This window comes from Hippoglossus hippoglossus, chromosome 5 (genome assembly GCF_009819705.1).
Source record: "Hippoglossus hippoglossus isolate fHipHip1 chromosome 5, fHipHip1.pri, whole genome shotgun sequence".
Taxonomy (NCBI): Eukaryota; Metazoa; Chordata; class Actinopteri; order Pleuronectiformes; family Pleuronectidae; genus Hippoglossus; species Hippoglossus hippoglossus.
The window spans coordinates 19,800,401-19,871,163 of NC_047155.1; the positions used below are offsets into that span (position 1 = coordinate 19,800,401).

The window sequence follows — 70,763 nt, forward strand, 5'->3', positions numbered from 1 at the left end:
GCGGCTCATTGAGTGACAGCTTCAATAAGGCTAATTACAGTGGGCTGCAGGGCCCAGTTATGCTGTCTGGCGACTCCACCCATCGTGGAGCCAGAGTGTCCGTGTTAACTATGGTGTTAGACCAAGGTAGGCATCACTCAGCCACCGCTGGACCTCACAGCTGTAAACACACACACACACACACAAACAGTGGAATATACACAGACTGCTTCATCATTAGAGTCACTAGATTGTGAACACACGGTTTGATTCAAATGTAACAGAGGAGACTGTCTTCCTGTAACAGACGACACCGTATGTTGTCAGTACAAGTTGCTTATTATGACCCACAGTTAGTCTTTATTGTGAAACAACAACTAGCAGCCGTAATTATGATAGCAGCAAAGGAGGACCTTCGGTGATGTAGTATACCTAGTCCACATCAGGAGGGACAACTGTTGTTGTGAGCCCTATAGTCAGTGTTGCTTCTTTTATCCGTGACTCTGCCAAAACCTTCACCATATGTTTATTATTGTCACAATCCTTGTGCCTCTGGTACTCTAGCTCCTGTGGGCTGAAGCTGAGGGTAGAGACAAAGGACCCACAAGGACTTGTTGCAACAGAAAGAAAAGATGATAATGATGATTTCTGCATGTATATATCCCCAGAATAATGCTGGAACTGTGGGTTATGTTACCAGCAGTGATTAAACATAACCAAGGCCATTTACTTACACAGTTAATTGTACTTTAGCACAACTGTAAGGTACTTGTACTTTTTTTTAGCTGTTCTTATTCATGATGGTAGAATTTAGACTAAAATATTTTAACTGACCCACAGTAATTGAAATTAACTCCAGCTCAACCAAACAGTATCAATAATATTAATGATACTAGTGTTGCTGCCACTGCTTTTACAGTTACAAATAATAATAATAATAATAATAATAATAATAATAATAATAATACAGTGTAACTTTCACAGGGGTGATGTTTCAGCATAATACATTTGAGGTGATGATTGTTTTTTGCTACACTTTCACTTAAGGGATATTTTCAATGCAGGCATCTCACAGAATATTATATTTCTACAGCAAGATTGTTCATGTAACTTCAGGCAAATAGATTTGATAAATAGAGAAATAATGATAACTAGATTTGTATGTTTGTATCGTTGGTAAAAAACTTCTCTTCTGCTTTCTCCCCCCAAATATTAAGTTTATATTTTCTAACAGTGAGTGAATTTTCTATAATTTTCACAGAGGTGGTTGCAGATGAGGTGGCCCAAGTTGTGGTGGTAAAACATTTTGGGGGGATTTCTGGATAGAATTGCCAAGCTGTGTCAAACACTTTTGCAGACATGTTGGATAGATCTGCCTATTCAGGATTCTGTTAAATGTGTCATGAGGCATGTTGTTGTTCATTATGGTACATTGTAATTACTGGTTTCTCACAATGCCCCTCATTACATGACATTTTAGTTTACTCAAAAACCTGTTGTTTTTCTGTCACCTCAACTAGTCAGACTGTGAAGATATTTAAAGCTTCTGTGTGAGACACCACTGGTTTTTCTTTTTTCATCAAACTCACCTCAGAAGCAATAGAGTCACATGACTTTGAAGATGCTGGTCAGCCAACATGGGCAAGACGGTGATGTTTGGGCAGTGGGTCGGCCGGCGTGGGAGGCTCATTCCACAGTGGAGCCAGGACTGTTTAGAGGCCTGTTGTGTCTGGAGTCTTTCAGGTCACTTTAATATCAGCCCAAGGCCTTGAATCTGCCCCCATGTCGCTCCAGCAATTACAGGAGAATCTCCCTGGTCCCTCTTCCTCCCCTCCCTCCCTCTACTGGTGTCTGCACCACAACATTGTTTCTTCTAAACTCTCACATTCCTCATCTTTCTTTCTGTTTTCTGTTTCACATCTTATTGAAACATTAAACACGAGTGATGCTAAACACAAAGTATGAGATAATAGTCCACACAAAATCCTATTTACTACACATGCATACATTGCAGTTCCACAGGAGATTCCAGTGAGAACTGTTAACCCCGGGTCCATCGTGAGCCTTTTCAACCATTTCAATCTTAACTCACTGTTTACTCTTTCATTGATCTGCCAGTAAACCGAGTTCCTGTCTGTGTATTTGTGTTTAAGCGCACACAAGCCATCCCCGTGAGCTTGCGTGTATACAATAATGCTTTTAGGGGATTGGGCCCTGCGTTGGGCCTTTTAACTTCAGTCAGCGCTGCATCCTGATATCCTGGTGTGACTGGTTTGAGGGGGTAATTCACTCCACCAGGAACACAGGCTTTTAGAGGTTCCACATGTGCCTTGGCACCAGACAGAAGAGAGGCCGGTAGGTTTCATTAATTGTGGCAACATTCCTGTAGCGTTGTCAGGCGGTTTTATTAGTATTAGCTTTGCCTGCAGGCTGTCATTATGCCTCATTTAGAGCCCAAACCCTTCCCATGGCTGTCAGGTCATAACCGTATGAGAATATTGTTAACCACTAACAACCTTAATCATCAAATCAATAAAGTCCGTTCAAAATGTTGAACTAATCGATCAAATGAGACAAACTTAAAACAAACCACTCAATACATTAAAATGAAATTACAATTGTGTTCCTAATTAAAAAAAGAACAAAAAACTGTGTCACAAAATCTCACGGTCTGAACAACAAATTGCAAGCGAGGATTTGGAGGCGAACGGCGTGTTCATAATATCCTCTTTTACAGAGATTCAGTCACAAAAATATTTGCGGGTTTTCCTTGTCAAACTTCCCAGAAAAATGTCAAATGCTCCTTTAATCCAAGCAGCTCACTGGGAGGATTCATTGGAGCAATCATCCTAATAACAGTAAATCCACGATAATTGACATGTCAAAATTACTTGCAAAAATTGTCTTTTTCCCCTTGACAGAGGCCTTTTAAATGGGCTGAGATGGTCCAGCAGGTTGAAAATGAAAAGCAGATTGATTTGCTGCAGCAGGTATTAACCCCACCTCTGGTTAGACCTCCTCAGGTCAGCACCGGGCTACTGAAACAGTCGCGCTGCTGACTTTGGTTTGATGTGCGCCTGTTGACAAGGTCAGCTGTAACTGGCTGAGAGGTTGACATGACTGACTGCAAAGCACTCCTGACTCATCTGTGCAATCATTTGTCAGCATGTCATGTTGCTCAAAATGAGAGTTGGCTGGAAAATAAAAGTCCAAAAATCCTTTTCCGTTTTGAAAAATGTCAATGTAACATTTTCATAATCCTCTTCCTACTCCCCAACAAATAGTTTTAGACGTGGAACGTGGCTTCCATTTGTAGGCAATTTAACATAATTTCACAAAATACTTTGACTGAAACAAACATCTCATAGGGATCTGGCTTTTTGTGTTTTAACTGACACCACGTGACGCATTGAAGCACAGAAATGTGACTCATTAGTGGTGCTTATTGTGGCTGTCTGGACATAATTTGTTTGCACCAATAAAAGTGCGTAGTAATTGTTTGTTTTTAATGACCATGTTATCCCCGTGGAAGCATGAAATTTTATGTCTTTTTTCCACTGAGACATTCAAAATCACCTCAAGATGAGATAATGAAACTGAATTACACTTAATGGCAAATATATTTTGTTGTTTTACTGTATGAGAGTAAATAGAGCGACTTCGCATGCAAACACATGCACGATCGGTTTGTGCAGAATTTTCAGCCACTTTGAGGAGAATCTTATGAAATCCTGACGTCGACCCCAGCCAACAGCATGCACACAGCATTCAGTGAGTGGCTGTTAATTCACATTGTACCAGTGTGTGTGTGTGTGTGTGTGTGTGTGTGTGTGTGTGTGTGTGCGCGTGTGTGTGTGTGTGTCTTTTAGTCCTTGCTCCCTGCTCGCCTGGTGGTTTGCCGTTTCTCTGCGTGGAGCTCAGATGTGAGGAGTGAACGAGGATCACTGCTGCCATCCGACTGCAGATCAAATGCACATCAGGCGGCAGCGAGGATGACAAACAGTCAAAACAGAACCTGATCTCAGGGGCAATTACCAGTGTTTGCTTAATCTTTGGAACGTGCTGTCGAAAGCCAGGGTCAGTGAAGCCGCCTGACTCTCCCTTTTCTAACTGGGGCGAGAAAAGAGATTATTACTCATGAGGACTTCACAGTTTGACGTTTGGATATGTAGGGGTAGAGCAGGGGGGGGGATGTTAAGGCACAGTTCTGCCAATCTATCACAATAGAAACAAAGATAAGAGAGACTTAAAAAAAACGACAAACACACTCAGAGTAAAATGAAGGCGTGAATTTTACTAAATGAGAAACATTAAAATCACAAACGTGCTGTTGTTCAGTCTGAATTTTCTTGAGAGCTTCTTTCTCTGGGCTTGTTCTTGGTGAACAAAGCTGTGACACTGACACTCTTTCACCAGTTTTCATCGTTAACCCCCCTGGCGGTCCTCTCCCAACGATTCTGTTACCTGTTTGTTACCTCAGCATCAATTAAAGCTATTTGAAACCTCACCCACCCACAGGCTCCCTCCACCTCGCAATTAAGGTGGCGTGAGACCCTGGTTTGCGTCACACTAATTCCGCTCCACATTTAAATGACAGTGGCGAGGGCCCTCGAGGGTTGAGCAAGGGTCTTTATTGCTGAGGATTCATAATTACCTGAAAAGGTAATTGTAACTAATTCCAGCCAGCCCACAAGATGTTACGAGTTAGTTATTTAGTTGAAAGCTGAGGTTTTCAGCCTCTGGTTACCTATAAAGAGCTGTGGATAATGGATGGTGTAATGAAGTGTTTTTAAATCCATGTCTAAAATGATAATAATAAGTTACATGGATGTGACCCCTGGTCTTGAAATTATAGACGTGTGTTTATGATGATGCTTTAGGCTACGTATCAGTTCATCCATTGGTTTATTACAAAATGAGCCACTTATTTCAGGAAATAAACAACTGCAACAAGTAAAGTAGGTCAAAATCAGCCCAGAAGTCAGTCTGTGTGTTTTCGATACAGCAATTTAAATTATAATTTTTATTTTTCACCATGGTTTCCTCTTCTAATTAATTTTTATTTATCTGAGGCTTCTTTAACAAACTTCAACTTATGTTTCTGGCTGAATTTGACCTATTTTAGGAATGTTGCTAATTCCCAGACTTCAGCAATTAACTTGCTTACGTTTATTCTTATCAAAAGAAATGATAGTCTACTACAAATATAAGACCGAAGTCATAATAGACAGCCAGTCCAGATACTCCATCTCCGCAGCTGCTGTTCCACCAGCTTCTTTAACTCAACTGACACATTTTTTAAAATAGAAAAATACAATAATTAAAGGCATTGAATGAAGAGCAGCTACTACAAATCGTGCTATTAGAAGTTCACTGTAACATGGCTTCTTCCTCCAACACTCTACTCTAAAGTGACTTAGCGGCAATATCTACTATTTAAAATTAACTAGTCCTCTCCATCCTGGTGTTATCACAAACTTGTCTAAATTACTCATAATCTCTAAACTGCTAAAGTTGAACTCATACGGAAATACAACCAAAGAGACAAATATTAAACAAAATTAGGCTTTTTAAAAAGTTACATATATTTGTGTAAATTTCTGTTCCTGGTATTTTGTAATTTGCCTCATTACAAATGTTGATGTGATTTTGACTTATTTTTATATTCTGGGAGGAAATGAGGAAGTTTCACTTTGGTCTGTGTAAACCTAAATTCATTTAAATTCAGGAAATGTGAAACTTTTTCTTTATTCTCTTTTCACTGTTCCTCCCTCCTCCTGTATAGGAACTGTCAGACAGACACACACACACACACACACGCGCGCGCGCGCGCACACACGCATACACAAGCGTCTTGTGGTCATGTAGTGACTAACCCGGGGAATGAGAAGAGGTTTCATGCTGACAGGATGTCAGTGCTCAGTGGGAGACGGCTCACTAGTGGGAGCATCAAAGATCGGCAAAATCAGCTCCCTTCCACCGCAGCACAGTCACCACATTCCTCCAAGGTGCACATATGAAAGGCAGTGTGTGCTTTGTAGATTTTTACTATGAAAAATTGTGCTATCTAAGATCAATTTATGTTCTGTAATATTTCCCCATTTTTTTTCTCTTGAATCTTTTTCACTCTCTTCATCCCTTAATATATTTTGTGAAACATACATGTAGCTGACCGTGCTCTGTCTATCAGTACAGCTGTCTTCACTTTGTTCTTTACTGTTTTCATGACTTTGGCAGCAGTAACACATTAAACCACCATCCTTAAAAAAATCTCATATACCACTCAGCACATACACTATGGGGCATGGTGTGTGTGTAGGTGTGTGCGTGTTGCATATGTGCTTGCACCAGTTTGGCGTGGTAAAAGTTGTTGCGGAGAGGAAAGGGAATATAATGAGACATTTATTTGGTGACAGCTTCACTCACTGTGCCTCTGTTTCACACTTGTATAAAGAGATGCCATAAATGACAAAATGGAAGTTGTGAAAATGGACAGTACTTCAATTTTAGAGGTAATAACTTTGAGAGAGGCCGTCACTAGGGTCAGATATTTCCAGGGATATGTTACTTTTTTCTGATTTCGGTCAAATGTGTTAGTTTGCGTTAGCTTGCCCTCAGACAGTTTTTACAACCCTCCCTCCAGACAATCACGTAAAGTAACTGTCGTCAGTAAACACAGACTTTATTTCATCTAAAGTGGGTTTTTCCCTTTTTGCGCTTCATAGCCTCACTATTGTATTCTCTCCATTCTCATTCATCCCAAACTGCCCCCCCCCCCCCCCCCCCCTTCTATTGCTACACAAACCCTGAGACTCCGTTCACCTCCCTCCTCCCCAAACTGCCGCAAACCCAACTCTCCCCTGCCAAGACCATCACACACCCAAACAGGACCTGCTTTGACTGCCACTTAATTACACACCGTTTTACTCCACAGTTTACCAGTCAAAAGGAGGGGCCAGCTGGGGGTATGGGAGGGTGGGGTGCTGGAGGTAACGGGGCCCCAGTATCCTCTCCATCAATGTCGGCAGGCCCAACAAAGGGCCCCATGACAGAGGATGAGTAGTTGTAATGCCGCGGCCGTGCCTGCCGCTCAGAGTCACCCCATTCCTAATTGCCCTCAGAGATGGCAGATAATGGAGGAGCTTTGAAGTTAAAATGGCCCCTAATGAGCGAGAGAGAGGGAGAGAGAGAGGAAAGAGGGTTAGCGAGGATGTGTACATGTGTGAAGACTGGATATGAACCTGTTTATATGAAAGGAGGAGAGAAAATGTCAGAGAAATACAGAAGAAACAGAAAGGATGTGTGATGGGAAGTTACTGTCCTCTTCTCTCTCTCCCGCTGTGCTCAGAGGAGCGAGGACCGGTCCGAGACGGGAGCCTGAGACGGACGCTCAGCAGGGGTCTGCTTCATCTATCTTCCGTCCTCGCCTCTTCCTCGCCCCTCAGCCTCCAGTTTAACCTACAGGCACCTGTATCCCCCAATGTTTGTCTCTCCATCTTTGCCCTCTTTATATTCTGCTCTTCTTTCTTTCATCCTTTTTTTTTATCTTGTGCCTGTCTATGTCTCCCTTTGTTTCCATCCTTCCCTCTCTCTGTGTGTCTCTGATGGACAAATGGCCCCGCTCTGGTGTCAGGCCCTTCCCATACCAGCAACATGCCTGAGATTCTTTGCACTGTCTCACATGCTTTCTCATGACGCCATGGAGACTCAAATGATTTACATACAAAGCATTTTATTTTTACTGCATGCTCCTTTTGTCGTGCTCTTTGTGACTTTCTCTTACCTTTTCTTTGTTATTGTGATGAAGCGCTCTCATCCTTTACCTCTGACTGTTGTCAGCAGGCTATAAACTCTGCAGGCCCACAGACAATAAGAGATGCTCAGGCTACATGTAATAACTGCACAGACAATGATCCAGCAGAGAAATAATTATTTACAATTATAATGCATGTAAACCTAAAATAAATAAATCCATTTCTACTTTTTATTAAGGTAAGAGTTTATGGCCTTCTGTAGAAATATATTTTAAATGATTTTAGAGACTATGTTTGTGCTGACGTTTTATTTAAATTTATTTTCTCATTACACTTGAGTCACAGATCTTTACATTTGATTCAACTCAAATATATACGCCAAGTTTTGTATGTACAAAACTATTATTATTAATAATAATAATATTAATAATAATAATTTTAAACAACAATTATTGACAATGTGTATGTATTTTTATGATTATCAGACCTTTATCACTATCTTGCTGGAAAAATAATCTTCCATCAGTTACTCTACAAAAAAATATTTTTAATGAGTCTCCCAAATTTTTCACTTTTCCCCCCAAACCAAACAAAGATTGTTTTGTAAATAACATGTCAATGTTAAGGGAGAGAGATGAAAACAATATTTTTGTTTTCAGTGATATTAGTTTATGTTGATACAATGCTATGCATTTATATAGTGCATATTAATGTTTCTTTGTAATATTTTATATTTGTATACAAAATAACAAGCAAAAAGACTGAGTCACTTTCAGCTTGAAAAACCAAGCAAACCATAACTGATAGATTTATCAATATTTACAAAACTAATGTTTTTAATCTAGAAAAATAAATAGAGTTTTTGATCCAAATTGTCATTTAGAAATCTTGAAATACCTTCATTGTAGTGGATACTGTTAGAAACATTCTGGCTTGATGTTTTTAGGAAAATGCTTTTCTCTGTGACTGTGGTCAAACGAGAGGCACAAAGCTATAGTTTATTCTATTTCAAGATAGGCCGACATATAGAAATTTATATTTGTTTCAATCGTCATGTGCTGTTTTTAATTTCAATTCATTTATTTACATAAAGCAAATTTTCTATATTTTTCACTCTTTCTATAAAGTCTAAATCTCACATTCAGCTCATTCTAGCTGCTATAATGCATCATTAGCACTGCTGTTTACATCCTATTGTTCTTCTTGTTACAACAGCAAACCAGCTTCCCCTCCTCTGAACTGAAATTACATCTATTCCCTGTATTGATTTGAATAAACAGTTCCATTGTCTTTCAAATTAGAAGTCGTCTCTTTGAACTCAGATCGTTGACATCGGGGAGTTCCAGTGGTCTGTGATATGACTTGTCCTGTGTTACACAACAAAACACAACCTGCCTGAATAATGAAGCTGCCAGTTAACTGTAATCTGACTTTATCAGGCTCCATCAGCCATTGTGATACTCCCCTCAGCCCTTTGTCCCTTTAACAAGTTGTGTTTTTTTGCTATGGCCTGCCATATCAAAGGGGGGCCTCCTCTACTCGACAAAGACCAGAGCCAGCAGGGCCCTGCTGAATGACAATGCTCTGAGGAATCAGTTGGTATTTACTGCTGAAGAGGTGGAGTGCATTAAACCAAGAGACTGATTGTTGTTGTGTTTGCCTTTACTAATTGGCTGGAAGGCAGTGAGCTGCTGATACAAGTCAGAGGGAAAACAGTGATCACAGGAGGAGATGGGGGAGACGGGGGTGAGGGAGTGAGGGAGTGAGGGAGTGAGGAGGGGTGGAAACTGCAGATTAAAAAAATCCACAGTTGGTTGATATTCTGAGGGATGATGAGAACATTAAGGTTGTAAGGACGTGCCAGACAGTGACGTGTGGTTGAACTTTGTTTATTCAAAACCAAATTATACTGTGTGTATTTATTCCCATATGCTGGATATGGTCATGACCCACTTTATCGATGACTTTGTCTACCATTTCAACGTCTGCACAACACGTATCGAACCACACAGTGGCGACTGATTAAAAGCAACTTTATTTTAGGAGCATCTACAGTCCAATCGAGTCTCCTGTCCTTCACAGAAACCTCAGAGACAGTCACTCAGAAATATGAAAGAGGGGAAACGAGGACCAGAGAGACATGGTTCCCTCTAACCACGGGTACTTGTCTACTTAGTAATCAGGACAAGCTGTGGGGAGACTTGGCCTAAACTCTCAACCGCAATTTCTTCCTCCAGATTGGGAGACGACGAGAAGGAATAACAGAGGGGGAAACGGTGAGCAAACTTTTTTGCTGGACGAGCAGAAAAGTAGCCATCCCTGCGATGTGTTGTGAAAAACGGAGGCAAGCCATAGGTCTAAAAGGGACGTGCTGTATATTTGTATGTGTGTGTGTGTGTGTGTGTGTGTGTGTGTGTGTGTGTGTGTGTGTGTGTGTGTGTGTGTGTGTGTCTGCGGGCATGTGTGTGCACATTTCTGTGTGTCAGAAACGGACCAAAGGCATGCACCAGTTCATTTTTTGCTGACAAGAGCTGCCCCAAAAACAGAGACGCTACTCATCAACTTTTAGGTCAGAGGGAGCCCAAATTGAGTGTGTGACACACAGCCAAGAGGGGGGTGGGCTTGAAATCAATGCAACAGCCAAAACGTTGGGCTCTCAAATGGTCATGGTTGAAACCAGTATTCACAGTGAATTTCCGGCCACAGTGCCATGCCTAAGTCCCCTTGATTATTTTCTGGTTCAGGGGTTGCCGCATTTCAAAGCCTCCTCTCTGCCCATGTGATTCGGTCTTGTTAAGGGGCCTATATTTCAGCACAGAAACACACAGAGAAGCTGAAGCGAAATTAAAAGTGACTATCAATCACACAGAGTTCTCAGTCTTTCATTCGGGGTGTGGCGGCGGCGTGGACCTGGACGCTCGACATTCTAACCCTGCGACACTGAGTGGGCTGATATTTGAGTGTGTTTTTGTAATAGAAGGTTAAATTTGCAGTGAGACTGGGAAATTCTATAAACTCCAAAAGCCAGGAACCATGAAGCTCAGCTGGTTCTGCAGTGACTGGGTCTTTGTCCTCTGCGAAGATGCTTCAGTGGAAATGTACAATCATCCACTGTCGAATGGAAAACAACCGTCTGAGTTAAATCTGAAAGTGATCCAGACACAGATACTGACAATAAGTGACAGGCAGAAATGATGATGCTTGTATCTCCTTTGATTTTTTATTTTATTTAGTCTTAAATAGAAGAAAGATCATTTTAATTTTTATTCCTTCAGAAAACCTTTTTCAGTATATCGCATATAGCATAAGACTCTCCTCTGACATGCAGTTTACTCATCATGAGAACTACTCAGTGTTGTTGTGCATGGATTTGCTCATGTTTTTGGTGAACTGTGAACTGAAAGAACCATTTGCAATAAATATACATCCTGCCCCAGTGGGTGGCATTAATACAATAAAAAGTAATTTGCCTACCCCCAAAAATCATCAGAGGAAGAATCTTTTCACGAGTGATCGTAACTATACAGTCTCTGTATCGTAATAAAGCCAGTGGTGAAGCCTGCACCAGTCTGTAATCCATTTTATTTTTGTGGGGGTTTTTTTTATTATTTATTTTTGTGTGCAGTATACCTTAACAGCACTTTTTTCTCCTTCTGCACAATAAAACAATGTATATAGAGCTGAATTACATTTGTAAATGGATCTGGTTTGAGTTGTCCTGCTTTATGACACATTGTTTAAAACATGTACACATTGGTTTTTCTTGCCTTTTACATGATCCCTCTGTCTCTCTTCAATCTCATAGTAGTACTATATAGAAATTTAACCAGGAAGGGGAAATGATTCGGGGCTGGGGATGCAGTAACAAAGTTATGCATGTGAACTGCTTTTAGTCAGTGTAAACCGTACTTTGCGTGTGAATTTGCACAACATCACCACGCAGCCTGTGAAAATAGATGTATATGTAATAGATGTGTAATTACATTTGTAACAGAAAGGATGCATTTAGGATGTACTATAACTTGATCAATAATCACAGGGTTGATGGTTATATCCCTGTCTCCTTGAGCAGGGAACAAGTGTACGTGTACAAGATCAAGTTTAACCGTGGACCCAGATTAACAGACCAGCAGTTTACATGCTAGCTTGCTGCCATTGGTGTGTGTGAATGTGTGAATGAGAGGTGTTTAAAGTGCTTTGGATAAAAGCGTCATTTACCAGTTGGCCATTTAGGATGCATGAAAATTCTTATTGCACACACAATTGAACATTATAATGCAGGATTGTGTTTTTTTCGGCCTTGATTCATTCATACAAAATTTATGAAGTACCCCTTTATTTCTGCTCTTTTAGAGCTGCAACAATCAGAGATTTTATTATTGTTGATTGATCTGACAACAATTTGTTGAAGTAATTGTTTATTTGTGTAATCTACAAAACTGCCACATGCATATTGCTTGTTCCTTCTCACTAACAGTCCAAAATCCCACAGTATTCAATTTTAAGTAATTCAAGGTTATTAATTTACTAATTGTTTCTACACAATTCATTTTACTATGCAGCTTTTCGACCTTCACATTTGCTGTTGATAAAAGTCCTGACAGGTTAATGGTGTTTAGCATGTGGGAGAACATGACCTATCACCTTTTGAGAAAAATAATTGTCCATGGGGTCAACTCCTGAAGGACATAAAGGAGAAAAAAGAGAGCATTCAGATTAGTGACAGAGTATCTGTTTCACAAAGTCGCTGTTCACGGTGCTCCCGCTCCTCCCTCGCCTCATGAGACATGAAAGAACAAACCTCATAATAAAATGGAATAAACCATCCAAGGTTGAATTATTGTAATTACGTGTAATTGAGTGTTTGGTGGCAAAACCATTTCCTCCTGAGATCCCGCATGTACTTTTTGAAAATCATGATCACTTTGTTCTTGGCCCCAGCCACCGATTGACCTTCTCCAATTGCAGTCTTTCGTGAACGGCTGTGACACGAGACAGAGTGGGACCTGGGGGGGGCGGGGGTGAGCTGCATGCTATGTTGTCACAAAATGAGTTGCTCTCTACCAGTTCCATATGCTTCCAGTCATCTGATGGGTTCCTTTCTCTTTCCCCTTTTCTCTTGGCCTATTTATAAATACACAAAGTTGTTCGGACATCCTGGCCTTGGCCAGAGCCTCGGGTTAGGAATGGAAGAAACCACCAAGACACAAATTAGTTCATGTTTCATTTCAATGTCTCTGAGGAGGCTGGTTTGTTGTCAGGCAGAAGCATCTGCCTGCACAGGAGATGTGTCTGAGGATGTATAACAGTGTCCATTGTTAGGATTATGCTGGTCAGCCAACAGTCTCTCTGCAGAAGAGCACAAGTTAAATTGACCTCAGCTGGCCAATTGTCATCCAGGAATAGTTTATCTTTTATATGCTGTGGGTCAACAAACATTATACAACAATTACAGACTGTTACATTGGGGAGAAGAAAATTGCAGTACAGCTAACATAGTACTTCTATGTTACCACAGTATAAGGTTTTCACAGTAAAATATATTTTCTGGATGAACCCGCTGGCTTGTGCTGACGCCCATAAGTCATTTCAAACTCCAAATAACATTTTCACCATCACAGCTGTCTAGTGAGGATGAGGCAATGGGGCGACCAGCTGCCTCCTCTGTAAATGCTTCCATGGAGCGTTTTGCCCCTCAAAGACCATTGTGTCACTGTGAATGTGCTCATCTGTGTCACATCTGTCAAGTCAGAACTGGGCGACCAATGAGGAAGTTGCAGGAAGTGATTCAGTAACATGACGACGATATTTTGAATCTCCATCAAACGCATTCAACTTGAGCTCAGAGGGCGAAGCAACATATTTGTCAATTACAGAGGTGATTAATGCTGACTTGCTGACTTATTATTATATTATATTATAATAGGCCTGCTTTTGTTTACCTATACAGTGAGATAATGTGCCTTTTAAGTTTGGCCAAAGCATTTCTCCTTGACTCTTTGGCTCACAGAAAAATAGGAACGAATTAATTTATTTTGCCAATGACAGTGAAAGCACTAATGACATTACTCGTGGCTAATACTGTTACTGTCACTGGTTAGAAGAAAAAACTAAGGGTTGTAATTCCATTGAATCACCACAAAGAGCATCAAGAGAGAAAACTTGTGCAAAATATGTATTCTCTTATTTATTATATGTGACAAAGTTCCCCTTCTGGACATGAACCTTTGATGCTCTAATGTTCATCATAGATATCAAAAGACTTGAGCTAATAATAGTAATAAATAGTATTGTAGTGACAAATCAGACAGTTTACGTCACACAGGACTTGACATTGTGAGTACAAGACGTAACATTACTCAGGGTTCAGTAAAAAGGTCATCTTTTGAACCACGACGGAGTAAAAAGATAATTATGTACAGTGTACTTGACATTTCATGGCTCAAGTAAAAATGTCACTTTGATTTTAAAAGCAAAACATTCTCTGGGTTGTGATAGAGAAATTGTAATTCTAGTATTCACAGTCGATTTGTCAGTGGGTATCACTCCTCGTATGCTCTCGTCGCTGATTACATGGACTGCGGCTCAAAAGCAAGTTGTGAGTGGGAATGTCAGGTTGCCATTTTCTTATGATTGGCTGATGAAAGGTATAATTTGGGACTGCCAAGACAGCAACTTCAAAAGCTCCCAATGCCATATTAGGCTGGAATGTGAAAGCTGTCCAGGCAAAAAATGATCCAATTTTCTACTGGCTTTAATTACAAAGAGGATCCCCTTTCATTGGTGGGGCAATTGCTGTCCATTTCTGAAGACCATTGTGGAAAATTATCAAGTCAAGCATATCCAGAACGCTTAAATCTGGACTGTTTTAGAATGGCCATGGCATGATTATATCATTTTTGAAACTCACATGTCCACAGGCTCTGTAAAACAACCTTCAAAATGATGGAAATGTAGACCCAAGAGACTTTGTGTGCCAAGGGTAAACAATGCAAGACACAACTATAACACTGATGGCCACAGTCCAATCACTCAATGTCCAAGAACTTGTTTCTTTAATAACCATTTTGTTTGTGCTTGTGGTGAACAAAATAAAAGAACAAAATGAAATAAAGGGATAAATGGTAATTTGCCTTGTAACTGTGCCTTTTTCTAAAGTTTCCCTTTCTTGGCTGACACCACGCCAGCAAAATAAAAACACAAATTGTGGTTAATCCCTGGAGCAGAGACATTGTGCCTGTAGCCTGCTGGTAATGGGCAATGCCCTTTCTAATCCAAATAAAGTTAAGCATTTGTAACAGCAACTTCATTATGGAAAATCCAATTTGTGATTGCAACATCTCTACTTAACCTATGAGTAGCTCTTTGTTCGTCCAACAGCAAAGCTGCATGTCTTTTCCATGATTAGTTTTCCAGGAAACTTACATGTACATGACCTTGCATGCAATGCTTATGATTTATATGCAAAAACTGGATCTGGTTATTATGGTGGTAAAAAGAATTAACATATAAGTATTCTCAGACATGCAAACTCATGTAAAGAGAACAGAACCCAGAGATAATGTGTGTGGATGCACACAAGACCCCATTCTTTTTCCCACAGTCACACACACACACATCTGCATATAGTCATGTTTACACACTCTCATCCAGTCTATATTAAAATAATGACATTATCTATCTGATCACCCTTTGTTTGACAGTAACTTGAAATAGTAATCTTTAATTGTTATTGTTCACTTACTTAATATGACATCATGAGGCAAAGACAGAAACTCAGATGACTTGGACATGAGTCAAACATCTATTCTGGCAGCAGCTCCAAATATCTTTTCTTCCTGGCTCTAAAAAGGCTTCTTCTATTTGTCTTGTTGAATAATGCCAACCAAAACAAACTAGATGAGTTAATTTAGCGCCTTGGCAAATGCTTCCCTCTCTACCCCCACCTGTCAGATCTTGTCAGACTATATGTGACAAGGAAAAGGACAAGAAGAAAATGGACCATTCTCACAGATTTGGGTTGTGTCCAGAGGCTTATTTGTAAGCCTGCAGGGTGTGGCAGGTAAGCTTCCACCTCAAAGGCAACTGCTCCCTCCCATGTAATTGCTCTTCATCAGATCAAGATGCATAACATTCCTTCAGACTGCTTCAAGTGACTACTGCCAAAAGACAGAGAAGGCTAACTGCCATCAAAGGGGACAATCTCAGATCTGGATCAGCAGTGGCTGATGGGATAGCGTTGTGTCATTAGCCCAGGTTTCAGAATACAACCTATTAATAAACAGCCCATATAGAGAAAAAGCACACTGATGGACTTGAACCAGGCAAAACACAAGAGGAAAACGTAAGCCCAATGAGCCACAACATGTATTAAAAAGCCCTTACACCAAACAGAGTTATTCACCCTAATAAGTGATCCTCTTATCAGAGCCAGGACTGTTCTAGCGAGTCAGAGGAAGGATGCATCCCCAGGCAAAGCAGAGATAAGGGCCTTTGATAGAATTAAGCCAACGTCAAACAGCCAATAGATGAGTTCTATGAAGATAAAGCAGCCAGGACTGACAGGTCTGATAATAGTCCAAACAAAGAGAAAGTGGAGATTAAGGGGTTCCTTTTCAGACAGTTAAGTGGACTGCCCAGAGGATACTCCAAAACATGGCTCATCTGTCACAGACGGGAGGAATGGATACCATCACTGACGCTTCGTATAGGGATAGATCGTATCTAGGAATGTACAGCGGCTGAGAGAGTTCAACGCACTGCGACCGAAGAAAACACATGCAAATATACAATGCACAAGTAACAAATTTTTATTTAATTCAACACATGCGCTACAACTGCACAAAACATAACAAGGAAATGCACCAAAAACAAATGCACCACAAGTAGCACAGAGGAGCTACATGCACAGCTTGTTGTTCAATGCTATAGTGACATATTATAAATCATTTTCCAGCACCACTGATCAGTAACCAACTTCCCAAACTTCAAAAGTCGGGTTCAGATTCATCTCTTCTGCTTTGTCTTTGCTACTTGCAGCATGTTTCTATATATGGCTGATCCATCTTACACCAGCTCAAGATCCTCTATCAGTCTGCTCGGCCTCAATCTCAGAACCCATTGGCAAATGTTGAACGACGAATTAGCCTCTGTGTGCAACGGCCAATATTTGGGGGTACTTAGTGTCGCTTTCTTTACGTCCACACAACATTTTGGTTAATCTCTATTAACAGCTATCTGCATGTGAATGAAGATAAAATAAAAATAACCGATTTGGTCAATTTGTTTTTGCTCTCCACACGGACTGTTTACCTGTGGGCAACTAATAACTGCTCGAACAGAAAGCTTCCGGCCCCAAAATCTTGTCCCTCGCCCCAAAGATTCTGCATATTCACATGTAGAATCCCTTTATAGAGATTATCGCGGCCTCAAACTCTGCTCCGATAGTCCTGTTATGTGTCCTGCTGCCGGTCTGGCTCTCTACCAGTGATCCTGGCCTGATCACTGCCTGTCCCCTTCTCCAACTCAGAGCTCTAGTTCTACTGTGTGGTCCAAGTTTTAATGATTTTTTCATCTCTTATGGCAGTTGCAATATTCAACTCACATTATTTTGCATTATTATTCAGGGTCATACATGATATGTCCTTGTGTACTGTATTTTTTGTTTTTGTACAATGTAATGTTCTGCAGCTGCTGTAGCATTTTGGCCCAAGACAAATTTCCCCATGGGAATATTAAAGTGTATTTGATTTGAAAATGTCTATTCAAACCTAACAATTCCTGCAATTGAAAGAGCGTGAGAAAACTTACAAGAAAAGATAGCAGGTAAATGGATAAATGGTTAGAATAGACAAAAAGTTGAAATGGATTGGTAAAAGATCTAGAAATGATACTTTATAATATATAAAAGTTGGCTAAAAGAGTCTATAAACAGTAGAAACAGCTCAATGTTAACGATAAACAGTTGAAATAAGTAGCTAAGGGGCACCCCCACTCTCTACACACACTTCATGCTTCACAAAAAAAAGTTAGCTTAACGTACTGGCTATAATGGTTTGACATTGTGATGAATGAACTATTGTAAAGCTAATGAAGCAGTTAGCTAAACATAAAGCTGTTTAAATTGAGTTGATCTAAACTGAATATTTATGGCTGTACTTTGGTTATGTATATAAATGTAAGCATTGAGATTCAGTGTATACTTAATCCGTATGGACATGTTTAAATAGTGCAGATAAAATAAGTCCTCATCTGAAATGGATGTGAGGTTTGCTGCAGCAGACAAATGTTGGGAACCACTGATTCAGAGAATGAGAGTGACCTGATGAATGTTAGTTTTTCAGTATATGATGCAAAACAGTGTGTGGACTTGTGTGATTGGACCTTTGGAGGAACATGTTGAACGTCTTCAGAAACATGGATACGGTCTTATTATGAATAAGTTATAAATAACTAAGTTTCTCATGTTTCATGTAAATGTAAAGAGTCAAACTAAAGTTACCAATGTTCAGGTAAAAAACTGAACATAGGGAGATACAAATCTTTTAATGCCAGTTATCCTATTTCCCATTCAAGCCCAGTACAGTACATGCTTGCAGCAAGCTGTTATAGTTATAATGTGTTTTATCCCGTGGTAAGATAAAAGCTAGGAAACTTTAATGCTCGGTTAGCTCACATCAACACATTAGGTATCAAAAGGGCAATCATGCCTCAGTTTGAGCCAATAACCTTGGTCCCTGAATAGCTGCTCTCTTTCCACAGTCAAAGCTGAAAGAGTGAATGAAAAAACAAATGATGAGGACTTAATGCTGAGGCGGCAGAAACGGAGAGACAGTCCCAGCACTCAGCTGTAACACAGTCTGGCACAACACTAACAAAGGAAATGAGCAAACCACACAGCAAATCACAGACTTTTATTCAACACTCTGGGCCCCCACCACTTACATCTGAGTGCCAACGCCAGTCACTTACAAATAAATGGATTTATGAGGAATATTACGCACAAATAACTACATTTGTCTAGACAGGACATTAGTTTGGATTTACTCTCACTGGCAGGATCAAGTTAAATTTTCATAAATATGTTTATTGGTATATGTCAAACATTTACAGCTTTCAAATTTGCACTTAGGAGTAAATGGCAGGAATCAGTAAATAAACAAAATGTCTCACAGTGTAAAGCTACTAGAATGAATTGGAATTTCAGGCCAGGAAAAACACAAATTATGCTTTCTACAAAATATAAATCAATTTCAAGAATTACACAATTTAGTATGTGAAATTCTACAGTTACTGTATATAGCCTATTTATTAATACGTCATCTGTCAACATAGATGGATGGTAAGCTCATATATCACACTTATGACGTAAGCTTTAATCAAAAGCTGCTCTGTGTTTCCAATACAAACTTACTCATGTATTCAAGCAACAACTGATTTACATTGGACCAAAATTCACTCTAGATGGTCACATTTGTTTAATCAAATACAAAGGACTCGGTACAGTTTTGATTTTATAATTCTGCAGTAATTTTCTTTTCTCAATATGACACTAAAGTGGTAATAATGTAAGGCAATACATTATGAATCCCTATACTTTCATTGTGCTACAGATTTAATGATGTATAACAGTGTTAGATTGGACAGTCAGTCATAAAACATACTTTCTCCTAAAGACATCACTGAAGAAAAAACACAAAAATCATTTCCTCACTCAAACATCCTCACAACACTGGGAGCTCTGTACAGACAGATAGACAGACAGGAAAGACAATACTGTTTTGACCCGTACAGGAATAAATATTGAATACAATCTGAGTCATTGAAAAACACATTCATTTGGAAACAGAACAACATATAACTTGGTGGATGCAGAATATCCTCAGACTTTTATTTGACCTGTTACCAACAGATCAGGTCACATGAAGATTATTATTCAGCATAATGGGACAAACCTGATGAGAGTTTCACAACAGCGGAATATGGAATGAGTCTTCACCCTGAATAAAGTGTTTTTGGTGTTTCCCTTCTCTCTGCTACACAAAACATTACAGATTTAATCTATAAAACTGACAAATCATAACACTCATTGGATTTCCACGAGCCACATTTCACAGGCGACAGTCACATAAGTCTGCAACTGAGTTTGCTACAATTGTGTTAGTCCTTTTCGAGTGGCTCTTCCATTTTATTTTTCATCAGCTTAATTTTTAGCGTGTAATATTCCTCTTGCAGCTTGAGGACAGCCTCTTGTCTTCGCAGCACAGACATTTCCAAATCCATTCGTTCTTGCAGAGCTGTGCAGTGCACTGAGGTTGGAGAAGCAGAGCCAGGAGTATACGAGTGTTCTCCAGAGGCAGTAAAGATGGCCGCATGGGGACTACTGAACTGTACTGCAAGGGATTTAGGAATATTTGTAAAAGCAGAAAATTTCTGCTCTGCTGGAGAAGTGGATGGATGTGGATAGGAGAGGAACTCGTGGTCTGTCAGTGGACGTTTGTTTGGGAAACCTTCATCACTTCTGTGGTCGTTTCCATTTTGATCACAGCTGAAATGGGGGAAAGACACAATTTCTCACATCTCCAACCACGTGCATAGTTACCTCCAAAAAGGAGGCTAAAATCTGGATCTAGTGAATTGAAATAGGGTTTCCTTTAGGGGCTGTTGGGACTTTGCAGAGGTATGCACTCTACTGAGTGCCATTCGAGGTTAAGGTTAAATTTGGCCAGATTCAAGATACAGTGACAAATTACAAGTAACTTTGGCACAGTACCTGAGCACACGAGACAAGCCACAAATATAACAAATGTTTTACCTGTTTTGAGGAGTTTCCACAAAGTCTGACACTGAAGAGTCCTCTCGATCTTGCTGCAGCATATCTGAGAGGTTCATCACAGAAATCACTATTTGGGTCACAGTGCTGAATTCTTCAAGGGACATGCCTTCATCTGTTGATAGAAAAGGTATGCATTCATTAATAACACATTTAATAAATTCAACATATAAATAGAGATTTGGAATTTGCAAATGTGTTATATCTTTTAACTCTTAAAAACCCTCTTGACTTTGGTAGTCTCAGATTGCAGATTTAACACTGGTATTATGAGTTATAGGCATTGAAGGGCAGATTTCCATCACCTGTATCCGCTTGCCTTCTCTGTCGTTTGATCTCCTCCCTCGACTTTGCCAGCAGATTTTCCCACTTTTTGTTGCAGTCCGACACTGTTCGCTGAATCTGTGGAAATGCGGTGTTGATGGCTTGGGTGATGTCCTCCCAGGCTTGTCTCTTGTCTTGTACTGATATTCCGGTGCTGCACTTCCCTCTGATTACCTCCCTCCTCTCCTGCATTAACTGGGCGAGAAGGAGACACTCCTGGTCGGTCCAGTTAGGTCTTCTTTTCCTGCTGGTCATCCCCTCAAGAAGTTGTAGAGGCATTTTTATCTGAAAGATATTCACACATATTGATTATATGATGGATTAAATAAAAAAAATTGCACATCCTTGCAGCACATTAATATCAATTAGAAATGTCAGCATGACTCTGTTGAACTGAGCTGTTCAACATGATCACCTGACTGCACAGAAAAAACTTACACTTGAGTCTCTTCCAACTTAAGTTATTATATTTAAGAGATTTTTTGGAAATTTGAACATTTTCGCTGCCTGGAGCTGAATCAGGTCGAGGAGTGATCTGTTATCAGTCCAGGCTCTTGTAAGATGTGAATAATATGAAGCACAAACGACGCTATTATGAATAAATCTTAATAAAACCTTAAGGTAAAACGTAAGGCTTTCTTCTCCGTCTCAGGGAAAACTCCGGGTCGCAGGATGATGACGTCCTCTGCCGGTGACGTGTCAGTTTGTTTACAGCTGCCCGGGACATCATGGCTGTGGATATAACTAGTCTGTTTAAAGCCAGTGTGAAGACAGTGAAAACCAGGAACAAGGCGATAGGAGTCGGCTTCGACTCCACGAAAGATGAGATTTTCCGGCGGACCAGGACAAAGAGCGGCTTCTCTCCGAAGGCGAAGGAAGTGGTGAGTGTTTCCCCCGAGTTAGCTTTAGCTAACAGGGCTAGCAGCCTAGCACCGACCCTGACTTCACAGTTGATGACAGCAGGGATGTTTTAACACAAGTTACTGTCTTGTAAAAACAATGTTGAATTAAAATGTAGCGTTTAGTTATTTTAAACTGTGTCTGATGCACTCAAACACATGGAGAGATAGACACTTGGCTAAAGAGGCATCTGACAGTTGACAGATTTGTCTGCACCCAACTCAGACATCATATCTGTCAAACCTAACCACGATCATCATCATCTGGTCCAGGTTTAACCGAAGTGAACAGATGTTTTAATCTGGTCCAGTGTAAGAAGATGTCAAAACGTAATTAAACCTAATTTCAAACTGTTATGGCCTCGTTAAGAGATTATTTCTATGATAATGTTCAAGAAACGGTGACACAGCTTTACACAGGAGAAATACTAACCTTATGGTCTTGTCCATGTTTACAGTGTGTCCACTATGATAATAACTCCTGCCAAGTCAACATGTATATAATAACAAAACTAAAAGTAACGTAGCAAATTTTGATTCCATTGTTAAAGAAGACAAAGTGCAGCAATGAATAAAGCTCACTGTGTTTATCATGAACCAATTTTGTAATTTAACACAGCTTATTTTTATGCAATCAAATATTTCGATTTTAATGAGAGGGAAGCTCTTTGAGTGAGTACTGCTCTGCCTGAAAAACATCCTCATACTTTCCCCACAGATATTACCTGCACAACTATCAGGCTGGATCATCATGTCTGCTGTTAATACACTCTTCCTGTCACTCTAACTCATCTTGCAGGGTGGCTCCTCAATCGGTAATTGAAAGTGCTTGAATTGATATAGTCTGTGGAAAAGTTTAAATTAAAGTCGTGGCATAATGTCAGCAAGAGGCTATGTGTTGCTGTCTGTGTGTTTGTGTGTGTGTGTGTAAGAGACCACAGTCTGCTTTTTATTCTGCCATTTCAATCTGACATCACTGAAACATAGCACACATAAGTGACTTTGTAGTTTTCACACATTCAAGCCTTTAAATAGTACTCTGTATGAGCTAAAAAATCTTAAGCTGCTTTCAGTACTGCACTGAACTCCGGATAAGCTAATGAAATGATAAGGGGGAGCTGTATGTAAGAACGCAACTGTCCGAGTCAGTGTTGCAGACATTCTCTGGAGTTCCTCCTGTCGGCCACCTAGTAAAAATTCATGTTACTGTCCGAATGAGCCCATGTGAGAATACAGCAGGAGATTATCCAGAGGATTCACCGTAAAACGTGCCATACACGTAGGCAACACAGAAGAAGATGTCAACTTGGAAGGCAACAAGACTCTAGTAGGACATTGATGCCAGTGTCAATGTGCCAAACCAAAACACATGATCTCTGCAACAGAATTCATATGTTACGTCCTGCCTCCTGCATGCCCTCAACCCCTCACCTGAACACTTCCATGTTGTTGTGAATGTGTCTCTGGAGAATATCCTGCTGTGTCCTTACCTGTGAAAGGCAAAATCCGGAGAATTTCCAAACTCTGTTTGGACATTTCCCGGAATTCATGTCTGAAAACAGCTTTAGTGTTATAACATTTATTAACCTTGATCCATGTCTCAAACTGTGCCATGTAGAATTCTTTAATCTGAGGAAATTGGGCCTGGAAGTCCTAGAAATGTTCTTGAAGTTGATGTTTATGAAGGTGTGGGAACCCTGCAACAGTGGCATAAGGCTCTAAATCACATTTAGCAAAAGGACCTCAGCCTGAATAATTGTCATTTGGTCTTTTAGTAATTAATCTAATGTCTCGGTAGGTATTTCTGCATCTCTGGCACAGTTTACTGCTGACTGATTAAAGGCTCCTTCAAATGGATGAGCAGATCAACTGCTCTGCTTGAGATCTGACACCAACAGGTCTGGGTTTAAAAGTAATGCAGAAAATGAACCAATGTGATGGATGATGATATGATATCCTGCTCTAATTAATAAAGTGGTTCACTAGAGAGATGTTCAACTTCAGGTTGTAATTACATTACAGCAAGGAAATTCTGATCCCAGTGCCTCTTTTAACTTAACTATGCTTAACTAATCTTGATTTAATTGTAGGAAATATCACATAAGCTTAAATATATTGGTGAAAACAAGTTTAACGAGTTTAAACTCGTGTAATGGGACACTGAACTTAGAAACTTGGCAGGAAAGGCAACATTGGCATTAAATTAGCTCAGGAAACATCTCAAATGTTATTCTTCCACTGAAGTACAGAGACATCATCAATGGTTGGCAGTTACCGTTGGCAACACAAAGGCTTCCCTCCATGTCACGAGTGTTGCTTATACAGCTAAGAGTCGTTGGCCTAACATGAATATCATGAACACAAACCTCTTCAAAGTCACCTTGAAGAACCACTTTACGTTTCCCTCCGAGAGTCAGGATGTTTTACCTGATGTCTCCAACAATCAGTCTGAGGCAAACTTGAGCCCAGTCTCAGCAGCTCTGCACAACCAGCTTTTTGTTATGTCCTGAAACATTGATATTAGAACTGGTGGTTTAATAAAAGCACTGATGCTGAATCAAAAGAAACCAAAACCTATCCTGTGGTTCCTGCCCTCAGCTCTCCTCCCCCCCGCCGCTGTCTCCATCGCACTGCAGATATCATCTCAAATGGTCCTCGTAAAGCAGCTTTTGTAGAAATTGAAATTGCGAGTTTGGAATGTCCTGACTGCTTACAGTTATGTCGCGGTTTTCACCCACATCTCCCCCAGCTCAAGTAACCATTCTTCTCTCTTTACAGCCTGACATAGGCAGCTTTTTTTGTGCGAGTCCCCTCTTTACATGTATGATTCCATAAACACGCTGCAATAACATTTTCTTTCGGCTCTCGAGCAATTTCTTGGGGAAAGCCGATCTTCCCAAGAGCCAGTGATTAAAGGTGGAAGATCAAAACAAAGAAAATATTAAATTAGGTCCCCAGTAACAATGTTGACGGCCGGCACCTAATGCACAACAGATGTGAGTGCCCTGACATGCATAACTCTCCAAGTTCCCACTGAAGCTTCACAAATTTAGAAAGAAAACATCAAAGTTGACAAATACACAGTGGTCCAGTGAGGCTTTTTTCCACTCATGCGCCATGAGAAAGGAAATGTAGCTTCTTTCAAAGCAATGCAAAAAAGGGCTTGATTGACTAATAAGAGGGCCAGTGTTTGCAGGGTGGGGTTTGGTCTGGGGAATCTTTTACCTCATAGGGGTCGGTTTGGGGCACTGGGATCTCCATTTCACCGCACCACCTCTTCTCTCTCCATAGCATGCTGCCCTTTTCCATTTTAAATGAAGGGGGTCACTCTGAAATTGTAAAATTGTGTGTAGAAAATAGTGCTGGGCTCCCAACTGTGCCTTTAGTGTTGGTATTCCAAAATTGGCTCCCTCTCACAGTGTTTTCTTGTAAGCCATTAAAAGTTTCAAAGTATTTTGTGCTGTTGGAAAAGGACTTGTTCCCTCTGACCATTTAGCACATTGAACTAATATCCCTATTTATTCTCAAACCAACAGTTTAAATATACACAAACTGCTTTACTCAAAATTTCTGTTAGAAATTATCAAGTTTCCAAGCCCATAATGTTATTTTAAACATTTGGAATTTCAATAAAGTCATGTTTTGGTCATACTCTATCGAACCGCATAATGTCAGACAATGAACATGACTTTTTTTCCCCAGTAAAACTGGGATGTGTTAAATTAATGATGTGGATATTTTTTGTTTTGTCATTCAGATGGAACAGGGACTTATTTGCAAATGTGTTGTATTTAATAGGTCATGGTGGAAAAGCTGAAAAACGACATGTATATAACTTTTAGGGAAATTATGGGTCTAGAAAGAAATTTGTCCTTTTCTCTTGAATATTTTTTCTGGCGTAATCTTACAATAACGTTTTTTATCAAGAATAAAAAGCCATAAATGGCTGTAAGTACTGTTACTAAAATTAACCTATTTGAATATTCACATATGTGTACAGTACACATCCAACAAATATTTAAGAGAATGGAAAACAATCATTCATGTATTAAATTATGAGTATAATACAACATTGTTGTCATGAGTCAACATGAGGTCTGACTAAAGTCTTATTGTTTGGCAAACTGTATGAAAGTGTGTTATTTATTTCAAAATCAGGCCTGAATAGGAGAAGCTGTTGAATCTCTTCAGTGTATTAAGTTTCCTCTTTAATGTTTCAAGTCACAAACTATAATGGCACACAGGCAAATACATGCTCACATACAGCTGTCTAAACCGGCTCTATGTTGAGTCGGCACTTTAGCCATGGGGAAGTGATCTGCGGGGATCACCCTGAGATGAACATGCTGCTAAATGGTCTCTTTACCAGTTGGCCTAATCTCTGCACTGTTTTCCCACGAAAGCCAGGCAAATTGAATTCTGAGGCATCTGCTGTCAGGCCCAAGCACAATCTTGATTTTGTTTCGCTGCGTGCAACAGTGTTTTCTTGTTGCATGATTCATGAAATTGAAAATAAAAGAGGAAGAAAGTGGTGAAACACAGATTTACAGATGTGTGTCAAACGCTAAATCACGAGATGGACACCAGATTCCCCGCAGAATAAATAGTTTAAGCAGAACAAAAAGTAATGTTGAACACAATAGATGAAGACTCTATTTAAACATTAAAACATGAAGCAAGACTACAGCAGCAGCTGTGGAAACTTTTTAAAGAATGTTGTAAGGCTCTGTTGTTGGACAAATCTCAGTTATTGTGATTTACAATCGCTGAAATACTACCAATGCAGATGACAGCAGGCTGCATACTTGACCCTGACACTCCAAAACACTGAGAGTCTGAACCATGAAACTACAACAGATGTGTACTCATCTAAAACAGATGACATCTCCTAAGGACACCAGGGTGCCTTTTTCTTATAGATTAGGATGTCCGTGCAAGAGAGCATTGAGTATTAATTATGTATTGTTATTTCACACTGATGTTGAATAGTTCAAGTGATGCTGTTGTTTGAGTAACTAACTAATAACAGCAAACATTACGTATTGTTTGGCTTCTCACTTCACTGTCATCCGTCATCTACAGTAGATCAAACACACTGTTTAAGGCAAAGGTCGACAGAATAAGAGGTTTGTTTACTGCCTCAGAGGCGCAAACTGTCCAGGTCCTCATTTTTTCTTCCTCAAGAGGTTGAGTCTGGCAATATTCTCCGTCAGTCATCCACTCAGCTGAGAAGTCTGTTGTTTCCACACGTACACCCTTTGATAATCGTTCTTCAAATTCTTTAAATGATTAAAAAAAAAAATCTATGATACTCATTTACACACTGATAGTACACAAGATTAACAGACTCTGTGCTCCGTGATTCAGTCCAATTTGGAGTCGAGAGAAACTGTTTTTCTTTTTAAAACTTTCATTACAAATGGAGTATCTATGATATATAGCAAAGATCAATTTTCAAATTCATATTCATTTCTGCTGTTTACTTTACAAGATGTAATTTAGTACATTTTACATTCCACAACAAGTTATGGGATTATATGGTCTCTGTGACCCATCCTGGTTTTAACTTTTGGTTCTTTTATTGAATCAATTCTATTAGATCTATTTTTTTATTCCTCTAAATTAAAGCTTAAGACACTTCAAGTACTTTGTGCTTAGCATATATTATTATCATCTGTAGGAATATTTGATACTAGGTTGTATGGGATGTATATCTCACAGATCTGGGTGACCACCCCACAGGTTAGGTTTTTTTTTTTATTGGTATCATGATTCCATTATTTTTTTCTGAAAATGGGATAAAACAATGCTGAAAACATACTGGTCAAATTACTAGAAAGAAATCAAAACCAGTTGTCGGATGAAACACTGGAAAACCTTTCAGAAACACTTTCCCAAATTCAATCCGAGGTGTGGGTGTAATTTTGGATTTTACACTTTAGAATTGGAAGTGAGGCTTGATGTGTATTAGGCTGTCAGGATAAATCAATTATTGTATCATGGTGTTAATCCAAGCAACATGCAGGCACCTCTGACTCTGCTTTCTGTAAACACTGAGTGAGAAGAAGAAAGGTAACGATGCTTATGAAACATGTTCAGATTATTCAGAAACACACAGCAGGAATCACAAACAGTACTCTTGCAGTATTACATAATCAGGTTCCTTTAAAGAAAATTTGCTCTATAGAATATATCACATGGACCACAGGATACTTGCAAATGATTACTTAAATTTAACATGCAGTTTACATTTTTAGGTGCTTCCATTTTTCTAAATATCTGCAATAATCTATCTGATGCTGACCCATCACTAGTTGTCCCTTCTTCCCTTCACACAGACAACATTGCCTTTGTGCTTATTTATTTCTTCTGTCCACTGTGATGCCCAGATTTTTCATAGTTAAATGTGACACAGACAATAATGTGTTTGATACTGAAATGTGATGTGGTTGCTTCAAAATGCACATTTGTAGTTTTAATTTAAATTTGACCAAAACAGACGACAAGCCCCGTCTCTGTCGGGATGTCGCCAACACAATACTACTCACTGAGCCTCAGCAGCATCATTCACACTGCACACAACACAACAATAAGTGCACAATCTAGGTTTTGTAATTTGACATTTTTTATCGATGCATGAACCTACCTGCATGATCACAACTGAATACTAAGACTGTTGTGTATTATAGCTGCTTATACAGTTTTGACTCAAAATGACTAATCAAGTAAAAATCTGAAACGCGTTATAAACCTATCAAAAAAGGTCAATGATTCAGTTCAGGGATCATCTTAAAAGCGTTGTTTGCTGGTGCTTTTTGTTTATAGAGCTGAGTGAAGCTCTCGAACTGCGAATAGACACAAGAAGACAAAACTGAGCCCATTAGAGAGTCAGACATAAACATGATAATAAAATCAACATGCGGCGCAGTCTTCTCCACTGAAACATCCTTTATGTATCAGGCCCACATACCTAAACACAACATAGCATGGCGTCAGTGTGGATCGCCCTCGGTCAGGACACACAGGGACTTAAACACAAGCAGGGCAGCCATCATCAAATTCTGTCAGTTACCTGGATTTAGCAAAACAAAGAGCCATCCAAGCTCTTTAGAAATCTGCAAGCTAAGCCTTTTCTCTTTTCTTCCTCATAATAATCCCCCCTGATGGTTTGTTTGGGCTCAGTCGGGGCTGGAGGGAAGCAGGGGGAAGGAGAAAGTGAGGAGGTAAAGTGGGGGTCTTTGATGATGACGAGATTAGATGTAGCCCGGCAGACTGTCTCCTCCTGCCTTCGCTGCGAGCTCTGCCTCACACACACAAACACACACACACAAACACACACACACACACACACACACACACACACACACACACACACACCTATGTCGTCTGTGTGCGCACACACTCGCATATACCTACACACACACGGCGGTGAGCCGTATGCACAAGGCCACCCTCTTCCTCATTGTTGAGGAATTACTTGCTCTTTAGGGTCTTAAGTTACAAGAGCAATTGATCCCTCTGACCCCCTGCAAACCCTTGAGGTTGTGCTGGGAATCTGAGCCCCAATGTATACACACAGGAGACAGCTCAACCCCCAGAGCAGCACTCTTGACGCTCCCTCGCACCCCCACATCACACAGACAAACATACACATGAACTCACTGGGTTGAGCTCTAAACCAGCATCTTCTAATGCTGTGGATTTAGCTCTGCCTGCTGGTCAAAAAGGTGTAGTACCATAAACACAGTTATTCAGATAAATACACTAGCTTGTACACAAATAAAAGACTGAAGCCAAGTGCTAATCGTGTTTCACTTTGTGGCAGGTCATGGATAGTCCAGAAAAAAAGGGCAAAAACATCGCAGCTTTCCTGGTTTATAAATAACGATTTAATGCTTGAGAATTGGGAGTTGAAGAACTTATAACATCACGTTATGACCATACTGCATCTTTAACATTTAAAGACCTGTCAGCAAATTCAAAAATCTCTTTATATAAATCACTAAGAGATCAATGTCGGTTTCTTGTTTTTGTCTGATCTAGTGTAAATCCCAAAGATATCCAGATTATTATCATAGGAAACTAAAAGGAAAAAATATATAAAAATATACAACAATTGTTTACTTAAAATTGTTAGGAAAAAAACTTGTATTTCTATTGTGATAATAGTTTCTGATGGGATCTCCTGGATTTCTATGGACTTTATTCTTGGAGGCCAGACATTAGAGAGAAGTCATTAGAAACTCTGGAGCGTCTCACACTTTCGTTCACATGCAACCCCGACTGGGGGAAACTTGGAGGAACTGCGGAGTCCAGTGCATGTCTGAAAGCAGCTTAAGATGCATATTTGCATGCTGCAAGATTGTCCATTCTTTCCAACCCAAGTACATTTTAAAAAACAAGTTATCCACTGGATATACAATAAGTGTCGGACTCATAGGAGCTCAATCAAAGTTCTCTAATTCACTGAGACACTACATAACGTTCAATGTTTGGAAAGACTTGAACCATAAGAAAGGTTCTGTTCTCCCCTGAACCCCCCTCGCTAAGCTCAACTGCTCTGAACAACAATTAACTCTTGACCTCTAATAATTGTATTATTACAAGGGTCGACGTGCCTGAGCTTGTGCCCCACAGCAGTGTCTTACGCCACTGAGGTTTCTTCCAAACCAGAGAAGGGAGAGCTTGGTTTCGAACAAATTGCCCTGCTCTGTTTATCTTGACACCTTTGCTCTGCATAGAAGAAATAGTCATTTTTTTTCAAACGTCAGCTCAAATAAAACAGCGCCTCAGGTCACCGTGACGCTGGGAGTGAATGTTTAGAGACATTATTAGACGGCTGGTGCCAGGTTGCTCCTCACAGCCAGGGCAATTTGATAATTGAGGTTGTTAGAGTGAAAAGGCTGAAGGCCGAAGACAGCGTCATTATGCTATCAAAATAATCTCCTACGCTCTGAGGTCGCTGTCACAGTCAAACTCATTGTGTCATTTCTCAGTCTCGGGCTTGTCTCCGTCCTGTCCTCCTCTGGATCTCACAGAGCCGGCTGTGTTCACACCCACTCGTTCTCTGCCAGCACCGCTCTGTGGACAGGGAAGCAATTTGTTCTTTTTTAATATTTGACCAAATTACAGGAGCAAATATTGGATTGAAGCAAGTTTCCTCTGGTTTTCCTGTGCACACATACACTTGGACATTTTCTCAGTGATAAATAGTAGCAGATCGTGAATTTAAAGCTTATTAGAGACCGCTCTGTCAGTGCTCTGTATGCACTTGTATTTATGAGAGCTGTTTGAGGAGGAAATTGCTGGTTTGATTTCTGTATGTCACAGACTTGATGAATTGTAAAAGTAAATATTGAGAATTCAGAGATAGACAGACAGTAGTCGCCTGTCGTCCAATAAATACAAATTTCTACATTTACTCTGGCTCTGTCTAAATGTAGTTTGGAGAAAATGGTTTCCTGGTACATGTCTTAAAACTCTTTCTTAAGCTGTGTTTACAGGGTTTACATATTTGAAGGAGCAACCGAAACATCACAGTTAAAGAGACCCGTTGACATGAAGGTAATGAAGTCAACTAATGCTTTTTATCACTTTATCTTGGCAGATCGTGAACATCACCAAGCTCAAAGACTTTCTGCTGCAACACAGGAAAGATTATGTGAGCGCTGGAAGGTAAGCATTTCCAAAAAGTCACTGTCATCCACCACAATCCACAACGACAGTAGGAAAACCTACCGATGCTGCAGAGAAAGGGACAAGCACTTTGAGGTCAGGGTTATGATGGGGCTCTTAATGTGTGTGTGTGTGTGTGTGTGTGTGTGTGTGTGTGTGTGTGTGTGTGTGTGTGTGTGTGTGTGTGTGTGTGTGTGTGTGTGTGTGTGTGTGTGTGTGTGTGTGTGTGTGTGTGTGTGTGTGTGTGTGTGTGTGTGTGTGTGTGTGTGTGTGTGTGTGCGCGCGCGTGCGTGCGTGCGTGCGTGCGCTGCAGGGCCTTGCTACTGGCACGAGGTCAGCAGCGAGCAGGGTGGTCTGTAGCGGCAGGCTCCAGTCTAATTGTCTGGAATAATTGAGCTGCAACCAAGTGGAGAACAAATCACGCCCTGGGACTAATCCAGGCTTTCCTCTCTCCAAGGCCCTTTCTGTGTTCTGTAGGTGTGGGTGTGTGTGGAGGAGCCCATGTTTAGTTAGGCTTGTTGATAAAGTCTCTACAGAACACATTAACTCAACATTAGAGATGCTGAGGGGTGGAGTTGAGTCGTATTTAGTCCTGGGAAAATCCATCAAGATGCCGTCACTGGTGTGTCTACGTTCAGCCTCATCCTCCATTTTCCTCTACATCATTTGACTTAGCCAGACAGAATAATGGCCACAATTTCAGTCCAAGCATGAATAAATAATGGCTAATTATAGTAAAAGCCTCACGGATGATAACTCTAAAATAGATGGGAGCAACACATATTCCCAGAGTCCAAGGTCACGTCTTCAGATAGATTGTTCTCTGCAAACAACAGACGAAATATATCAAGACATGAACCTGGGAAAAATGGCAAACGTTCACACTCAAGAAGCTGGCCCAAGAAAATGTTTAGCATTTTGATAGAAAAATAATTGAAAAAACAGTTCAATATGAAACTAGAGGAGCACTCCGAGAGCATGTACCTCTGTCAAGCCTATCGCCCTATCTCACCATGTTAAAGAAAGTGGGGGGAAAATCTTGGATCTGGCTGTTTATCTGGATTGTTCCAAATTTTAATGTGTTCTTCCTTCGGTCATTCTCCACTCCTGCACAAAATGTCATGGAAATCAGTTGTGTATTTTTTGAGTAAGTCTGCTTACAAACAAACAAACAAACAAAAAGACATGATAAGTTGTTGATTTCCTGCTGATCGGCTTCTTGTTTCACCTCTAGTTTAACATTATCCCTTTAGGTGTTTGCATGAACAGTGATACCTTACGCAAGAAATACTTAATCCAGTCACACTTATTCAAAATGAAGTCTAACCAACTGAAACCAGCTTTGCACCAGAGGAGCATCACAGCTTCTCAGTGCCCTGTTCCTACTTGTTGTGTCTTAGCAGTCCACCAGAGGGAAACATTCAGTCTCAGCTGCACACTGTGGCCTGACAGCAGGAACAACCTGCATCTGAGTCTTAGTCATGCACTTTCTTATGTTGAGTTCACATGTTCTCTCTGTGTGATTGAGCTATTCAAGAATGTTTTAGTTTCCTCTCATTGGGATAAAACATGAGCTCAGGGCCTGGTATGATCAGCCTCTGCCTCTGCCTCTGACCTTGAATCAGAATAAAGGAAATACATGAAGTAGTTGACGGATTTTATTAGTAAAGGGAGGAGGAAGTTGTGGTACATACAGTCTTTGTTAGGTTTTCAATTCATCGTTCAGCTTTTGATACTTGCATACAAAGTATTTAAACCCACTGTGATTGTTTTCTTGCGTTCTACAGTCTCATCTCATCAGATCTGACCCGCATGACGGACAGTGAACGAGATCAGATCGACCAGGACGCTCAGATCTTCATGAGAACCTGCTCTGAAGCCATCAGGCTGCTACGCAATGAAGGTGTGCAGCCAATGAACTAGCTTTCAAATATTATATGAAACATAGAATATGTTCAGATTATTCATTTTTTTTAACTCAGCACTCAACTGTGTTGAATTACAAAACATCAAGAGAAAACTAGTAAGTGAATGTGTTGTTGTTGTTGTTGATGTAGCGGAGAAGAAGGTGACATCAGCCCAGATCAAAGAGCACAGAGGAGCAGTACTGGACCTCATTGAAATGTATCTGAGAGGTGAGTTCATGCAGCTCATTACAATTTAGTGCAGTCCTCTGTCGATGCATCAAAATAGTCCAGAGAGAACCTGCTATATGACAAGTCTACAACTATTTTGCACTTGTTCCATTTGTGTATCGTAAAGAACATTAACATTTTAAGAAAGAGATGATGGTTGCTGTGGTATCACTGTTGTACACATCTCTTCTGTCTCTAAGGAGTGTGTAAGCTGTACTCTGAGCAGAGAGCAATCAGAGTCAAGAGGATGGTGGACAAGAAGAGATTGTGAGTATTTGCAATTATTAAAATCTATGCATACCTCATTCACAAAATTCATTATTTACATTTTTTTAAATCATTTTAGGACTATAGTGACCTTAAAAGCCAATTAATCATCTTGATTCACATGGTTTCAGGTCCAGACTGGCACCAGAACACCACAGTCGGGTGGAGAAAGCGCGAGAGGTGGAGCCCACGGAGGAGAAAACTGTCAAGGAAGAAAGTACTGGTAAGACAGGGAGTCAGCTGAAACACTCCACTGTATTTCTGGTACAAGCAGCCCTGTTACTACATTTTGTGTGGGTAGTCTAATATTTTTCACTGGTTTGGTATTTTGTGTATTTAGTTTACTATATATGCCCCTTAAAAAAAATGTTATACCTGTGTTCTGTGCAGGTCAAAGAAACGCTCTTTTTTAAAACTGATTATAGGAAGAATTTTTGTGAAGCAGTTTGTTCAGCAGCTAAGATTAGCAGCCAATGTTAACTTGGATCTTATCTACACCAGCTCCTAAATTGTGTTAAATGGTTCCACTTCATTAGTTTCATATTCACAGCCATCTGAAGAACAGCAGGACAGATGTGTGTGTGTGTTTCATCTGCAAACTGTAATTATAAAGTGTTGTGTCACTTCACATGATGATCCATTGTGGGGACTCTGATTAAATCACATTCAATAACTTGTAATTCTACAGGTTTTATGTCATCCAAACCATCAGGATTTGACCAAAAAGAAAACATCTGAAGATAAATAGCCAAACTGGCTGCTCTAAAGTGACTACATCTAAACAAATCCATCTAAATAATCAACTTTGAGCTAAATTTTCCCTTTCACAGAGAACTAGCGACTTCATGTGTGACTCAGATAAACCCAGTGAAGAAGTACTGAGTAAAACGTTGGGAGTTTTTGTTGCTACATCAAGTGTTTTCACTCTGTTTGTCTTCCTGTAGAAAAGAGTGTGTCAGAGGTCCTGGACAACACAGTGGAACACCTGTGGGAGGAGGGCCGAGTGGAGGACGAGCTCTCTCCTGAGGAGATCCAGATGGTACAGCGCCTCAGATGTCATCATTCATTATTTATGTTATATAGTATATATAGATCCATACGATTCAGGTGTTGAGGAATGGAAAGCTATTATTAGATGACATCTAAATGCACAGGGACTCACACATTTAGTGCATTACTGAGGAGGAGAATCACATTAGTAGAGGTCCAGATAACTGACTAACTTAGTTTTTTAGGTGTTTGTCATTATAGAAATAGAACACAATCACTTCAGTGTATTGTCACACAAACAATCACCTAAATTGATCCAGTCTTTTTGTTGGACACCTAAAATGTTCAGATATCCGATGTTCCTGTTGTACTACATTAAAATCTGACATTTACATAAGCGTCACTGATGAAGACGTGAAAGTGTCAGCTGTGTATTTCTGTCTAGTTTGAGCAGGAAAACCAGAGGTTGGTGAGTGAGATGAGCAACCTGGTGGATGAAGTGAGGTGAGACTCCCTCAGCAAACATGTTCCCCTTCCTTTTTAATAAGTTTGTTGTGAACTGTGTTCAGGGCAGGTCAGTGATTTCACTCTGTTCTGTGAACGTTAAATCATTTATTAGGATCTAACTGCTGTAATCCAGAGACACTTAAGTGTGGCTGTTACACATCCTCACGTCCCTCCCACTAAATTACATGCCCCAAGTGATTGAAATGCCAGGTGAGCAAGACAACACTTATTTGAAATAGCAGATGTCGATCCAGAGAGGATTAAAATGACCCAAGGACATAGGTGTTTGCAGATGGAATTATTGCTATGGCAGCCAGAGAAAATCACTGACATGTTTGTTCCAGATGGCAAAATTCCTTAGGTCCTGAGGTGAAAATTACCAGACCTGCCCCAGTAATATTGATGTCATCTGGAGGGGTTTAAAATTGCTAGGCACACTGTTTTCATGGGACGTTTCATGCTTAATTTTTTGTGTGCATCAGGCAAATCGAGGGGAAGGTGGTGGAGATCTCTCGACTTCAGGAGATCTTCGCTGAGAAAGTGCTGCACCAAGTGAGCTGACTACCTTTCGTTTCATTAACATGGTTTTTTGAGAATAAGTTGCACATAAACCGTTCTCACTCTCCATGATAGGAATCAGAGATTGACAACATTCATCAGCTGGTTGTGGGAGCTACGGAGAACGTGAAAGAAGGCAATGAAGACATACGAGAGGTAACACTCACTAGATTAAAAACATGAGTACTACTCATAAATATGATGTACTCCTTTGGTTGATTTCTATACATCTGATCTGTAAAATGTCTTAAAAAAATGTATAATGTTCTTCTGTATTCTCTTCAATCCCAAGGCAATCAAAAACAACGCCGGCTTCCGGGTATGGATCCTCTTCTTCCTCGTCATGTGCTCTTTCTCACTCCTCTTTCTGGACTGGTATGACAGCTAACACAGCTGCCAGCATGGACTCTTGTGGATATGCTGGGAAACTGCCTTGCTCTGGCACATACTGGTGATCTCATTAACAAGTGATGACAACACTCAGACTGAATGTTCGGTTTCCCAAGATGAAGATTGTGCAGTCAAGTGGAGATGAAAGTTTGCTCTTCCCCGATCCGAATTATCAGTTTATCTTTGTCCAGTGCTAAACGGAGGCAGTGTCAATGTGTTTGAAAGCACTTCTGTGAAGGCAAGCTTTGTAGGGAGCACTGTATCCACTATCATTATTTGTATGATTGGATGTTCTGTCTTTGTCTGCCTCTTAAGAATGATAATGGTTTGATTGGCTGCTCCTGCTTTAATCTAACTGAAAAACAAGTGCACTAAAGGATACTGTTTAGACTTGTGTCTTCTCATGTGTTATGTCTTTAAATAGATCATGAATTTGTTTCCGTCTGTGACATTAATTTATACATCACTGTCAAACCACTGACAATGTTTTGCCTTTATTTGAAACCTCTCACAGCATAACTGTACTGACACACACTCACATTCAAGTAAAACTGAGCAATATTCTTAATTAAATTCTGTCTCTTAACCTCAGGACATCATTTTATGAGTTAATACATTTCAAATTCATGTCAAGCCTTCAGATAACATCAAGAGAAGAGCAGCAGCCAGTCATGGCCCGTCTTAGCCAAAGAAAAGAGGCCGTTCGACATGTTTGAGTCATGCAGCCCCTTGATAATTTCTGTTTATTAGGTTTAACCTATATTCATATGAAGTGCTTAGAAATGCCTCTTTGATCATAACTCAAGAGAACATGAGCTGTGTGAGAGCATCGGTGTTGATGACAAAATTTATTCTTGAAACAGTTGAAGAAAATTCTCTTTTACTCACATGGATTCCACTTGAACATTGGTGGGAAATGTGGGCACTTTTATTTCAGTTTTTCAATTTAACATTTTTATGTAGCAAATGCACTTCAATGGTAATCATTACATTGTTTGAAAAAAGTACAGAATCTGTGACAGTTTTAGTCAAATGACAAATACAGGGGGAAAAGCAACAGGACAAGCAACTACTGTCGGATTGTTCCACTACATCAACCTAAGTCTAGCGTCTGTGACGGCTACCACCAGCCATCAACGGTGACATGAATCAATGCGAAGCATTGCACAATACAGTGTCTTCACCAGCAATGCAAAAACATTCAATAGAGTAGCATAAAATGTATGCTATGAAAAGTAACCTTTAAATAATCTGTAGCCTGCAGCAAATGAAAGCACATGGTGATCACAAACAGTTCAGATGAATCGAGACAATCATTGACGCTGGTTAAAAAGACGATGCATCAAATACTATAAACTCCTTAACAGCACTATATGCAGAGAGCAGAATGGCCTGAATTAAATAACAATTAAAATGTTGTTTTTTTGCTGGTTAACAGTTTTCTTCCAGTTCAACCCTCATGTATTCACAATATCATGACAGTAAAACTATGACCTCAGCGGCAGATATGCTGCAAACTTACTGGACCGCAACAGGTCTGACATGCGCTATCAGTACATGATGTAACTGAAAAGGAAGAGGTTCAAAGCAAAACTGTATTATTATTATTATTATTAGAGTCGTGCGTGCATGTGCGTGAAAACAAGCGACGCAGACACTAGATGGTTCACAGTCATTTCACAATCTGAGTACTAAAGTGAGTTCTCTTACATATGTGTAAATGTACAAAGACAGTGAGTGTGTGTCTGTGTGTGTGTGTGTGTGTGTTTCAGTGGCTTTTTTCTACACTTATGCCACTCTTGTTTTGAAGTGTAAATAAATAACAACATATGCTATTCAAACAAACCGCGAGTCTGCCCGACTGTAAGACTCACTTTGCTGAAAAACACTTTCGACAGTTCCACAGATTTCCAGCTACACATCCGCTGACCAAACTACACCAATGAGGCAGCACAGCACCTCAGGAACGAGAAGTTGATTTTTTTCGCCCTACAAAAAGCCATGACACTCCGAGGTTTGCTTGAATGGCACAACCGTATTATTTATTTTTCCTACAGCAGGTGAGCCCACCTCCTGACCCCAGGTTGGTTAAGCCAGCTTCTGAGCAGTCTCCGTCTCCTGCTGGGTGACCTTCTCCTCAGACATGATGGTCATCCACGGCGATACTGACCGAGTGATGGTCTGCTTGGCTATGTTGTAGTGGTTGATGAGGGTAAAGAGGCGTCCGCGGCCCCCAGGGCCCTGGGGAGGGAAGTTGCCGTACATCCCAGCCGGCATGCAGCGTCCTTGCTGCTCAAAAGAGAGAAAAACAGTTAGAGCGAGATTTAAAAATACCAAGAGATGAAAGATTAGTTGGCACGAAGCATAATTGATGACACAAGTTGAAAAAATTCTGATTAAGGAAAGTACAATGACAGTCTGAGACAAACTGTGATCAACCCTTCACATTTGTGTGAGAAGAAAACTAAGCAGGTGATAAAACGTAGCTGCAGCAACAGAGGAAGAGAACTCACTTTAAATGAGAAAGAGACCAGAAAGAAATGAATACGAGCTGAGCTCCTTTTTTTAAGTACCTGTCGCAGTGAGATCAGGCTCTCACCGAGAACCAGTCCTCATTAACAATTACTCCACCGCCATAGAGTTTTAATTAGACTGTGATGAACAGTATCACTGAGTCTACAAGTCACACAGTGGGACCCACGTGATCGAGCTGCTGCAGCTTTTAACCAGAACATTATTATTATTATTATTACTAATAATAATAATAACAGTGACATAAGTGAAAAAAAGCTATAAATGTCTGTACCATAAATATACTAGAAAGTCTGATAACATTAGCTCATATTCATTCCAAGTAAGGCTGTAAAAGCAAATCTTATCAGCATATTGAACCGAGCGATGGTACATTTTTATTGTTTATTAATAAGACTGCTCATCCTGCAGCAAGAGGAATATTTCTACTCTTTAATTTACATACCTTCATTTCAAGTTAATTGAAAAGGTAAATTTGCACCAAAAGCTGATTAAGATAACTGATTAACCTTCAAAAGATAAATGGTAATATCAAAGTCATTCCAAAAAACAAAACAATCTCTTCATCACTCATCAAGGGGCTAAATAAAGAGAAATCTCCTGTGAAGTCAGTTTTATTATGAAGTCTTGATAAATTTGGAAATAAATATGTGTCTGTACTGTAGATGACTGATTAGTGTTACCGCCATAATTATTGTAACTGATAGATATATCAACATCAGACAGGGTCACAAATAATGTCGCTGGTAGATGTTTACCGTATAGACGAAGCTGTCGGGGCACGGCTGCTCGTACTGGTAGACCTTGTAGACGACCAGGAACACCACACACACGAGGAAGGCCAGGGCACAGATCACCAGCAAGGTCACCTACACAGGAGCAGACACACAACAACAACAACAGCTCCGTCATCAGCAACACCACGTCCTGTGTGATAACTCAGCCAGTCTAGCTGTCTTAAAGAAATGAGTGGGGAGATAATATCTAATATTTATACTGCTTATCCTCTGAGGGTCGGGGGGGGGCTGAAGCCAATCTCAGCTGACATTGGACGTGAGGTGGGGTACACCAGGTCGCCAGCGTATCTCAGGGCCAACATACAGAGACATACAATAATTCACACTTACGGGAAATTTAGAGTCTCCTGTTCACCTTAGCTGAATGTTTTTGGATTATGGGAGGAAACTGGAGTACCCGCAGAAAAACACACACACACACACACAGAGAGAGAGAGAGAACATGCAAACTGTGGGGACATTGTAATGGCAAATTATTTTTCTCGACTATTTTTCATTTATTTATTTTACAGGTTAAAGAGCAGCGTGAGGCTGCAGCTCAGAAATATCCACGGAGGTGTTCAGAGTTATCCTGTGTCTCTACATTAGTGAGTGTTTATATGTAACAGTGACTAACAGCCAGTCAGGGCTACAAGATATTCTGTAACTCGACAGGGAAATAGCTTGTGTGACCATCTGTGCAGCCCAGCTCTCACCTCTCTGGGGATTTCTGCAACAGCTACTGGTGTTTGTGTGAAGTGGGAGAAAACGCCTCATTATTGTCAGAGAGGTTGACAGTGTGTGAGTCGGTATAAAATAAATGTGCTTATTTGCTTGAGTGCTCGTGGAGATTTGGGGAGAAACTGTTCTGTGTTTGTTTGGTTAAACTGCTTCAACACTGAAAACATGATGCAAATGTTGATTTTCATTTGAGTGCTGTGCTGTTTGATTATTCCTCAGGATTTCTTTCGACAGGGAGTGAGGCCGCTCTGTGTACCGCTCCTCAGTCTGTTTGGCACAGAATTGATTGTTAACAGCGTGTATCAATGAATAAAAGGAGTTTCATCTGTCGGTGCGAGTCCTGCAGTTGCTCGGCGGAGCAGACGGTACAAAACGTATGAAGCAACGCAACAGGAGCTTATGAAAGAGACTGTCTGTGATGAAAGAGCCGCCTGCAGCATTTCAAAGCACCAATGTGAGGATACAAGCTGTGTTCTCACAGAAAGTGATGTGCCTCTTTGCCTCCCAGATCTTTGAAAATTCAAGCTCTATTACTAAAGGAAGCTTGACAGTTTCATCTGTTGATTTTTAATGTGGAGGGAGAGCAGTCTGCATGCAAGGCACGTAGAGTTTGATGAATTTTAAAACATACAAGGAAAAAGTCGGCCAATCAGAGCTGGAGCAAGGGATGTGTTTGAAATCCGTTTTAATGATCTAGGACACATCAGCTGGCCAAAGGGGCGTTGAAGGAGGCTGGAGTGATGCTGCCGTTTGGAGGCCATCGCCATGGCAGCAGCTGAATTAATGAGGGTTTAGGGCGGGGTTAAGGGAATCATTGTGAAATTGTCTCCCTGTGCAGCCCGGGCAAGATGACAGGCGGCACAGGACGGGAGGGTGTCCTCAGCAGAGAAAGCCACAGAGTCTGAGCTAAACTTGGAGAGACAATATTATGACAGCAGAGACAAATGTCCTGAGCTGCAGGGAGACAGATGTCTGCTCTCCGGCATATGCGTGTGTGGGAGTGTGGGAGAGCTGGGAAATGGGATGATGCATGAGATACAGACGATGGCGGCCACATGATTCTCACTTTGAGTCGCTCGGAGACGCCTTCGATGATGCTGATGGAGAACTCTGCGATTTTGGGAGACCGTAGCTTCCCCTTCTTGCTGTCGCTGTCATAGTCTGCCTTTGTCTTCACCACCACCTGGAAGAAGAAACACACACACACACACACATATGAGAACAGATCCAATCAGCTTGCAGATACAGCTTCATGAGGATATTAGGATTCACAGAGGCAGGAGGATGAAATCCTTTCTATTTTGCTTTTCTACATATGAAATTAAATCTGCATCGATGAACATTTGTTCCCTTAATAGCTGTTTTCCTTCATTGGACCATTTGTAATTAAAGAAACACATCTAAAGGCCGTTTTTCAATCAATGGAAATGTATAAAATCTCAAATCTCACCTTATCTGGTGCAGGAAACTGCAGCTGGCTGGCATCTAGTGGTGTTATGAGAGGGATGGTGTCAAACCCGTCTTCAGAAACCACCTTCCCGTTGTTTTTCTCGCTGAAATTATTCCCCAGTTTCACCATTTTCCCAACACGGAGAAAAAGCACCAACCTGAGAGGAGAAGACAAGCGCTCATTACGCCTTCAACCAAAGATGGTGCCGATGCTCCCTCTGCCAAAAACACGTTCCATGAAAAACGAGCCTTGATGTTTCCCCACACACATACAGCTGATGATGCGAGGCGCTTTGTGGGCCAGGGGGAGAAACCCCTGTGAAGCACAAAGGCGCAGGAGAGGACGCGCACGGTCTCGACATGATGACACTGATAGAGCAAAGAAAAAAAAACACCATTTACCGCATCCGAGCACCTACCAGATCTGTGGAGTCGCCTTCTCAGTCACAGTTTTCTCCGGATGTGCTGCCTTTATCGCTCCACTGCTGCTGAATGTGTGTATTAGTGTGTATGAGTGTGTGTGTGTGTTTTTTAGGTGTGACGCAGCCGATTTGCGGAGAGCTGCTGCACAATATGGCCAAATGGGTCCGTGCGCTCCTTCCTCCGAGCTGCTGCTGCTGGATGCTGCTGGATGCTGCTGCTGGCGTCTGGCTGCACTGCAAGTGATGTAACACACACACACACACACACACACACACACACACACACACACACACACACACACACACACACACACACACACACACACACATGCACGTCTCTCTGTGGTTGTGAGGACACTCATTGACATAATGCATTCCCTAGCCCCTAACCTGACCCTAACACCAGGTCCTAACCCTCAAGCAGCCCATTGAATTTGTGAGGACCAGCCAAAATGTCCTTGCATTGATTGGTTTAAAATTGGCCCTCATAACTACATGCACACACACACACACACACACACACACACACACACACGCACACACACACACACACACACACACACACACACACACCGAGCCCCTCACAACAAATTTAGCTTTTTTTGTGTCCATTGATGAAGGGACTTGTAAAAAAAAAAATAATTGTGTACATGTAGTTGTGTGAAACATTTGTTGTCAAGAGAGTGTCTCCTGCAGAATAATCGGATTTTCGTTACGCATGAACACATTTGAGATAAACTGACTTATATTCATTATTTATTAGGGCCCGAGCACCGAACTTTGGGAGGCCCTATTGTATACAAATCCTTCGAAATTGAAGGATTTGTATTTCCCTTTTGGGGCTTTTTCAGGGCCTAGACATGCTCAAATTCTCACCAAAGTTTGCAGGAAATTCAAAACCCTAAAAAGTATTTGAATTCTGGAGTAATTTTAAATGGGTGTGGCAAAATGGCTCAACAGCGCCTTCTAAGGAAAAGCCCCTCAGTTAGCTTTCACCGATCTTCACAAAAATCGGGACACCTGTGTATCATGACCAGACGCACAAAAAAGTCTAGAGGTGCATTGTGAAAAACACAACAGGAAGCCCGCCATTTTGGATTCAGTGGCCATTTTCCACATTTTCCACATTTTTACTTTGACGAACTTGTCCCAGGGCTTTCATCAGATCAACTTCATATTGAGATGAATGTCATCTCAACAAGATGGAGATATAAACTACCTCGAATTTCGGGTTTTTCGTCACACGGTGTGACCGTGGCGTGGCGTCAAATTTTGATTACACGCCATCAAAACACGAGGTTGTGTATCTCAGACATACATGGTCCAATCGAATCCAAACTAGACATGTAAGACAACAGTCCCGGCCTGATGACATCTACACAGAAATCATGACTTAAGATCACAGCGCCCCCTGGTGGCAACAGGAAATGTCTTGTTTTTTGCATGTCTTACACTTGGATGTATTCCTCCTCATCCACTGACCTCAGTGGATGTCACAGCACAATGTGCTGTGACAGTCCTATCACCGCCAAACTTCTGTCTCATGATCGGAGTCCAAGCCTGAACAGCTCTATGTGTCAATATTTCCTCACTGTCATAGCGCCACCTACTGATTCGCCATAAAACAGGAAGTACTTTGTAAATCCATCTGCATTATCCAACTGGCTCCAAACTACTGACCTATGATCACAATCTTGACCTGAACACATCCATATATTAATATTAGTTCAGGGTCATAGCACCACCTACTGATCAGTGTGAAAATTAAGTTGTGGTAACATTGTCCAATTGACACAAAATTGCTCACGCTACATCAGAGCCCCTACTGGAACAGATCTATATGTCTGTATGTAATAATAGTGATGGCGCCACCTACTGGCAACAGGAAGTAAGCTTTGTTTTACAACTGTCATTCGATTGACAGATTTTCACAGTGCGATGTGCAATTGATAGCGTGGACCGTAATGAGCAATTAGCAGGTAAGGATCGACATCACACACGGACAGACAGACGGACGGATTTTTGTCCGTCTGTCTGTCCGTATTTTTTTGGGATGGACAGACGGACGGACGAACGGACGGACGGACGTCCGTCTGTCCGTATTATTATTTTTTGGACGGACAGACGGACGGATTTTTTTTTATTTTTTATTTTTTCGGCCGTCTGTCTGTCCGTATTATTTTTTTTTGGGACGGACAGTGTGCTCTACGACATAGCCCTAGTTATATCTGTTGTGGTAAAGAGCACAATCAGCCAACAGTGAATGACTGTGAACAGGAACCTGGGATTTAAAAAAATCTAGGGAGCCATCAGGCTAAAATACAAACGAAATACATGACATTTTGATTTTATGAGGCCTTTATTTCTTCTCATCTGTGACTGAGGTTTTATCCTGTGGCCTGTTGCCAGGCTACAGTGTGAAGGGGGTTATGAGCAGTTGCATAAATTATCAAGTCCAGCCTGTTCATCTACTGTATATATAAAAGGCAGCAGCAGAGAGAATGACAGTGATCTCATCACATACTGAGAAACAAACCACAGCTCCTCAGTGGACGGTCATCTTGGCCTCATAGCTATACGACAGCTGCAGAGCCTCCGCGGGATGATGCTTGCTGCTGGGTTTTCTGGTGGGGTGTATGTGATGAGTCTGTGGTACAAAGTCATTCGTGATCAGATTTCTTCTCCCTGGGGCCTGAAAGAGGGGAAGTCATGTATTTCCTGAAAGTACAGCGTGGTGAGGACGTGAATGAGCAGTGTCACAGTTTAGTAGCTGGGCCCTTGTGTATCTTATTCTTTGAGATGTGAATTACAATCTGAGGTGGCTCATGTGGGACGGCTGTGGCTCAGGAGATAGAGCAGGTCGTTCTCTAACCAGAAGGTCGATGGTTTGATCCAAGAGTTCTTGGGAAAGATAATGAACCTTAAATGTATGGCTGTGCAATGTGTGCTGCACATAGATGCACTGTATGAATGTGTGTGTGAATGGGTGAACTGTACTGTAAAGAGCTTTGAGTGGTCATCAAGACTAGAGAAGTGCTACATGAATACAGACCAGTTACCAGCAAATCACGCATTGCACTGATATTGGAGAAATTCTAACCTTTTTCATGTAAATGGGCAAAGTTTAAGTGAAACTTTCATGTCAGTTTTTACTATTTTTAGGTAAACAATGTTATATCTTATTATTATTATTATTATTACAAGTTTGTCAGTGCATGTATGTTTTCAATGCTCCAGCAGGGACAGTGTTCCACAGACAAAGATTGTCCTGAAACCTGTCTTGGTCGCTACACCTCCAGATACTGTAGCTGTAATCTCAGCGGGCTGTTGTTGGTGTTGTCTCTTGTCCTCAGAACATACAGGATGAGAACATGAAGTTAAGTCATATAGAAAAGTGATTCTCTTGTATGAAAAAGCAAACCTGTGTAATGCAAAGAGATTTAGGTAATAACAGCAACAAGGAGATGTGTAGAAAGGCTCTCTGCTGCAGTTGCCTTCTCAGAAAAAAACACTAGAGGGAGACACCAGGTCAGTGATGAAAGCCATGTGTTCTGCACAGTGTAATGACTGATGAGCCATTATGTGATGTGATCGATATCATTAATATAATCAGCAAAACTTTTAAACCATGATACCCAAGTCATTCTTTGTCAGAGGTAAAAATCACATCATGAAAATGAGCAATGACAATAAGTACTATACTATATCTGTATTTGTCCTCAGCTCAATAAAACATTCATGAAATAGGAAAAAGAAAAGGAAATAAAAATAATGTATAAAAGTTTTGTCTTCAGTAAAATTAGAAAAGTATTTACATCCAAAGATACTTAAAATACCAAAAGTAAAACCTGGATTCCAGATTTTCTTCAAGGAATGTTCGGAGAATTTCAAAGCCAGTTTTCTTAGATTTTACAGAGGAATTTTTCTGAAAATTTCCTGGGTATCTTCCTAAATTATTTACGGAACCTTTTAAGAAATCTTGTTTGGAATTTTTCAGGGAATCATGCACAAAGGATTTGTGATGATCAAAAACAAGTTAATGTTTTCTCCCTAGGCCGGTGTCCGTTCCGTCAGTACACACACACACACACACTCTGGGTCAATCCGACCCAGGAACAACACGAGGGATAAAACACTAAATATTTTTAATAAAGACTTTATTATTTCTGGGAAAAAAATGTCAAACATCTGCCAGATACAAACACTGACGAATACAGAAGAATATCGAAAAAATACCCCCACTCAAAAAAAGGAAATAAATTGAAAAATGTAGAAATATATTCTAGAAAAACACCCAGAAATCTTTTCAAATAACTACCAGCTTCTAATTTATTGATTCAAGATACAGATTTTAACAGTTGACATCCTTTCTCTTTCTCTTTCAATAATACGGGGAAATATTGGAAAAGTGTGGGAAGATTAACAGAAATAAAAATTACCCTAAATAATCGGAAAGACATTAACCTGATAAATGTTAAGAAATACTACAGAATATTAACCATTTGATACACAACATGGGTCAAAAGTGACCCGGCTCAGTTTTGATTTTCTATATCTTTGCAGTGAATGAATTTCATCATTCAGTATATCAGGTATTGCCCAATTAACTTGTTTTTGATCATCACAAATCCTTTGTGCATGATTCCCTGAAAAATTCCAAACAAGATTTCTTAAAAAGTTCCGTAAATAATTTAGGAAGATACCCAGGAAATTTTCAGAAAAATTCCTCTGTAAAATCTAAGAAAACTGGCTTTGAAATTCTCCGAACATTCCTTGAAGAAAATCTGGAAAATTGTCATGGAATAGTTCTGTCTAGCTCAAGCCCCCTTTCCTGTCCTGTCTACAGGCCTATTCCACATTAAATCCATTACATCAGAGATGTTTGTTTGCCATTTGTATCTGCAGTGTTGGGCTCCACTTTGCTGCCTCCTTCAGCTCTTTCTCTTGCTCTCTGCTGTAAGTATCCAAAACAGGCATTAGATTTGAACCATTCTGAACATTACGAATGATCATCACATAACGAAAAATAAGCCTTTCAGCTACATCTGATTTTTGGTGTGAAAATTCATCACAACCTGAAGTTAAAGCGTCAGATGAGGCGATGCATACCCACACCCCCCCCCCCCCACACACACACACACAGGTGAAAATAATAGCTTTAGCTCAATATTGCGTGATGTTTCTCTAACATGAAAAGCTGATCACTGTTAGATTTGTATCCACAAATAACCTGTTCTCTGGTGAAACGCTCCTGACGCGACATCGTGCCATGGTCCGTGAGAGAGTGGCACACTGAGACTTATATGTGGTCACAGTGATTATACATTGTCACTGCATAAATCATTGTCACAACTTCATAAAGACTCACCCTCGACATGTCACACAACAGAGCTGAACCACACTCCCAGACACAGCGTAAATGTCAGTTTGGAGTGTCACATGATAAGGGCCATAGGGCATCTTCTATTTAGTTAAACATTTTTTATAATTGAATGATATCATAATTTAATTTGGTCAAATTTGAGCAACTACTGGGTTTGTCATATTTATGCAGTCACAACTACAATGACAACCTGCAGCAGCAGAAATATCTTCACTTGTAACTTCCACAGTGAAAGTGGGACCAAACCTGATATAGCACTGAAACTGCTGTGTCTTTAAAACCTACTCTGCTCTTGGCTCTTTGCCCAGACGGTTCATTTCCCATTTCCCATCCAGCCACATGGGCTGAGCTCCGCCACACACAGGAGACAAGTATTTCCACTCCGAGAGCAGCAACTCCACCAGCAGTCTGAACGCTGACTCCCTGAAGGACATCTGTCACTGACCCATGCAGGACTTCATCCCCATCCACCGTGAAGGACGTCACAGCTCGTCAATCCTCTGAGAGGTCCAGGTATGATTTACATTGACACTCACAGTCTGACAGCTGTGAGCCAGTCAAGTACACCGTTATCAGTTTTGAGTAGAATACACAGGAGCTTTGCGTTAGTAAACTGTGCTCTAGTATTGATCTGCTGATTTTTGGACGGCTGTGTGTCAAATGACTCGTTGAATGTGCTGTGTCTGGTGTTTAACGGTCCTGCTGCCGGAGCTTTTGTCTTTTGCATGAACACAAAGCTTCTTTTCACAAATGTATAATTCCTCTCACTAGTTGACCCAGCAGTTTGTGGGGGGTGTGATGCCCTGAGGTGTAAAGCAGTTCGGTTCATTAAAGCTATTTTTGTGAAGACTAACTGAAAGTTTGCCCACGTGAGATTTTTTGTTTTAGCACTAGAGGTAGAATTAGTCGGTACGTTTTGAAAGGACTGAACTTTGGAAAGAGCAGTGAGGTTAAGACTGAAAGTTTGAGGAGTTGTTAAGCTTCAGATTGAGCAAAAAAATGAAGTTCTCACAGCAGGCAGCAGTGACCAGGCTGCATAAACAGGATGCTGTAGTTTTCACACACACACACATACTCACACACACACACTCCGCTTGAATGAACAGGCACCACCAACAGCGTTGTTGATATGATGAGCCGAGCGAGATGTTTCTCCACAAACTGTCTGGTTTGTGGTTGTGGACAAGTTGCACGGAGGCGGCATCATGTGGGCTGTTCGTGCTGCTGTTGTTTCCGGAGGATTTTTCTGGGGAGATGAGGTCACAGGGAGACACACCCAGAGGCTTGGGGCCCTGAGCAGGAGCGGACATGGCTGGAAGACATTCAACAGTGCCTCTGACTCAGTCACTCGCTGGGAGGAAGCCGCTGATGGAATTTCCATTCAGTTTGGAGGAAAGGAATTTAGGTCTGAATGTATGAAACCCTTCACATGTATGACATTACTAACATGGGTCATTTCTCCCTCACATGCACAAATCAAAGCCTTATGACGACTTGGACCAAATAATCTGCTACATTTTCACATAAACAAACATTTAGCAAAAGACTTGAGGGGGAAATCTAATTTCCTTTTTTAAATCTCAAAAGTGATTTTATATGAGCCTTCTTTTTCTAAGTAAAACACGTATTTCCATTGGAATGTGCTTGGAATGAGGATCATTTCCTCTCAGCCGGAGAGATCAAGTTGGATGACCTGTGAACTTTATGGAAGCGTTTAAAACCCCCACCACTTCCTGATCTCTCTTCTCCTCACATGGACACTCACACAACAAGTGCATTTTCACTGAGCCGGACACTGTTTTGACTACTGTCCAAGGTCACTTTTTAAAATAGTATAATCTTGTGTCTTCAGCCTGAGAGCTTTACTCTAATATGTAAAAGGTTCAGATTTGGCCAGACGGACGCGGCTGAGGGGGCTGACTGGGAGTCTGATGGGAAGTGTGTGTGTGTTCCATGCGTCTAATCAACAGAGTTGGATCAAAGAGAGAGGGACCATGTGTAACTGACAGTGGAAGAAATGCATTATTGTATTTACCTCTTACCTTTTGTCTGTGCTTGATTGTTTGTTTGTTAGCAGTATTGCGCAAAAAATATCCAACCGATTTCCATGAAACTTTGTTGAGGGTTGGGGCTTGACCCAAAAGAGAACTCATTAAACATTCTGAGCACGTTTTTTTACATTTTCGTTCATTTCTCAGAAACTAATTCATGTATCTCGATGAAAGAAATCAGGCATCTTAAGCGGTCTGATTTTCATGAGTGGGAGCAATTTGGTGCAGATCCAAATAAAAATCTGGATCTAGTTAATTTAAATGTGGTTTCGTAAGGAGACTGTTGGACCTCGGCAGAGGTAATCACTCTACGGAGTGACCTTCTAGTTATTTAGCCTAATTGTTTCCTACAAGATGTTTCTAAATTCATCTCATGATCTGAACACCAAAGAACTTAATGGAGTGGACTGCAAAGATCCCAATCTTCCATCTATCTGTGGAGCTGCTGTCTTCATTACGTGACTGGGATCACTCCCATCACCCTGTGTGCATGTGCACTCCATACATTGTACAAGGACTTTGCTGTGCAGCAGATTGAGTCACTCAGATGAACACATTGTTAGCAGCATTTCAAAGTGCAACATGCTGTGGTCAGCTCTGTGTAATGCAACACACCAGACAAGCTCTGAACACAACGAAACTCCAGTTCAAAACCATCATGACGTGCTTTTCACTGAACTCTATTTCTGAGGTATATTTTCCAAAATTACAGACTCCACTGACCGATGCTTGCAGCACAGCCAAGCTCAGCCCTCGACCATGATGGAAAACTTTAGAAATACATGATGTCCTGTCTTTTGTCGGGAAACTATGGATGATAATGAAGTTGCAGATTTGCTCTTACTCTTATATTGTGTGGTTGCTACAAAACAGAGGAGGGAAAGAGAGGGAGTGTACAGTCGTGTTCACAGTCGACCAGCTGATGTGTTTCACTCAGTGACAGATCTGGACCAACCGAAGAATGAGTTTTTCTTCTCAGATTGTTTCATTTGAAGAATTATAGTGATCAAGCTGTAGTTAAGGATCCATAAAGAGGCTGGAATTAAAGTTAATTGTTTATTTAGTTTCACTCATTTTGGATCAATTAATTTAATATCATTTAATCATTTATTTTAATTCAATCAATTAAATTTGAGATTCTTCATAGAATTAATAGGGTTCAATCAAATCAAAATTAGTTATACAACACCTTAATTTATTCAACACAAATAAATATATTTAAATTAAATTAAATTAATGATTTCAATATACATATATACAATATATGATTGATGTAATGTAATCAATTTAACACAATTGAATTGAATTATATCTAACTTTATATACTCAACTAATGTACTTGTCTATATTAGTTGATTTGATTAAACCTCATGTATAATAAGTTCATTTAATAAGATTACATTTTGTCTATTTTGTTGTATCAGCATATTTTAATTAAATAAATCGAATTTAATCTAATCCAAACTACGTCCTTTACAGTTCCTGATTCTTTCATTTTACATTCACTCTGTAAAAACGTCCATGTAGAGACAGTAAGTAAATATGTCCTGCAGGTGGGTTCAATGTGCCAACTCTCCTTCTGTTGTCCTTTTGATATTCAGTCATTTACATGGAAAAAGCTAAAGTCGTATTTATTATAAAAGACATCTCTTTTTTCTCTTAACATTTTTATTTATGTAATACTTAATGTAAACTGAAAGTTAAACTGTGCAGTGAAAAATATAAACAATGGCCCGAAAATACTTTTCAATCATCACCTCTGACTCATCTGGATTATTTGTGACTTGAACATCCTCTGAATACCTGAAACACTTGTACAGACACTCCCCTGTTATCTGCAGGCAAGAGACGCTTCCCTCTTCTTTGTCTGAGCAGATTTAAAAATACAGCACACGACACGGTGTATTTACACGTCTGTGTGATTGGGTTTATGTATGCGTGGTATGAACGAGGGGGCAACCATGCTCCATGACCTTTGACCTGTGTTCAGCTCAAAGCCACCAGGTGACTTTAAGAGAGTCAGACACAGCAGCAGCACATTTTAGCCACTGTGTTAAAATGTTCCTGTTGGTTTAAACCTAAAAACTCTCATCACACGAAAATAGATCCTGTAATACAGATGTGGTGAATCAACAAAATGTCTTTCTGCTTTCTTAAACCTCTAAGATTCTAAGTAGCAGAATATTACAACATGTATGTCAAATAAGCGAGAATCTGTTTCAGCTTCAAACTTCGACTTAAAGAGAACTTGCCACTTGCCTGTGAGAGTACGTTGTGAGGAAACATGGTCGTCTCAGGAATACCCATATTTTCTCACTGCAACATTAACTGACACAGCAGCCTCTACACACTCCAGTGTTTAGTTTAACATGGGCCTGCAACACTGAGAACATTCATTTATTAGCACGTTTTCATTACCATGCATCAGACCATGAAAACACGTCAGCTGATTTCATCCTCCGAGCAGTAAGAATCACTTTTTGTTTTGCAAAAAAATATAAATTATGAACGCACTTGAAATAACAGAGGCCCAGTGTTCCTCTGATCGACTTTGCAGTGTTAGGAACTGGTCAAGCCTGATCTCTGAAAGAGCCCGAAGCCACATCCTCACACAAGAATGAATTCCCACTCTATCTCATGACTCACAACATCTTTTATGGCGGAGACCTTCTACCCAACACAACCGGGCATACAGGACACAAGTCGGTCCCTCCCAACTTTATTACACTGTAGTATCAGCTGCTGACAGGAGGCTGAGGGAGGAGACTCCAGCAGGGAGGGACCTACCTGCTCAGAGAGAGAGAGGAAGAAATGTGACAACAGAGCACCAGCGCTTCCCACTGAACAGTCTCAGGAGAGTATGCCTGCTAGCTGAGTGAGACACACACCCGTACCAGTGGCAGCCCATTGACTGGAGCGAGGGGGGATCAGAATGGGGGGATCTTTTAGTCAGAAGAGCAGCAGGAGGGCCAGCTCAAGGAGTCACACCAGTAGCAGCATGTGAGTCACATCACTCACCTGTTTGAAACAGGTTGTAGTGCAAAGTCCACCACCATTTACTTTTCTATTTGTTGACATGAACTTGTGCTGCTTTTCGCTGAGCTAGTAACAAATTACACTTTTCTGTTAAATTGTATGCAGGTGAACCGATACCTGGAACTATAATACAAAACTTGTGGCTGGTTGAATTCATTCTTCCCTGTGGTGTGACTGGCCACATTTGCGCACATTTGCACTCACATGCAAATATTCACACAGCAGGGGTCTGTAGTTCACACTTCATATGGACGGACTGTACAATATGTTTGCTCACTGACGTTGAACAAATACGTGGCTGTGTGTGAGCGCTGCAGCAAAAACAGCAGTGACAAACAAATGTGTTCTGATCGTACACAATGTTCAGAAAATGCAAATTTTTTTTAAAGGTGCAACATGTTAAGAAGGGGTTTGGTGTTTGGGCACATGATCCAGTTGACAGGGCTGTCTGAGCAGATCCACAGTTGTCTCATCACAGTATGATGTCATTGTGAGAAATGTAGCTTCACAGTGTCAATATTTGCTTGAGGCGATCCACGTCCCCTTTGTTCTGGGAGGCACAGCAGCAGATCTGCCCTGTGTTGGTTTGACTACAGACACATGGGTCTGTGAAACACTGTCAGGAACTTTACTTCCAGTGTTGTGGACCGAAAACATCCCACATTATTCACTTATGGAGCTGAAGCAGAAACATTCTGCAAACACAGCGACTGACTTTCACAAACTCTGTTAATGCACAGCTCTGGACAACTGGTTGATAGACAGCGTTTTACAAATGGACAGAAGAATCATGGTGGGCATGAAGTTCCCATATTTTGACATAATACTTTTGATCAGTAGTGTTTAATTTAATCAATTACAACTATTTTGTCATATTTGTTTAACCCTAATTTATGTAAAAGGTTGGCTTTGAAATGCATCTAATTTTTCTTCAACAAATAACCACATGACAATGTGAAAGTTGGATGAATGTACGTGTTTTATTGCAAATTCTTATTCAATCTATTCCTACATTTGTGTAATCTCACACTGTAGCTCCAGACCAGCAGAACTGTTTCCTCTGCTGCCTTAAACATCTCTTCTTCAGAAGAGGATTCGACCTCATTATTAATAAGAAATCCCTGCCACCATGGAAATTATAAACAATGATAGTTTTAAAATGCCAAAAATTACATAAAAAAATTTAACTGAGACAATTAAAATGACTTCAATTGATCAATGTTTTCATCAAACTAATTAAAATGTGGTGCCAAACACTGATGGTCACACTCTGCTCTCAACAGAACAAAGTTAGAGGTTGGATTTCATTGGTTGCTGGGGTCTTCATCCAGCACACTAGAGAACAAACTGAGTAAAAAAGCACTCAGCTCTTAATGTCCACAGTACATATATGCATCTTCTTCCTAACTTTGGCTGTCTGTCTGTGAGTTGGTGGTCTCAGTCTCTTCTGCTCTCACCCAGGCTTTGGGGGAGTTGCTCTGTGTTTTGACGACCGATGCGTCAGGCTCGAATGTATCAGCAAATCTCTCTCTGGCTTTCTCCCAGTTCTTCTGGGACTTTGACTTGGTCGTAGAGACGCTGTCGAGAGACATGGCTGCACCGGCTCCCAGACCTGACTGAGACTTCCTGATTTTCAGTTCAATCTGTGGAGAAAGGAATGAGAAAAAAGAAGAAGAAAGAAAATCAAATATCTTTGCTATTTTGGAGTACATCTATGTTAAAGCAGATGTTACAGTTCGACATCTCCAGTCTGTAAGGCGCTCTTACTGGGTTTTTCATTCCAGTTCCTCCTTTGCCCAGTCCCTCTCCTTTCTTCCAGCCCATCTTTTCCAGCATCTTCCGTCCTTTATTGACTTCACTGATTTCCCTTTCAGAGGAAAATCATAATATACAGTTACCACTCAAATCTATTATTTAAATTCTTCAGCAACATTCAAAAACAACGGACTTACTTGTGAACAGAAGCAGGAGCATCATCTCTTTGGAAAACCCCCTCGCTGCCCACTGTCTGTCGACGAGACTCTGCTCGGTCCTGATATTTGGGGTTCTTCAGGGCTTTGGTCTCCTCATTGCTCTGTTTACAGAAAACACAGAGGTGAATGACTGCGTAAAGACAAATTGAGGGTTTAACCTGTCTGCTGCTGCCAACACTGACCTGCAGGCCATATTTGGCCTTCATCTGTTTCAGCTCCTTCTGTCTCAGTGCTTCTTTATCCTCTTTGGTGAGAGCAGGGCCTTTAGGGAAAACAGTGAGATTTAAGTGAAGTATATCACTGCTGTTTCATGATTCTAAGCCAGAAACATATTCTTCTGTGACTTGGTTTCCTCTCGAGGTTGCTCACCTGTGTTCTCCTCTCGCTTGTGCTTGCTGAGGTGGGCCATCACCTGCCCTGGCTCACATCCATCACAGGTGTCAGTGCCTGAGTGGATATGAAATGAGAGAACAGTCTCTCCCATCTTCACCTCATCACCGTGCATCAGCACTTGCGGCTCACATATTGCTTTGGGCTGTTGAAGAAATATTGATAATGATGTCACTGCTAGCTTCAAGTTTTCCTAATTTATTTGAGGAAAAAAAATGCTGACCTGTAAGATTCGGTTGCCATTGATGACTGTTCCGTTCTGGCTTCCCTGGTCCACCAGCGCGTAGCTCTGCTGCTCCTGGTCAAAGTGCACCTCTGCATGGAGCTGAAACCGAACAACAGTTAACAGTTAGAAACATCACACAACCACGTATTACTCTAATGAACGATTATCTTCCTCAAGTAAATATAGAAGTGAAGAGCGTTACCTTGCTGACTCCCATCTCTGGAATTCGGATTGCATGATCCATATCTTTCTCTCTGCAATAGAAAACAGCACGTTGTCATCAAGGAGTCTCACGAGCCGTTAGGACACACTGAGATATCAATTACTACTTTAGTTTAAAACATTGAACACCTGGAATATAAACAATAAAAACAATAATCTAATCTGCACTGTGAGTTTTGTGATCTGTTGCACCTCTACTACTTGTACTACTCACAAAGATGGTGCATTTTAAAAAATCTGTGTTAAAGCCATGTGGCTCAGTATTGCAGCCTTAGCACTAACAATTCATCCTCTAAAAACGATATACACACATTTTTAAGTCCTTGGTATGAAAGTATTAATTTTAACTGAGACAAAACTTATGTTGGCACTTGTCAATTAAAGAGAGAAAGTTACACAGACCTGCCGATGGTGGCTGGAGAGTCGGCAGTGATGATGAACAGAGTGCCCACCTGCAGCACTGGAGACCTGACTACTGTCACTCTTACACATGGCGGCCAAATGTTTGCATTGACTGCAAGAAAAATACACCCACAAAAAAGTTAAGACAATAAAAACAATACAAGTTATTACCAGCTTAAACCTCACAGGGACCCTATAGTGAACATGTGCACCCTGGACAGGTGCTGAATCTATCTTGTCTTTCTTCTCACCTTCCTGACACTGAGTCTCCATCTCAGATTCCTGGGAGGGGGATGCAGACGACGATGAGAACGAAGGAGTAGACTCCCACTTGTCTTTCTCAGACTCTGTGATCTCACCCTCCTCCGGTTCGCTATTCCCCTCCGAGTCATCACTTCGAATCTGGCTCTTTTTCTTTTTCTTCTTCTTCTTCTTTTCTGATTTCTTGCTTTTCTTCTTTGATCTTCCCTTGTCATCGTGCCCTGAACCGTTTTTTTGCTTCTTCCTCTTCGAAGATTTGTCGCTCTCCTCCCGGCATGGAGCCAAGTCTGCACTGCGAGACCTTCGCTTCAGGTTCCGGGATTCTGTGCTCCTCTTGGTTGTTTTCAGCTCGACCCATTCAATATCTTCTTGTTCCAACCTCATATCATCGAACGTTAGTTCCTGCCATCAGAGAGTCAATGGTGTGATTACCACCTTCAGTGAATGTTTACTGACAGCCGGCCAGCTGGCTTTGTACTGTAGCTCCAGTGCCTTTTGGCACAGTGCATGATCTCAGTCTTCAAACACAACTCATCATAGACCTCAACCACATTACGTGAGGCTTAACAGGAAAATCCTCAGTCATCCGAATATTAGTTTGTGGGCAGATTTATACAAAAGATGACTAAAACCTTGAGTCAGGTTTACAACACAGTAGAGAAGTAATGATCACTTCAAACATGTTAACAGTTCATTGAAAACTGTGAAACATCCTACAGACAGTTTATATGATCCAAACTCACTGGGAAAACAAAACCTTTTAACTCTATGTTAAGTTTTGTAAAAATATATTTTACAAACTATCTATAATAAGTAAATAGTATTAAAGGTGTAGTTTTTATAAATGATGCCTTTAATAAAACTGTATATGGGATTTTTTGTTGGTGAAATGTACAAAATTATTATTATTTCAATGATGGTAGGAGAAATAACTAAACACATATACAAATACATTTTTAAGACCTTAATGGTGGTATTAAAAATGTACCTCTGTGTGCAGCGACTTTCCAGCGAGAGGAAATCTTCATTTTAGCCAAAGAGCTAGTCACCTCTTGCACCTAGGTCAGAGGAATATTCTTTTAGTGAATTAGCCTCAAATTAATACAACAAGCAAGTGTTTGAAGACTGAGACTAACAAGGTCCAGAGGATTTGTTTGGGCAACGGTACAAAGTCAATTGGCAGCTGTCAGCTACAAAGAATAAAATGACTATGCCATGGATCAATGAAAGATTTTGTTTTTAAATACCTTATCGTCCTTGTGTGACGTTTTCTTGAGCCCTTTCTTCAACTTCCTGCTTTTCTTCTCAGCAGTGTACATGTCTGAACAAGGCTCCACATCGGTCTGTGCAGCAGGCACCTCGATCCTGGAATGAAACTGATATCGGCCGCTTTCTGCTTCGCAGTAGTAGTAAATGCCTGTGTTGGCATCGTAGTACAACTGACTAGCCTGAGGAAGAAAAATGGCTTGTCTGTCAAATTGCTGCTGAAATGGATTCTGCTATAGACACCAACATTTTACACAGAAGCAGTTGACGAACCGAGTCATAGTAGAAGCCTGTGCTGTGATCGTAGTACATCCCTGTGGTCTCATCAAACACAAAGCCGGTCTGTGTCATTGCCTCTTCAGCAGTGGCCCTCAACATATCAGCTATAGATCCTGCATCGCCCTCCTGGAAGAGACAACATCAAATTTTTATCTCAAACTTTTAACTGACATTTTTAAAGAAATCGATTAATCAGTGTTTGTTTTGTGCCAAATTTGAAAGGATTCTCTTGAGGCCTTCTTAAGAGTTCACGATACAAAAGTGGGTTTTGAGAGGTCATAGTGACCTTGACCTTTGATCACCAAATTAAAATAGTATCATCCTTGAATCCAAGTGAATGTTGGTGCCAGATATAATGAAATTCTCTATGGGTGCTTCTGACGTCACATTTCCAAGATCCTTAGGTCACTGTGACCTTGACTTTTGATCTTTGAACAAATTCTAATCAGTACATGCTTGAGTTCAAAATAAAATTGAAGAAATTTTGCTCGTAGTGACTGTTTAAATATAACTAACTTTTTAATGAACTGACCTCTGTTGCGACTGTGACACTGCTGTTAGGTTGAGCTGACTCATCTGCAGCTTCTGTTTCGTTTGGTGTTGAAACCTCTGCAGCCTTGCTTTGGTCAGCTCCGTCCACTGCTGATACTTCTGCTGCTGAAGCTTCTGAAGCTTCTGCTGCTACTACTACTGCTGCTGCTGCTGCGTTCAGGCCTTCCTGAGGATCTGCTGACTCAGTGTTCTGAGAGTAGCTTCCATAGTAGTAGTTGTAATAATCTGGAAGAGAATATCCAAAGATTTGCAACAGTTTTCTTATTTTCTGATGTCATCCTATCCATCAAATGTACATATGTGAAATTTACACACCAGTTTCTGTCCACACATTTTCTTCTGTCTGAGTTTCACTGTTGACTCGGTCTTTATCCTTCTTCTTCCGCTCGTGAATCTCTGCACTCAGCTGATCCACCTGAAACAAAATAATTCAGATCAATAAATCAATGAATTCAGAATTCATATGGTTCTAACATGATGATGTTTGCTGTGAATCACAAAACCAAAGGCCAGAGTGCCAACAGTTAATAGACTTTAATGAAATAAAACATTCACCAGAAGAGAACAAATAAAGTAGTTGTTAGGTAATTAAGCCGCCATCTACTTGTGGTCACAACAATTTTCAGAATATGACTCTTTGATGGTGCATGAGTGGGACTGACCTGTTTCCTCAGGTCTTCGTTGTAGCTCTCTGTGCTCTTCTGCAGCCTCTCAGACTGATTCAGCTGCTTCTGTAACTTTGCCAGCTCGACTCTGCACTCTCTGAGCTCCTGCTTCAGCGAGTCTGCTTTCAGACGCAGCTCAGCCACTTCACACTCCGCTTCCTTCTCTCCATCTTCGTTCTCCATTAGTTCAACTGAAGATGTTGACATTAAAATGTGTAAGTTATTCACGAATGCAGCATTGAATTGGCAAAACAAGTTTATTTGTAAATTACTTTTCAATGACGAGAGCTTTACATGAAATAGAAAAGACATCATGACAAACTGTAAGGCGCTGTTCAGACCTGGTAACATCCGTCCTGACAGATCTGATCACAAGTGGAAAGCCTGGGGCTCAATGAATCAATGCCATATGTAGATCTACTTTGAAGAAAGATTTGACCCGTTTGAGAAAGACAGAAATACATATATGGTGGTCACTGTTGCTAATATGGCTACTGAGCGGTGTAACAATACTTCTGATTAATAGTGAAACTGTAACAGGTCAGAGAACGTGAGCAGAGAAGGCCTTCATTTGTAGCCCAGGAAAAGTTTAGCGTTCACACAGCAAAAATACTGTGGCCACGTGTGTCCCAGACTAAATGTGGTCTGAAGGATCGGGTCTCTGAACGCATTCCGGATGAATTTGGGTGCGTTCGGACCTGAACTTCACTCTTTGTGATCGGATCACTCAGGACTGATGTTGATAGCAGGTCTGAAGAGGGTCTAAAAGCAACATAAGACAGTACAAACGAAGTATTTGGATGGTTAGAGAACAAAACACGAACAGATGAAATAAGAAATAGGAGAGTGAACGTAACGGTGAAGTGTGAGAAATGATTATTTGATTTAACAGAGGGCTGTGACTAACTAACAGGAAAGCACAGTGGACCTGCAGTGCTCTAAAGGAAGCTTGTTCCGTGTGTGTGGAGCATAACAGCTAAACCCTGCCTCTGAGGAGGGAAAGTAAACCTGTCCCTGGAGACCGGAGGGGTCTGAGTGTAGCGGTAGATCAGACATGGATCATATGAGTAAAGAGACATGTGAGGTGTTGATGAAGGTCCTGCAGCTGCACTTCATCCACACTGAACCCCTCTCACCGTTTGTCTCGTCTCCGGCTCCTCGGCTGTGGGTTTGGCGTCAGCGCGTCGCCTGAACCGACCTGAAAGTTGAAAATAAACATCTTGAAACCACTCCGCCTTTCCGACACACTCCGGTACATGTTGAGAAGATTATGAGACAGAGTTATAACCGTGGAAACGTTAACAGTCCACCCTGCTGCCCACCGCCATTAACTGAGTGCTAAGCGCGTCACAGCGGAAGTGCTTCTTCTTCACGTTTGGCGGATCTGTTCCTTACTGTCAATTTGTCACAGCAAGAACAGAGGTATCGCCATCTAGCGGCGATAATATATATATATATAAAATACAAATACAAATATTTTGCCATTTCTTCCTTCTACTATTAACTTTAAATTAAATGTTAGATATATAATTAAACCACTGTTTCAATGGAGCCCAGCAAGTAATATAACAGACAAATCATGCTCTTTCTGCTCTTGTTTTTGACTCTTTTTGACTCTTTTATTATTGGTATAACATTTGTGTCTTTTAAAAATTGATGAATAAAGTGATGAAGTAAGGGAGGAACTTATGGACTCATTGAGCTGAGCAGGCACACAGCACTTTATATTTAGAATTAAATATTTACTTTTTAAGTGCCACAGGTCTTCTTCTATTTTATTATAATTTGTCTCTCCTGTTACTATACATTATTTTGTAGATTTCAAAATTTTTACAACAGGCAGTGTATTGTGTCTTCTTATGTTCTCCTCTGTATTCTTTTGTGTGCCCTGCACCAGCGAAATCTACATATCCATATGTAATAATAATGTAACAATAACATGTTGTGCATTCTCCAGTTGTTATAGTGCTTTTTGACCACTAGATGTCAATGCAACACTGATTCTGCCATCTGATGACTGATGAGGCTGGTGAATGGGCCCACAGTCATTTCTGACAGGATGTGGTCACAACGCTTAACGGTCTCTGCCAGCTGCCTGTAGGTTTTGTTGGTTGGTGAATGTTCTTCTCATGGTGTTCAGTTTGTGCTCATATTTAACATGGTAGAGTCCCTCGTTGTCACAATAAGGCAGAAGTGAGCACTGCTCTATGCTACACTATTAACCAGTTGTTGTTGGACTCTGCCTGTCTTTGCCGTCCCTCTGTTGTTCCTCAAACACACACAACTGTTGGACTCGCTTCCTTCCTCCTCATTAGTTTCCACCCCTGAAAAATAAAAGAAAACAAAAAGAACACGGACTGTCTGATGCCTCCAGATAGTTTGCTGACACTTGCCAAAACCAGGCCATCTCTCCATGTGTCTGGACTTATTTCAGGCTCCAGAGCAAAGGCTGTTATGTAATACCATGGCTGCAGCATTGTTTTTAGCAAAAGCCTATTTAAAGCATTATAAAGTAGACTCTGTGTAAATATATTATGTGTGTATAAGCACATTTTATCTTGGCATTCTTTCACACACCTGAGCTGTGAAGCCACAGAGCAGCCCTGTCTGAAAGATATTGTTACATGATGCCGAGACGACTAAACATACTCGTGTCATTAGTCAAAGTTGTACTGTAACAACCTGAATTTGAGAACAACTCCAGAAAAGGTTGGGGAAGGCCAGGTTGTTTTTCTTTCTAGTTTTAATGACTTTCTCAAAAACAGCCTTTCAGGTTCCTCCCACCGTGTTTGAAACCTGAGCTCTTCTGAGCTGTGTTTGGATTTTGGTGGAGCGTCAGACTTCTTGGCAGGAGCCATGGTGGCTGTGGTGGTGGTGGTGATAGAGCCGCCTTTGAGAATAGGTTGGTCTCTTTATCTTGAGTCACACGCAGCTGCCTCACGCTGCCCACTGATGTTTAATGATGCCGTTTATTTTTAGACGTGAAAAGCTCCAGTCCTAAAGGTTTCCTCTCCTAGTACGACTGAAAAGCTGTGTGCTTTAGTTCAGTGTTTAGAACAACATGTTATGATATCATGTCAGGGATGGTAATAGGAATGCTTCCTTATGTAACCTTCTTATCCTTGGCTACCATGAGTTTTCACTGACCGCTCCAGTACAGAGACACTTGGAATAAACAGTGAGTCCATGGAAACAAAGTCTTAAATGTTCTTTCCGCTTTCAGACATCAACATATTGATGAAAAAAACCTCCGCAGATGTGAAAACCATATAAGGTTTCTCATGTGGTGTAACTTATTAATCACATACTGTATGATCCAAATATTGATGATGGATTATTGACCAGTTTAAACACAGAAAATCCTTTGTTCTGATAAGCCTGAGCCTTTAAACATTTTGACTGTGTCTCAGTAACTTCAAAAAGAGAAAATCCTGGTGCTCTTGTGAGAACATTGTTTACAGATAATAAAGAGAAACTAACTTCTCAGAATAAAGGCGCAGACGGATCCTTGTGCACCGAGGAAAATCTTTTAAACTACCCCTTTACTAGTACCTGCACATGATTAGTTCACATGTTCCACAGTGAATGGGCAGTGGGCACACTCCCCCCTATTGTGCTCTGATGTGGAAACTCTGAGGCCGACTGAGGCACGTGTGTCTCTGCTGCTCGGTGAGAATTTGAGAGGAGTTTAGCTGCTGCATGGTCGAGCCAAACCTTTGACTTTCTGGCAATGGAGGTCGATATTAAAAAGAAATGCACAGAAGATGCTTTGTCATATTATATGACAAGAATCACTGCACAAAAACATCAGATCATGTACTATACAGGCGTACTAGAAAAACAACACTGATTTTAAAGTAACTAAAATGCTATTACAAACACTGCTGCAAGCATGGCTATTGATATTTTGATCTCCTTAATACTATGTGTGTATCTTAAATCCCTCTTTCTCTTTTCCAAGGGTTTGTCTGTTTCATCATCGGTCCATCTGCAAATGAAAGGATAAAGTCATATTTTCTACCATAATGAAATATTCCCTTGTCAATTTTTACAATGCAAGAGTTTATAGTGACTGTAATTATTCCTTACACTACAGACCATGAAGACAATGTACAGTATATCCCTGTCGGTGAATAGGCTGATACTGATATTGTTATATACAAGTTAAAATACAACAAACAATATATTGTCCAATAATAATATATTTTATAACATAGAGATATAATATACAAAAGAAACTATGAAACTGATGTTTTTCATATAAGATACGTGGTGAGATTTCTGGTTTTCTGTTTCTACATATTCTTTGTTACTTGTCAGTCAACATAGTGATATATCTTCGGCTGATACATCAGATTTATTGTTTTGTCGGTCTAACTTCACAGTCTTTCACAGTCATTCATTTATTTAGCTGAAGCTAACGTGAGGCTCAGTAAATTTGAATTCACCAAAACAGTAGGATTCCTCCAAAGTAAGAGTCAATTTGGAGCCAAATCCCCCCCTTTCTGTTTCCATGCATAGTTTGTCCTTGTACAGGCTCGGCACGGTGACAAAACGTTCACTTCTGATAGTAAGACTGTAACTTTGAAATATGCCCAATAAGAAGGAATTTCCTAAACTGCAAAAACATGATTTGGTGAAAAAGAAGAGGAACTGAACTAGAAAATATAAATGTGTGGAAAAACAGAAATAAAGCACAAGCTGCAGCTGCTAAAGCCTCATTTTGCTTTATCTTTGGAGGAGTTACGGTGAGAGAGCGTTTCTGGGGGATTACTTTACAGCCATTATGAACAGCAGGAAAAACTGTAGAGAGCCATATTTCTGTCAGTGTACATATGGCTGTAAGTATTGCTTTAGGATGGACTTGGGGGGGGAAAGTGAACCTATTTTTATAAGCACAGAAGCTGCATTCACTTTCCTCTCATGTGTGTTTCATTATGGCTTTGAAAACTCATATATCAAAGAGGTGAGTGGCGGATTCGATAAGTGCTGCTAATTGGCTTTTACTTAAATACAAACCACATTTGAAGAAGACGTTGTGATTATGATTAATTAAAGAGTCTTTTTCCATGAAGTGTTTAGCCTTCGTATGTCATGAGTCTTTATGTAAACATGATGAATCCTCTGCTGACACATATTTAAGGGCTTTTTTTTCTTGTATAGCAGCAATAGTTATATAGAACACTGCTTCTCGCGCTGTTGAGGTGTTTCAGACACATCATGAGAGATGTCATTCTGTCTTACTGCACAATTGTCTTCACGATGTACCTGTGTCAGATACAATAATGGGGTTTTACCTGCTGCTAATGACTGCATTGAAGTCCATTGTTGCCTGTGCATTTAGTGCTATACCTCAGGCAAATTTCAGGTAGATCACCTGAGGCTGTCCAACAGAACAGGTTCTCGTGGTCATGCATGCCTGCCTGCCACTGGATGGGAGAGACAGATAACCGCTTAAAAGCCTGGGGGGGCAACGAGGGCTTTTGAAAATCCAGCCCCACATTCCTAACCTCTCTTTGGGCTGTAAACTGTGGAGACCCAACCATACAACTCCTCCTCCTCCTCCTCCTCCTCCTCTTCCTCCTCCTCCTGTGTTTGTTTTCTGACTCCCTCCCTCTGCCTCAGAGTAGAAGAGCAGCCTGACAGGGAGATACCAATCTCCAACCACAGGGGAACTCATTCAGCTCAGTGCAGAGAAGCTGCATTCAAGATCCCTGCCTTCCCCCCTCTGCATTGTCTGTCAGTGGAGCAGCCTGATGTGGAAGGGAGAGGTTGGAGGGGGTTTAGAAGAGAAGAGAGTGAGAGCAGCATTTTGTAAACCAGCTGATCAGACCTGTGGTATTCTGCCACAGAGGCAGAGAGGAGGAGGAGAGGGACTGTGACTGGGGAAAATAAGAGAAGAGAACGCCGATGAAGTCTTTTTGAGAAAATACAAAAAGAAGAGTGGAAAAATAATTATCTCCTTCCTTTCATGGGAAACTCATTAGAAGAAGGGAGCTCTGTGGGAAGATGTGAGAGCAACTGGCAGCAGGGTGGAAATCTGAGGAGGAAACACACAGAAAAGGACAACCAGTACCGTTCTGGATTTAAAGAAAACCCATCAGTGAGTCGACAGAGGGTTGAGGATCCCACCGAGAGGACAGAGGAGTGATGTCTTGGCTGTCACCTGTGTCATGGGCCAAATGGACGTGGACGGCGGTGCGAGGGGGAGAAGAGGAGGATGAAGAGGGGAGGGAGGCCAGCGAGGAGAGCGGACAACGTGGAGAGAGAGAGGAGGAAAGAGAGGAGGAGGAAAGAGAGGAGGATGAAAGATCTCAAGGCTTCAGGCAAGTGTTGTGCGGGGGCCCAGGGAACCACTGACACTGTGGGTTCCCCCAACAGGAGGGGACATTTGTACGTTTGTGTTTCTATGTTCACCTGTCAGGGTGAGGAGTCTCAGAGATGAGATTGACAGAGAAAGACGTGTGTGTTGTCTGGTGTTGACACACACGTTGTGGTATGGTTGGTCTTTAGACTGTAACAGTGGTTGAAATGAATGTTTTTCTCAGCCGGTACATTTCTGTGGATTTGACAGAAACAACACACACCCCAGTCAGGTACCAGTCAGGTACAATTCAATTCAATGATGTAATCACTGGAAACACAAAGATGACACATGCTCCAGACACTGTGTCATGTGGCTCTGTTCCTGATCACATTATCATCCTGGTCATTGTTGCTCTACTTCTTTTGTGCTCACTCTTTAAACACATTTTATTGATTGACTGCTGTGTGAAGTCAATTGTCAGAATCCATGTTTACTCTGTTGTTAATCAGTTGTTATATAACCAGAGTAACGTCAACATGTGTGATGTTGCTTCCTGAAGTTAAAGCCATCGCACTAATGCTGAAATCATAAATCGGCATGGAAAAGACTGAGAATATATATATATATATATATATATATATATTACAAACTGTTTTCCCAGGCAATGCTCACATCTTTATTTAAAATTAATCGATCACTTATTTCTAGAATGTTATAAATCATGCTGCATGGTGCTTACAGTGGAACAGGAAATAGTAGGCCGTCCTACTTCCTCTTTCTCTTTTACTCTTTCTCTACAACTATATATTACTGTCTCCCCGTCGCTGACATGAAGTGAATGATACATGACACTAAACACATTAAATTGTGTGTATTACTACATTCAATATATTTCTGGTTCACATGCAAAACATGTTGATAGCTGTGAGGCGTTAGGTTAGAAAGATAATTAGAAAGATAATTCTGTAGACCTGAACGATTGTATTTCATGACTTTTCTCTGATTGGTGATTGAATACTGGATAGTTTTACCTCCTCATGTCTCTATTCTAATGAAACTATGTGACAAGGGAACATCTGGATTGCAGCCTGTGATGAGGGTTCACAAATAAACACACATTTACATTTCAGGGTCACAAGCCATGATGCCATGAATCCCATAGTATGGAATCAAAAATGTGTCTGTATATGAATTAATGAGAGCTACATTTGTCCATATACATGCACAGTCAAATGCAATTTGTGCATTTCTGTCTATGCAGGTCTGTTACAGTTCAGTTAATTCACCCTTTTGCTTTTGGGGATCAGCAGATTTAGTGCGCCCTGTGTTCTCAGTATTGTAATGTGATTCCTCAGTTATGTAAGGATTTTTCTGTCCTCCTCTCTCATCTCATGAACGTTAGGAAAGTTCACGCGCTAACTCTCTGACTCTCTCTCTGACTGCCACAGCTCTGACTCAGAGGGGAATTTTGGCACCCCTGAAGCTGCAACCCCTGTCCACGTGCCTGCGACCAACCTGGGAGAGCTGGAGAACAACAACACCGATGCAGAGAAAACAGGTGAGGCCACTGCTTAGTAAATCAACTGTAAAGGCAGACAGACTGCCGACGTAAGATGTCCAAGACGTAAACACGCTACAGTAGCACCTTGAACAGAATAGACAGACAGTGTCACTCCTTGTCACTCTTCTGATGTTGCACAAAAGGCTCAGACTTCACATGTGTGAATGTATTGGTCTGTATCATTAGACAATGAGAACATGTTCCTAAAAATATACATTTAAATGTTAAAATCTCTGCATATATGACCTCCACTACCGTTTGTGAACTGTGTACACGGTGTTTCAGGTTTACCATGCCACAGTAATTGAATACATATGCAGTGTGCTGTCTCAGGAATGTACCTACAGAATACATTTCAGCTTCAATAAGAATTGACCTGCCTTTTTTTTTAACTACAAGCTCAGTTACTCATAACCAGTGAAAGAAGCACTCACACCTCCTATGCATTAAATTCCATCAAATGCACAATGCAATGATTGATAACATATACCTGAGGTTACCTAATAGTTAAGCTGTCCTGCCTGTTGGTATGTAAACTGGTATGCGCACTGAGTAGGAATTTTGGGTGGGTTTTGGGTGTGTTGATGGCGGAAGCACTGTCACTGTCAGTTAAATACTAACAGCAGGAGTCTGCAGCAGAGTGTGGGAATGGCCTTTGCTCTGGAATTCAACAGGTTCAACAAAAGCTTTGGTTGGCCCTGCTTTGTGCTGGTCACTGATAGAGGTCACAGTGAGGGGAGTGACTGAACAAAGACCGTTATCAGGCTGGAACCATCAAGTAGCCTTTGGAGAACAAGCTTTATAGTGAAGCTGCTGCAGTTCTGATAGGGTTAAAATCTTCTGGTAAAACAGCTCCAGCGACATTTTACAAATGTGTACGTTGCGCAGGTCAGCCAGGATACAGAGAGAGGAAGGCGTTCATGTTTGTTGCAAACACAAACATCCCTAACCCTGCAGCTGTTGGAGGAGGAGGAGGAGGAGGTTCGAATCCTGTCAGCCAGGAGCTGAAGTGACTCTATAAACTTCTTTGGATATAAACATGGTGATCCCTGTGTCTGTGCCCATCCAAAGTCTCCATCACTGCATCAGAATCAGTCTACACATGATGGCACTTTATAAATATTTAATAGACGGTAGAATACCATGTGACAAAAAGTCCCCAAACATAAAACCTGATAATGTGAACAGCGGGATGCTTGACATTTCTCATTTCAAAGAAAACAAATCTACTACGATGAACAGATATATGTTGCACTTTTTGTGCAGAAAAAATCTTTACAAAATGGTAGACAGATGCAAAACAATGCTTTAATAGGCAAATTAGACCTTGGGATCAGTGTATTTTGCAGCTGAGTTAGTTTAATCTTTGCTGTGACGTGTTTTGCCTCTATGCAACACAGAGAGAACAAAACAACCTCTTTAACAAACATTGTATAGACTATGTGGATACAGATGAGGACGTGTTTGAATGGGCATGTCAGATGGAAGGTGCACTTTGAAAATGACACTCAGGGAGACATGCTACTGTGTGTAGAAGTAGGTAGAAACACAGCAGGCAGAGCTAGTCTCTTAGCAACATAATATTACATGAATATGGCGGGTATGACGGGCACACTGAAATATGTTGATGTGTCAAAAGGAGCCCTGGAGGTAATTATTACACTATCACAGCCGCTGTCCCTGCTGTCCTCAGTATACAACACAGGGTGAAAAATAGAGCTATTTATGTAGTATTTTCCAATGTTCTTCTTGGTATGTGACGGCCTTCATAGTAAGACGTCGCCATGGCAACAGCAGCGAGTGGAACAGTTGGCTGGCTAGTAACCTGCTTTCAGAGAGCCAATCCGATATCACTTTCATCAGAGTTTATGTTCTGATTGGAGAGGTTGCTGTTTGCAGCTGAAGTGTTTTAATGTTTTTATTTTCAGGGTTAATTCTGGTGTTTTTCTTTCTCTCATTTCTTCTTCAGACTTGGATCAGGACGAGCACCTGATAGTGACAGCTCCTGTCGACGATCACAACAGTTTTCTTAGACACAACATGGGTCAGGATGAGCCTGTGGTCCCCATGGGGGACCCACTGGAAATAAACATGCAGACACTAGAAGCAGAAAAAACAGATGCTCTGGGCTCCATGCTTGTTCCTGATTCCTCCTCAGTGAAGGAAACTCCTCAGCAGGCCGAATGCACAGTGCCTACCTCTGAGGCATCCCGGGACACAGAACCCATCCTACATGCAGACCCTGTCCTTGATCTGGCTCCAGCTCAAACTCCTGCCCTAATCACAGCCCCAGCTCCTGCCCCAATCTCAGACCCAGCCCTAATCTCAGCCCCAGCCCTAATCTCAGCCCCAGCCCTAATCTCAGCCCCAGCCCCAGCGCCTGCCCCAATCTCAGCCCCAATCTCAGCCCCTGCCCTGATCTCAGCCCCTGCCCTGATCTCAGCCACTGCCCCGATCTCAGCCACTGCCCCGATCTCAGCCCCAGCCCCAATCTCAGCCACAGCCCCAATCTCAGTCCCAGCCCTAATCTCAGTCCCAGCCCCAATCTCAGCACCAGGCCCAGCTCCTGCCCCAATCTCAGCCACAGCCCCAATCTCAGTCCCAGCCCTAATCTCAGTCCCAGCCCCAATCTCAGCCCCAGGCCCAGCCCCAGCCACAATCTCAGCCACAGCCCCAATCTCAGTCCCAGCCCTAATCTCAGTCCCAGCCCCAATCTCAGCCTCAGCTCCAGCTCCTGCCCCAATCTCAGCCACTGCCCCGATCTCAGCCACTGCCCCGATCTCAGCCCCAGCCCCAATCTCAGCCACAGCCCCAATCTCAGTCCCAGCCCTAATCTCAGTCCCAGCCCCAATCTCAGCCCTAATCTCAGATCCAGCTCCAGCCCCAATCGTAGCCCCAGCTCCTGCCCCAATCACAGCCCCAATCACAGCCCCAGCTCCTGCCCCAATCTTAGCCCCAGCTCCTGCCCTAATCTCAGCCCAAGCCACAGCTCCTGCCCCAATCTCAGCCCAAGCCACAGCTCCTGCCCCAATTTTAGCCCCAGCACCTGCCCCAATCTCAGCCCCAGCTCGAGTCCTTGCTTTTGCCCCAGCACCAGACCCAGACTCAGTGCAGAGCAGTGAACCTGCACCCAGCCAAACTCTGAAGCCCCCTGAGGAAAAACCTTTTACTGTTTCAGAACCAGAGTGCAATGGCCTCCCCAAACAGATGGAGCCCATTCGAAAGACTAAAACCAGCAAATCTAAGCCTCCGGCTCTGAAAATGACGGCTTCGCTGGACGAGCTTGGACAATCAAATGAGGAACTAGAACTTCCTGGTCCCAATGCCACATACAACTTTGACCCTGACCAGCTGGATGTGAGCTTTAACCCCTTTACCAGCGGTGGACCAAAAATCCAAAACTCTCCTCCCCCATGCAGTTCAGACTCTCTACCGAGACTTGAGCCACCTGGTAGCTCATTTCCTGTTTGCGAGGCCAGCTCAGCAGCAGAAGCACAGACGATGGAGCCCTCATCCGAGACAAAACCTGTGATTCTGGAGTTCGGTCTGGATGAGGGGCCAGTCAGTAAACCACCTCCGAGGAAATTAGGTGGAAAAAAGACAATCAGTAAACTCACAGCTAAGAAGCAGAGGCCAAAAAGACAAGAGGCTTCCAGCAAACCTGCACCAGAACCCATAGAGTCAGAACCAGTCCCTCAACCAGAACCAGAACTAGAACCAATTTCCCAGGCAATATCAGAACCAGTTTCAGATCCTCTCCCAGAAACTTCTTTGCCAGTTTCAGACTCCTCCGCTCCATTGAACCTTGACGACGTTCCTATTCCTAAAACAGGAACATATAACTTTGATCCCAACCAGTGGGATGACCCGAACTTCAATCCGTTTGGCACTAACAGCAACACGAGCAGCTCTCCTGTGCTCCCTAAGGGGTCTTACAGCTTCGACCCAGACACATTTGA

At 41.2% G+C, this 70,763-nt stretch overlaps 5 protein-coding genes across 12 annotated transcripts in view; 2 read left to right on the forward strand and 3 right to left on the reverse strand.

The window, feature by feature from the left end:
• Nucleotides 1-18,628: 18,628 nt before the first annotated feature.
• On the reverse strand, nt 18,629-21,624 carry LOC117761181 (myb-related transcription factor, partner of profilin-like). 3 transcript variants are annotated; one of them, XM_034584862.1, is made up of 4 exons: nt 21,505-21,624; nt 20,871-21,174; nt 20,548-20,680; nt 18,629-20,280 (listed from the first exon to the last, which is right to left on the reverse strand). In XM_034584862.1, the coding sequence occupies exons 2-4, from the start codon at nt 21,166-21,168 to the stop codon at nt 19,893-19,895; spliced, it is 819 nt and encodes a 272-aa protein (XP_034440753.1). In that variant the 5' UTR covers nt 21,169-21,174; nt 21,505-21,624; the 3' UTR covers nt 18,629-19,892. The 3 variants fall into 3 exon arrangements, with proteins under 3 accessions (XP_034440753.1, XP_034440754.1, XP_034440752.1); XM_034584863.1 differs by having other exon boundaries at nt 20,548-20,683; nt 20,880-21,174; nt 21,328-21,557; XM_034584861.1 differs by having other exon boundaries at nt 21,328-21,557.
• Nucleotides 21,561-36,788, forward strand: stx18 (syntaxin 18). Its single transcript, XM_034584860.1, has 11 exons — nt 21,561-21,770; nt 31,396-31,463; nt 33,251-33,366; nt 33,521-33,598; nt 33,799-33,865; nt 33,997-34,088; nt 34,810-34,904; nt 35,301-35,359; nt 35,845-35,914; nt 35,996-36,076; nt 36,213-36,788. The coding sequence occupies exons 1-11, from the start codon at nt 21,618-21,620 to the stop codon at nt 36,306-36,308; spliced, it is 975 nt and encodes a 324-aa protein (XP_034440751.1). The 5' UTR covers nt 21,561-21,617; the 3' UTR covers nt 36,309-36,788.
• A 411-nt stretch (nt 36,789-37,199) lies between these two features.
• On the reverse strand, nt 37,200-42,572 carry LOC117761182 (neuronal vesicle trafficking-associated protein 1-like). The gene is made up of 5 exons (XM_034584864.1): nt 42,228-42,572; nt 41,810-41,966; nt 41,426-41,542; nt 39,601-39,711; nt 37,200-38,599 (listed from the first exon to the last, which is right to left on the reverse strand). The coding sequence occupies exons 2-5, from the start codon at nt 41,936-41,938 to the stop codon at nt 38,399-38,401; spliced, it is 558 nt and encodes a 185-aa protein (XP_034440755.1). The 5' UTR covers nt 41,939-41,966; nt 42,228-42,572; the 3' UTR covers nt 37,200-38,398.
• An 11,089-nt stretch (nt 42,573-53,661) lies between these two features.
• On the reverse strand, nt 53,662-60,318 carry aggf1 (angiogenic factor with G patch and FHA domains 1). Of its 4 annotated transcripts, none has more exons than XM_034584851.1 (15): nt 60,225-60,318; nt 60,073-60,134; nt 58,934-59,127; nt 58,587-58,686; nt 58,252-58,496; nt 57,714-57,845; nt 57,422-57,622; nt 56,165-56,576; nt 55,914-56,025; nt 55,492-55,543; nt 55,287-55,388; nt 55,043-55,208; nt 54,653-54,935; nt 54,468-54,567; nt 53,662-54,343 (listed from the first exon to the last, which is right to left on the reverse strand). In XM_034584851.1, the coding sequence occupies exons 3-15, from the start codon at nt 59,117-59,119 to the stop codon at nt 54,104-54,106; spliced, it is 2,331 nt and encodes a 776-aa protein (XP_034440742.1). In that variant the 5' UTR covers nt 59,120-59,127; nt 60,073-60,134; nt 60,225-60,318; the 3' UTR covers nt 53,662-54,103. The 4 variants fall into 4 exon arrangements, with proteins under 4 accessions (XP_034440742.1, XP_034440743.1, XP_034440745.1 ...); XM_034584852.1 differs by having other exon boundaries at nt 58,252-58,374; nt 58,426-58,496; nt 60,073-60,294; XM_034584854.1 differs by lacking the exon at nt 56,165-56,576 and adding an exon at nt 57,163-57,232 and having other exon boundaries at nt 54,653-54,774; nt 54,856-54,935; nt 60,073-60,294.
• A 4,308-nt stretch (nt 60,319-64,626) lies between these two features.
• The window catches only part of tacc1 (transforming, acidic coiled-coil containing protein 1), a 13,404-nt gene continuing 7,267 nt past the window's right edge, over nt 64,627-70,763 (forward strand). Inside the window, exons 1-4 of one of the 3 annotated variants that reach the window (XM_034584848.1) lie at nt 64,627-65,262; nt 66,692-66,801; nt 68,774-69,081; nt 69,346-70,763. The exon at nt 69,346-70,763 is cut by the window's right edge and continues 165 nt beyond it. In XM_034584848.1, the coding sequence (XP_034440739.1) occupies nt 65,087-65,262; nt 66,692-66,801; nt 68,774-69,081; nt 69,346-70,763 (2,012 nt within the window). In that variant the 5' untranslated portion in view covers nt 64,627-65,086. Of the gene's footprint in view, nt 65,263-66,691; nt 66,802-68,773; nt 69,187-69,345 lie in introns of all 3 variants that reach the window. The other 2 variants (XM_034584849.1, XM_034584850.1) reach the window with 2 other exon arrangements.

Excerpts from the sequence above, each read along its gene's own strand:
- stx18 (XM_034584860.1), top strand. The coding sequence starts at position 21,618 with ATGGCTGTGGATATAACTAGTCTGTTTAAAGCCAGTGTGAAGACAGTG. Across the intron at positions 33,599-33,798 it reads CATTGAAATGTATCTGAGAG|GAGTGTGTAAGCTGTACTCT; the intron begins GTGAGTTCATGC and ends TCTGTCTCTAAG. Across the intron at positions 33,866-33,996 it reads ATGGTGGACAAGAAGAGATT|GTCCAGACTGGCACCAGAAC; the intron begins GTGAGTATTTGC and ends ACATGGTTTCAG.
- aggf1 (XM_034584851.1), bottom strand. The coding sequence starts at position 59,119 with ATGGAGAACGAAGATGGAGAGAAGGAAGCGGAGTGTGAAGTGGCTGAG. Across the intron at positions 58,687-58,933 it reads ACGAAGACCTGAGGAAACAG|GTGGATCAGCTGAGTGCAGA; the intron begins GTCAGTCCCACT and ends ATTTTGTTTCAG. Across the intron at positions 57,623-57,713 it reads CAGGCTTCTACTATGACTCG|GCTAGTCAGTTGTACTACGA; the intron begins GTTCGTCAACTG and ends TTTCTTCCTCAG.
- LOC117761181 (XM_034584862.1), bottom strand. The coding sequence starts at position 21,168 with ATGCCTCTACAACTTCTTGAGGGGATGACCAGCAGGAAAAGAAGACCT. Across the intron at positions 20,681-20,870 it reads GAGAAGGCAAGCGGATACAG|ATGAAGGCATGTCCCTTGAA; the intron begins GTGATGGAAATC and ends TTCTATCAACAG. Across the intron at positions 20,281-20,547 it reads GTGGAAACTCCTCAAAACAG|CTGTGATCAAAATGGAAACG; the intron begins GTAAAACATTTG and ends CCCCCATTTCAG.
- LOC117761182 (XM_034584864.1), bottom strand. The coding sequence starts at position 41,938 with ATGGTGAAACTGGGGAATAATTTCAGCGAGAAAAACAACGGGAAGGTG. Across the intron at positions 39,712-41,425 it reads GCGTCTCCGAGCGACTCAAA|GTGACCTTGCTGGTGATCTG; the intron begins GTGAGAATCATG and ends GCTCCTGTGTAG. Across the intron at positions 38,600-39,600 it reads CCGACAGCTTCGTCTATACG|CAAGGACGCTGCATGCCGGC; the intron begins GTAAACATCTAC and ends TCTTTTGAGCAG.